Below are 72089 nucleotides of genomic sequence, written 5' to 3'. Positions count from 1 at the left end.
TTTTGAGTACTTTATAGCAATTTTATTAATGGCAAGCTGACTGAGTCCTTAGCCCTCCCTATGTGGAGAAAAATCTGTCATCAAAGACTGTTGATGTCAAGCTGTTCCTGACAGACTACACCAAAAATCATTTTTCATTCTCCAGGCCAGTGTTGAAGCTGATTCCATGTCGTGCACAAGTGTTGCTGAAGATAATGCACCACAGACATCTCCACAGTCCCTCATTCCTCCTGTTCGTCATTTTCCCTTCCATATTCAAAATCAATAGATATTTCTCCAGTTCTCACCTTGAACTGAAGTGCCAGGTCCTGAGAAACGGTTTATAGGAGGTATCTGAGTCATCTTTGATGTTCCTTGATACTCAGATGCTGCCCACATATTTGTGGGGTCTCTAGTAAGCACACAAGTGTCTGTATGCTGAAAGAATCAAATAGTGACCAAGAAATTACAGGATCATCAGTGTGTGATAATTTATCAAAGGCTTCCCAAGGGCCACAAAGTTTGCTCTAGGAAATGTCTCATTGTTAGTCCAAGAGAAGGCTTGACCTACAAAGCCAGAATATTAAGTCAGAATATTAATTGCACAGAAATGGGTGATTTATTTTATTAAAATTATCAAATTTAAGATTTAGAGAATCAAATTAGAACACTGTATGTGTTGGGTGAATGGAAGTGTGTGTGTGTGTGTGTGTGTGTGTGTGTGTGTGTGTGTGTGTGTGTGTGTGTGTGAAGGCAGGCATTCACATCCCACAGCTTACATATTGTGAGGATCAATTTTATGACAAAAGCTAGAGTTCAAAGAGGAGGGAGCAACATCTAAAAAGTTTCTCCATATGATCAGAGTGTAGGTAAGCCTGTCGGGTATTTTTCTAAGTATTGATTGACATGGGAGGGCCTAGACCATTGTGGGTGGGGCCATTCCCTGGATGGGGTTCTGGTTTCTACAAGAAAAAAAGGCTGAGCAAGCTGCAGTGAGTAAGCCAGAAACAGGACCATCCGTGTGCTCTGCATCACCTCCTGCCTCCAGGATCCTGTCCTGTTTGAGTTCTGGTCCTGACTTCCTTCAGTGATGAACAGTGATGTGAAAGTGTAAGTCAGATAAACACGATCTTTCTCAACTTGCTTTTAGTCATGGTTCTTCATTGAAGCAACAGAACCCTGACTGGGACACTGTGCATATCAGAGGACATCGTTCAGGAGTTGGCTCTCCCCTTCTACCATGTTGAGGCAGGTATCTCTTGTTTCTAGGATGTACTGTGTACTCTAGTCCAGCTGGCCTTCTAGCTTCCAGGCATTTTGCATTCTCATCCCCACATAACTCTGCCATGATTAAGGAATCACAGATGTGTGCCACTGTTCTGTATTTTAGGTGATTTCTAAGGGTTGAACTAACCAGACTTGTACAGACAATGTGTGTACTAGTATCCCCCAGTATTCCAAAAAGCCCTTGCTTTTAAAACTTAAAATATTTTTAAAGTCCATAGTCCCTTAGAAAAAAAGTCTCTTAATTGGGTCTGGTAAAAACAAACCAAAAACTTTACATATTTTCTTATACCACAAAGAAGAATGGAGCACAGAAATATTCAGATGGGAGCATTACCAAAATTCAACTTCATTTATTAAATCCCTACAGTCCAATATTCAGCATCTGATACAAATGTGTAGCTGGAAGTTTCTCCAGTCCCACCAAGGCCTGAGGTCCTGCAGCTGCTTATAAAATAATCACTCAGAGGCTTGATATTAATTGTAAATTATATGGCCTATGGCTCAGGCTTCTTAATAGCTAGCGCTTATAACTTAACTCAACCCATAACTATCAGTCTCATGTCTGGCTCATGTCTTTCCTGCTAAGTTTTCTCTTTTCCCTGTTTCTTTTAGATTTTCCCACCTGGCTCCATCCTGCTCTGCCATCGGTCACCTTCCCTTAACCATAGCATTCCCCAGGTGCTTGCTCACTTCAGAGAACTCAAACATCCTACTCAATGATCATGACCAAATTCCTTGGCATGCTTTATTTTTCATATTATTGGGTATGGATGTGAGGAGGGTAAGTGCCAATTTTAGGCAGGGTTTGTAAAGTGAGACTTCAATTCAACATGGGTGAATTACTGAAAAAATTCTTATGAAGCAGAGAGATATCTCTAGGTTTGGAAGGAGGAGATGCTGAGTGACTTCCCCTGTGTCACAGGAGAGACTCCTGGAAAGGAAACCACAGCTTCTCGTCAGTTCATGGAGAACTAATTAGCAAGGAGGCAAAGGCTGTGCCCCATGATATCAGCAGACCCTTTGCTGGACATTCTGTTGTATCTTGGACAGCTCTTGGAATCCCAGTGATGTCACTAGTGTTGTAGCAACACTGACTGCCTTGAGGTCACTTGTTCAGTGACCACAAGCTTGGCCCCTAGACATGCTTTCCAGACTCAGAGGTCTGCTTGGCAGAGGGAATGGACAGCATGGAGAGACCAGAGTGAGACAGAAGGAAGCTGGCCCTGGGTCTCCCTAGAAAACATGGAGAAAATGGTCCTGGGGAAGAGGCAGTGAGTTTTGGGAAGGGGCTGGGGAGCTTTCTCAATGTGGTTGGCTTCAGCTTTCCAGAGCAAGGGCTCAAGAACTGGGAAGTTCTTGGAAGGAGGCACAGAGGAATTAATGAGATTTCTGTACCATGACTGTTTTTCCCAGCCACTGGAGTCCTTTAGATATGTGCCAGTGATAATAGGGAAAGGAGAGTACCCTGGAAAACCCTGAGGTTCTCATACTTGACATCACAATCACTAGTATGGCATGATAGATGAGGACATCATGGGAATAGGAAGAGGCAGGGTGCTAGGGATTCTCTAATGAATCCACAAGGATGACCCCACCTGGGAGAGCTGGCAGTGGTCTAGAGGGTGCCTGGACTGGTCTACTCTGGTGACCGGTCTAGTGAATACCCTAACCGCCACCATAGAGCCTGTGTCCAGTGACTGATGGAGGCAGATGCAGAGATCCACGGCCAAGTGCCAGGCTGAGCTACAGGAATCCAATTGATGAGAGAGGGGAGGGATTTTTTTTTTTTTTTGCAGGCAAGGGACTTCAATAACATGATAGGAAGACGTGCAGAGATGACTGGCCACACTAGTGTAAGTCCCTAAACTGTAGACTAGTGGCTGTGGAGCCCCCATGGGACTGGACTAGGCACTCTGGATATGGAAGATGGTTGTTTGGCTCTAACTGTTTGGGGGACATCCAGGCAGGGGGATCGTAATCCATCCCTGGTTCATGGGCAGGCTTTTGGGAGCCTGGTGCCTGTGGTGTGATGCCTTGGGCAGCCTTGGTGCAGTGGGGAGGGGCTTGGACCTGCCTAGGCTCTGTGCCTGGCTCTGCTGACTCCCCATGGGAGACCTTGATTTGGGGGCTGTGGGGCTGTGGGGTGGCTTTGGAGGGAGAGTTGGGGGTGTGGGAGGAGGGAGGAGGTGGGATCTGTGGGTGGTATGTAGAATGAGTAGAAAATTTCTTAATAAAGAAAAATTTTAAAAAAAATTAAAAGAAAAGATTTCTCAGATCCAGAAACTTCACCCAGAATGGACTCTTAGTAAGCTATGGGCTCTGAGTGACAATCAGGTAGTGTGTTTCCCAGTTGTGGTAAATACAGCGTTAAAAAAAAGGGGGGTCTTAGCAAATAACAGAGGTTCTGCTACTGTAATAATGCACTCAATAATGCAGTCAGTTGACTAATAAATGAAATATATATGAATGAGAAAGGCACATGAAAACAAAATACTGTTTTGTTTTTTGTTTGTTTGTTTTTAGGAAATGAGTTTATTTCAGTTTACAGTCCATCATTGAGAGAAGTCAGGGCAGGAACAAAAGCATGGACTGAAGCAGGAACCAGGGAGGAATGCTGTTTGGTGGCTTGCTCAGCTAGCTTCATTACACAGCCCACAATGGACTAGGCTACCCTAAGTCAGTGGAAATCAAGACGTCCCACACAGACATGCCAAAGGGCATTCTGATCCATGTAGGCTCTAGATTGAGATTCTCATCATCATTGTTGCTGGGCTGTTTCAAGTGGGCAGATGAAGTGAACTAGGACTCTGCATTCCTTGTCAGCATGACTGACACACACACACACACACACACACACACACACACACACACACACACACATCACCTGAATGCCATAATCATTTATTTCTTGTTCTCCAAATTTTTGTGTTAATATCATAATATAAAATGCAGTATACACTTTTAAAACTCCACACACTTTAAAACTTAAAACATTTCTAAAGTCCAAGGTCCCTTAGGAAAAAAATCTCTTAATTGGGTCTGGTCAAACAAACCAAAAAAAAATTAGGTATTTTCTTATTCCACAATAGAAGAATGGAGCACAGAGATATTCACATGGGAACATTACCAAAACCCAGTTTTAAATATCAAATTCCTACAGCCCAGTGCCCAGCATCTGATACTCAGGTGATATTCTGTGCTTCAAATAGATGGGGCATTTCTCCATCTCCAGCTCCGCTGCATGCAACACATGCAGTGCAGCTTTTCTCAGGGTTAGTCTGGCCCCACTCCATATCTGTGCTTCCCCTCAGTAGATGGACCATGGTCTTGCCATCTGCAGTACTCTGTGGCACTATTTTTACTTCCTCTTCCACAGGGTTCCCTAAGTCCTGAGGGGAGGAATTGGAGTGGATATGTTCTGTTTAGGGTTGTGTTCCAAGATCTCTTGCTCCCTTCTTATAATCTACTGAGGGTCTCTGTATTTGTTCCCATCCGCTGCAGGAGGTAGCTGCTCTGATGAGGGCTGAGAAAGGCATTATCTTTGTCACAGCAGAATATTGTTAGGAGTCATTCTATTGCTATGCTCCTTAAGCACAACAGTAGTATTTGGTTTTCGCTGTGGTCCCTGGCCTGTCTAGTCTCAGGTCTTGTCCACCCACACAGTGCTGGGTATGGTTTCCATCTCATGAAATGGCCTTTAATCAAGTCAGATATTGGTTGGTTTCTCCCACATGCTTTGTTCCACTACTGCACCAGCATATCTTGGATGTGGTCACTAATAGCTGGGCTGGTGTTTACCTTTCTCCTTTGATAGTGAGCAGAGTACCTTCCAGCGCCATGAAATCTAGTCCATAAGTGGTGAGGGCTCTAGGGAGACACCAGCTTGACTTCTCCATGGTCAAAGAGTTGTGTCATTATCATCTTCAGGAACAGCACCTTGCTGTCAGTTTATGGAGAGCAACCAATAGCCTTGCAATACTTTGGGTTGTTTGGGATCACCATTGGAACACTTTCACCTACAACTTGACTAGATATGACCCATTGCTAGTACTGCAAGCTTAATTTGGTAACAAGAGATATCCAATTGGGGCTCTGTATCTACACTCTGGTTTCTGTTTGTTTTAATTATGTTTATTTGGGGTTTTTGGGGAGGAGTCTTCCTTCCTTCTTTCCTTCCTTCCTTCTTTCCTTCTTTCCTTCCTTCCTTCCTTCTTTCCTTCCTTCCTTCCTTCCTTCCTTTCTTTTTTTTTGAATAGGATTTCTCTGTGTAGCTTTGGAGCCTCTCATGGAACTCACCCTGTAGCCCAGGCTGGCCTTGAATTCACAGAGATCCACCTGCCTCTGCCACCCGAGTGCTGGCATTAAAGGCATGCACCACCACCACCCAGCTTTCAGTATTTTTGGAGTATCTCCCTTTTCATTTCTGATTTAGTTAATTTTGGTGCTCTCTCTTGGTCTTTTGGTTAATTTGGCTAGGGGTTTGTCTATCTTGTTGATTTTTTTCAAAGAACCTACTCTTTGTTTCATTGATTTTTTGTATTGCTCTCTTGTTTTCTATTTCGTTGATTTCAGCCCTCATTTTGATTATTTCCTGGCATCTAGTTCTCCTGGGTGAATTTGTTTCTTCTTGTTCTAGAGCTTTCAGTTGTGCTGTTAATTCATTAGTGTAGCAGGAATCTTAAAAGTTCTTATTAATAAAATCAAACCCGAGCCGAGTTATTGGGGTCCATGCTGGTAGATCAGAGAGACAAACAAGCCACAGCTATCTCACCTTGCCAGTTCCTCCGCTGGTCTTGTCTCCTCAGACTGGAGGCCTCTGGGTCCTCATCCGAAATGGGTCTCAGCTGAATTACTGCTCAAAAGCCTGAATGCTTAACCAGCCACATGCTTAACCAGCCAAAGCCTAACCAGGCCAAAGCTTCTAGTTTCTGGTCCTTATATATCTTTCTGCTTTCTACCACCACTCCCTGGGATTAAAGGCTGGCTTTCTGGGATTAAAGGCGTGTCACCATGCTTGGCTATTTCCAATGTGGCCTTGAACTCACAGAGATCCAGAGGGATTTCTATCTCTGGAATGCTAGGATTAAAGGTGTGAGTGCCACCATTTTCTAGCCTTTGTATCTAGTGGCTGTCTGTTCTCTGACCCCAGATAAATTTATTAGAATACACAATACCACCACATTTCCTCTCTTTTTGTCTAAAATTAAAAAAAGCTTATAACTAATACAAGAAAAAACTATCCAATAAGTATATACAATATATACAGCCAAAACTTACATTAATGATGTCTAGTCCATTAACATGACAGATTCATAAGAAAACTCCATTATATATATTAACAATGTCCAGTCCAGTAACATCTGACAAACTCAGACCAAAACATTTTCATTACTTATCTTATTTAAAATAAGTAGTTCCTTTTTAAAAGTAGATTCCATAATCTCCCTTTTTATCTTATCATATCCATATTCTTTCTCTTTTCTTTTCATAATAGATTCATTAGTCTACCTTTTGTCATTTTTATATCTTCCCCTTTTTCTTCAGTGTAGATTCAGTGATCTACCTATTTATCCTATTATTTCTTTATCTTTTTTCTCAGAGTAGATTCGATGATCTATCTCATATCTATATTCTCTTTTTATCTTTTTTCTCAGAGTAGATTCAATGATCTATCTCATATCTATATTCTCTTTTTCTTTTTGCTTTCTAGGGGTGAAGATATCTTTAGGGAATCTTGAAAAGAAAATTTTTGGGTTAATCATCAAGTCCTGTATCATTTGTCCAGTCTCTGCATAATAGGAAAGTTCAGGGCTTGTTTCAAGTCCTTGTTTGAGTAGTCTGTCAGGCTAGATCATCTCAACTAGTCCTCTCGAAATTGTCCTGACCAGTTTGTAGTCCAAAGTCGATTTTTCCATGGTGTTAATCGGCTTAATGGCTTTACCATAGTCCATGTGGAATCATTGTTGTAGGATCCTGTCGTCTTTTTGAAGATTTCAAAGTCACTGTTAGGCATGGTCATGGTTTCCTGCAGACTTTTTTTTTTTTTTTTTTTTTTTTTTTTGCCTCCTCTGTGGTTTGGAGCAATCACAGTCTGATAAATGTCTGTCTCTCGAAACCATGAACATTCTTCCCTAGAACAGAAAATCTTCACAGCAATTTTTCCCCACCATTTGTCTTGCCAAAATTTTCCAAACTGACCTTTGCTGATGCTTTCTTGTAACACGATGGTCCTGGCAATTCTTCTCTGAACCAGCAGCAGTAAACCCTTCGTCCCAGGTAGCAGCATCACCGCAGTCACCAACACGATGAGAAGGAGCTGGCAATGTGGAGCAGTAGCCACTGTTTCCATGGTCCCACCACTGTTTGTGGTTCAGTCCAGGCCAAAGCTTCTCCTAGGCCTCCTAGGCCGGCCTCAAACTCGGGATCCTCCTGCCTCTGTCTCCTTCAGCAAATCCTACTGGTGTACGCCACCACAACTGACTGAGTGTAGTTTGGGCCTGAGCTGGGGCTCACAAGGCCACAGGCAAACAGCTTTTTCATGAATTCGCAACACGAACGTTGGGAGCCAGATGTTGCAGGAATCTTAAAAGTTCTTATTAATAAAATCAAACCCGAGGCCAGTTATTGGGGTCCATAGATCAGAGAGACAGAACAAACCACAGCTATCTCACCTTGCCAGTTCCTCAGCTGGTCCTGTTTCCTCAGACTGGAAGCCTCTGAGTCCTCATCCGGAATGGGTCTCAGCTGAATTGCTGCTGGAAAGCCTGAAGCTTAAACAGCTACATGCTTAACCAGGCCAAAATCTTCTAGCCAAAATGCCTCTAGTTTCTCGTCCTCACGCCTTATATATCTTCCTGCTTAACCAGCCCAAAATGCCTAACCAGCCAAAACCTTCTAGTTTCTGGTTCTCATATATCTTTCTGCTTTCTACCACCACTCCCTGGGATTAAAGGCTGGCTTTCTGGGATTAAAGGCGTGTCACCATGCTTGGCTATTTCCAATGTGGCCTTGAACTCACAGAGATCCAGAGGGATTTCTATCTCTGGAATGCTAGGATTAAAGGTGTGAGTGCCACCATTTTCTAGCCTTTGTATCTAGTGGCTGTCTGTTCTCTGACCCCAGATAAATTTATTAGAATACACAATACCACCACACATTAGTATGGGATTGCTCCATCTTCTTTATGTGTGCATTTAGAGCTATGAATTTTCCTCTTAGCACTGCTTTCATAGTGTTCCATAAGTTTGGTATGTTATACTTTCATTTTCATTGAATTCTAGGAAATCTTTAATTTCTTTCTTTATTTCTTCCTTGACCCATTGATGTTTCAGGTGGGCATTATTCAGTTTCCATGAGTTTGTGGGTTTTCTATAATTTTTGTTGTTGTTGAGGTCTAACTTTAAGTCATGGTGGTCTGATAAAACACAGGAGGTTATTCCAATATTTTTTTGTATCTGTTGAGATTTGTTTTGTGTCCAAGCATGTGGTCAATTTTTGAGAAGTTCCATGGGGTGCTGAGAAGAAGGTTATATTCTTTTGTGTTAGGATGGAATGTTCTGTAGATATCTATTAAGTCCATTTGAGTCATAACATCTGTTAGTCCTTTATTTCTTTGTTAAGTTTCAGTCTGGTAGATCTGTCTTTTGGTGAGAGTAGTGTGTTAAAATCGCCCACTACTAATGTGTGGGGTTTAATGTGCGTTTTAAACTTTAGTAGTGTTTCTTTTATGAATGTGGCTGCTTTTGTATTTGGAGCATAAATGTTTAGAATCGAGACTTCATCTTGGTGGATTTTGCCCGTGATAAATATGTAGTGTCCATCCTGATTTCTTTTGATTGATTTTAGTTTGAAGTCTATTTTATTAGATATTAGGATAGCTACACCTAATCAATACCTGTCCACAAACCCAGCCCTACAGAAAGCACTAGAATCATTCCATGCATTCCCCAAGAGAGAAGGACCACTTCCTTCAAAATGGGCTCCCTTTACCACATGTTGCCTCAATCAGAACCCAAAGCAAAGAGCTCAAGAAACTACAAAATCTCCATAACCAGGATCCAAAAGAATCAGTTCCTTCCAGTGAGATGTTTGTGCCAGGGAATTATTTGAGTAACAAATGGCTGACTAAGTCAGTACCAAATTATTTTATGTATTACTTTATGCTGAACAATATTCCATGGAAGAGCTCAACCACAGTGTACTATTCCACTCAGTGAATGATGGGCATCAGGAGGCTGCTCCCTGGAGTGCTGATAAAACCTTGAAGTACCCTAGCTATGTTGGGACCTGTGGACATCTACTTCATGTTCTAGAATCACTGGGTCACCTGGGGATTGCAATTCAACACTGAAGACTTGTGAGTAGCTTCTCACTGTGCTCTACCATTTTACACTACCAGCAATGTCTGAGGGTCCTCATTTCTCCAAACCTTCCATGAGGCTGATTTTAACTCAGAGGAATCAACTTTGAAGAAAAGCAGTTACTGAATGTTACAGACACAGCACATGGGGAGTCCTATACCCTCAGGAGCCTAAGTGGGGTACACTGAGACAGCCCCATTCTCACACCACAGCATAGCTAGACAACTTCTGCTGGACTGAGATGCAGTTGGAAGCACACTGCAAGTCAGAATCTCTCAAGAACTAACATCCAGCCCAAGCTCCAAGGGCAAGGTTAACTGAGCCAAGGTTATGGAAAGGGGAAAAGCAAGTGGTAGCAGACAATGTGGATGAAGACAAAACAGAATACAGAGAAGACACAGCAAGCCACCTGACCATTGAGTTTACAGTCACCATTCACCCAGAGCAGACAAGGACACAAACCCTCAGCCAGCCTATCCTGCCTCTCAGACACCTTGATTTGCCACAGTGACCTCCTCCTAAACTTCATGTACCACATTCCTTTGGTTTGCTTCCAGGATTTCTGGGCAGATAAATATTTTTTGCCTCTAAAAATATCTGAAAACCACTGAAGTACAGTGGTTTCGTCCCTTTGTTCTAGTGAGCTAGGCGGACATGTGGAAAGTTGGGCAGGAGCATACAATATTTGATGGATGCCAAGTGTGGGGGCACAGTACTTTTTCAGCAAAGTTGGTTACATCATCATTAAAGATAAGTAAGTGAACATACAAATATGTAGAAATAAAAACAGAATCCTAGGCAGCCACCGCCAGGAGAAGCAGCATGTAGAGACTCTGGTAAGCCACCAGCCACGTGGCAAGGTATAGATTTATAGAAATGGGTTAATTTAAGATAAAAGAGCAGTTAGCAAGAAGCCTGCCACGGCCATACAGTTTATAAGTGATATAAGCGTCTGAGTGATTATTTTATAAGTGGATTGTGGGACTGCGGGGCTTGGGGAACCTGGAGAGAAGCCCTCCAGCAACAGTCTCTACAAGCATCTGTTCATGGATCAAGTGAGAAATGGGAATTCTCCCAAGAAAGGAGGGCTGGATATCTTCCTTTCTCCTTGAAGATTAGTAGATAATCCAAACTGTGAGTGAGGGAGGCAGATAAGCCAGAGAAACTAAGCTAAGTGGACTAAAGAAATAGATGTCCTGTGTATTTGGGGTTAGTGAGGAGTAGCTTAAGCTTATGGGGATGGACCAGTAAGAGGAAGACACACATGTGCTGACCTTAAGGCTGGTTGTTGTCTCATAGTCACTTGTACACAAGTGCAAACATCCCCACAAAGACACATCTGGTTGTTGGTCTCTCAGTCACTTATACACAAGTGCAAACATCCCCACAAAGACACATCTGGTTGTTGGTCTCTCAGTCACTTGTACACAAGTGCAAACATACCCACAAAGACACATCTAGTTGCACCTACTTTGTATTTTGTGCCATCTGCTTCCACTTGCCACAGAACTGAGCAGCTTAAGGAAGATACAAGGCTAAGCCAGGGAACTCTGTATGCCTGAATCAGCCAGCAGGTACTACTACTGTAAGCAGGAGGGATGGGCTGACAAGTGATACTTCCTAATAGTCTTTGTTTTCCTCCTATCATTGCAACCTTTGAAACCACAATGAACTGCCAGACGGTTACTGTAAACACAGGATACAGGTTCTGTGCCCGGTCCTTCTTGTCCAAAAGTTCTAAGTATCTAGGACTTTGTATGTTCTGTGACATGTACATGAGAAGGTGAAAGTGAGCTTGAACCTGATAGGGTATTCTCACTTGGAAGACAGAAACACGAGACAACAGGTATTGAATTTACTGCCTGCCTCTGCCTCTTGAGTGCTGGGATTAAAGATGTATGCCAGCACTGCCCAGCTCCTTTCACCTCTTTTATTGGCCTTTAGTTCAATATTATTCTTTTTTTCTTTCTTTTTATTTTTTGAGACAGGGTATCATGTGGCTCAGACTTGCCTCAAACTCACTCTCACTATGTACCTAAGGATGACCTTGAACATTTGTGTCTTCTGCCTCCACCTCCCAAGTGCTGGGATTACAAGTGTGCACCACTACACTTGGCTTCCACTGTTATTTATTTAGACAGGGTCTCCCTATTTCAGAGCCTAGACTGCTCTAGAACTTACTATGTAGCTCAGGCTGGCCTTGAACTTACAATGTGCCTGCTCCAAGTGTTCGGGTTGTAAGAACAAACCACCACACCAGACTATTAAAGAATCTTTGATTATTGGAGTAACAAATATGTCACTTCTGAAATGCCTGGGCTGGATAGTTGTTATATGTCAAGGAAGCCTAGTTGGTCCTCAGAAAATTTCTCTTTGGAACAGAGTTGGAACCTTCCTAGGGATAATTATTAGGGAGAAAGAGTTTTCTGTCCCTCTTATATTACCTGTTATAATATAGGTAAGTTTTTCTTTTAGCTAAGAATGAGTACATCCTAGAAAAAGTGAAAGCTGACCTTCTTTACATCTGAAATACAGATGTCCTGGATTCTGTTAGTAGAATGGGTCGTTCCCTGTCCCCACAACTCTCAGGGAACCAGCAGACTCTTGATATTATATTAAACTTGTTATTGCTCACTGTCTAAAGCAGTTTTCCTAAGGAGAGCTTAGATATATTAAAGGGTTTAGTGATCTTTCCCGTCTCTTGGCTGAGGTTTGTGGGCATTGCAATTTACTAAGACATTGGAGCTGGGGACAATCAGAGCTAGTTGTAGTGCATTGCAGCTCCAGGGTTCATTTATAAGGACAGCTTTACTTAAGTCATCTGAGAACAATCAGTCAATGGGATGCAGCCTAGGACCAGGCTAACTAGTGGATCATATGCTTTACACTTGAATAAATAAATATAGTCACATACCAAAAAAAAAAAAAAAAAAAAAAAAAAACCGGAATTCTAGCCCTGCACAGTCACCGACCTGCCGGTCACCCCTGCCTCCGGGATTTTCACCAAGTGTGCAAGATGGAGACCTGAGATAGAGACTTCTGAGTTTCCACCAGGAAAGATCAAATGTGTGAGCCTTCAGGATTCTATTGCAGCCAGGCCTGAACTGAAGTGAGAGGAGAGAGAGAGATGCTGGCCTGATGGGGCCAGGCCGTGGCCCTCGGAGGTAGACAGGCATGGCAGGGCGAAAACAAAGGCATTTAGGCCTCCGGCAGCAGCTGGTAGAGGTAGATTGGCCTGGCAGAGGCAGGCAGGCCTGGTGCGGAGGCAGGCAGGACCGGCAGGCGACGGCCTAAACACAGTCACAATAAAGACCAAAAACAGAGCTATTAGAGGATGAAGAGCTAGTGAAAACAAGCTTTTAATCAAGAGCTTGGAACAGGGATGCCTCTAACCCCAACACCCAGGGAAGAAGCTATTTCCGTGGGATGGAACCAGAAAGAATCTGAACACTCTGTCTGAGGACAACCCAGGGCCAAGCTGCTGATCCTGCGAAACCCAACAACTTGGAGGTGTTGGTGAGACTACCCCACTCAGCTGAAATCCATCTCCCTCATGAACATTGATGCAAAAATACTCAATAAAATATTAGTAAACCGAATCCAAGAATACATCAAAATAATTATCCATTACGACCAAGTAGGATTCATCCCAGGGATGCAAGGATGGTTCAACAAACAAAAATCAGTCAATGTAATACATAATATAAACAAACTGAAAGAAAAAAAACATATGATCATCTCATTAGATGCTGAAAAAGCCTTTGACAAAATCCAACACCCCTTCATGATAAAGGTCTTAGAAAGATCAGGAATACAAGGAACATTTCTAAACATAATAAAGGCAATTTATAGCAAGAGCAAACATCAAATTAAATGGAGAGAAACTCAAAGCGATACCACTAAGTTCAGGAACAAGACAAGGTTGTCCACTCTCCCCATATTTATTCAATATAGTACTAGAAGTTCTAGCTAGAGCAATAAGACAACAAAAGGAGATCAAAGGGATACAAATTGGAAAGGAAGAAGTCAAACTTTCACTATTTGCAGATGATACGATAGTATACATAAGTGACCCCAGAAACTCTACCAGGGAACTCCTACAGCTGATAAACTCCTTCAGTAAAGTGGCAGGATACAAGATTAACTCAAAAAAAATCAGTAGCCCTTCTATACACAAATGATAAAAGGGCTGAGAAAGAAGTCAGAGAAACATCACCCTTTACAATAGCCACAAATAATATGAAATACCTTGGGATAACACTAACTAAACAAGTGAAGGGCCTTTTGATAAGAACTTTAAATCTCTAAAGAAAGAAATTGAAGAAGATATCAGAAAATGAAAGGATCTCCCATGCTCATGGATAGGTAGGATTAACATAGTAAAAATGGCAATCTTACCAAAAGCAATCTACAGATTCAATGCAATCCCCATTAAAATCCCAACACAATTCTTTACAGACTTGGAAAGAAAAATACTCGACTTCATATAGAAAAACAAAAGACCCAGGATAGCTAAAAGAATCCTATACGATAAAGCAACCCTTGGAGGCATCACAATCCCTGACCTCAAACTCTACTATAGAGCTATAGTAATAAAAACAGCTGGGTATTGGTATAAATATGGTACCAATGGAATCGAATTGAAGACCCTAACATTAATCCATGGACATATGAACACCTGGTTTTTGACAAAGGAGCCAAAACTATACAATGGAAAAAAGGAAGTATCTTCAACAAATGGTACTGGCATAACTGGATCTCAATATGTAAAAGACTACAAATAGATCCATATCTCTCACCATGCTCAAAACTCAAGTCCAAGTGGATCAAAGATCTGAACATAAATCCAGTTATACTAAACTTAATAGAAAAGAAAGTAGGAAGCACTCTTGAATGCATTGGCACCGGAGACCATTTCCTAAATAAAACACCAACAGCATAGACCCTGAGCACAACAATTAATAAAAGGGACCTCTCAAAATTGAGAAGTTTTTGCAGGGCAAAAGACACAGTCAATAAGACAAAAAGACAGCCAACAGAATGGGAAAAAAATCTTCACCAACCCCACATCTGACAGAGGACTGATCTCCACAGTATATAAAGAATTCAAGAAACTAGACATCAAAATGCTGAACAGTCCAATTAAAAAAATGGGCTAAAGAGCTAAACATAGAATTCCCAAAACAAGAATTACAAATGGCTGTAAGACATTTAAAGAAATGCTCAACATCCTTAATCATCAGAGAAATACAAATCAAAATGACTCTGAGATACCACCTTACACCTGTCAGAATGGCTATGATCAAAAACACCAATGACAGTCAATGTTGGAGAGGATGTGGAGCAAAGGGAATATTCCTCCACTGTTGGTGGGAATGTAAACTTGTACAACCACTGTGGAAATCAGTATGGCAGTTTCTCAAGACCCAGCCATCCCACTCTTGGGTATATACCCACGGAATGCTGATTCATAGAATAAGGATACATGCTCAGCTATGTTCATAGCAGCACTATTTGTAATAGCCAGAACCTGGAAACAACCTAGATATCTGTCAACGGAAGAATGGATGAAAAAAATGTGGTATATATACGCAATGGAGTACTACTCAGCAGAGAAAAACAATGAAAGCATGAAATTTGCAGGCAAATGAATGGAACTAGAAAAAATCATCCTGAGTGAGGTAACCCAAACCCAGAAATACAGTTGTGGTATGTACTCACTCATAAGTGGATTCTAGATATAAAATAAAGAACAATCAGACCACAACCCATACAACCAGGGAGGCTATATATATAGCATGGAGGTACCTAGAACGACTGTGGCTTATAATAAATTTTGGTTTTACTCAATTACTGAAAAAAAAATAGCCAAACAAATGGAAACACATGAACTATGAACCAAAGGCTGAGGGGCCCCCAGCTAGATCAGGCCCTCTGAATAGGTGAGACAGTTGATTGGCTTGATCTGTTTGGGAGGCATCTAGGCAGTGGGACTGAGTCCTGTGCTCATTGCATGAGTTGGCTGTTTGAAACCTGGGGCTTATGCAGGGACGCTTGGCTCAGTCTGGGAGGAGGGGACTGGCCCTGCCTGGACTGAGTCTACCAGGTTGATCTCAGTCCTCAGGGGAGGCTTTGCCCTGGAGGAGGTGGGAATGGAGGGTGGACTGGGGGGAAGTGGAGGGGTGGGAGGGGGGAGAACAGGGGAACCCGTGACTGATATGTAGAACTGAATGGTATTGTAAAATAAAAGGAAAAAATAAAAAATAAAAAAGAAAGAAATACATATCCTGTGCTCAAAAAAAAAAAAACAAAAAAAACAAAAAACCCAGAGAGTTTAAAATCCACAGTACAAACACACACTTGGACCTGTAAGCACTTATACTCACAAACACACACAAATACTTATCCCTATACATACAGGAAACCTGGACACACACACATACATATACATTCATCCACACATGATCACATACACACAGAAAGGAACACTACTGTGCAAGCAATAGACATTATTCACACAAACACACACACAGAGGAGAAGTTCACACACACACATACACACATACATGCACAGAAAAGCATAACACACACACACACACACACACACACACACACACACATGTGCTGAACCTAGAATGGTCAGTGAGAAGGCTGCTGTACCTGTTCTGATGTAAGGTGAGGTCATGGGTCCTCTATGCTGTCTACAAGGCTCTGAGCCAGCAATGCACTGCTACCTGCACTTGCTTTTCCTTGAATGAACTTTATCCATCACAAAACCCCCTGACCCCACAAGTTCCAAGTTCACCCATCATAGTCTCTTCACTAAACTCATCCTGGCTCCTCCACAGATGACCTTGATAGCCCAAGAGAAAGAAAGTGACCCATGGTCAATACCAGGAAGTTTTCAACAGATGACTGTGCATATGATATGAACTCAGCCCAATGTCAGTCAAAAGGAGGCCAGTGACATCACCTGCAGTGCTTTTCAGGAACCCAGCACTCTGCACAACTATGAGAGGGAATCTGTTCTGAGACACAGCCATGCACATGATATAGTCAGCAACACAATGTCAGCAAGGCCTCTGATCACAATGACATGTAGGTGTGTGATATGTGACTGACCCAGCTCTCTCAAAGTACTGCAGGTTCTAGCAGAGCAGGAGGGTTTGCTTGCCAATTATCCAGATTCTTGCAAGAGGCTAACTCTCCAGAAAGACTCGGGAATGATCACAGAAATCAACAGTTGGATGGTATGTAGGTGGGGGTCTGAATGAGTGTGGATGGTATATGAGTGTCTCTATGTTTATGGTTGCACAGGTGGGCACCTGCCAATGCTGTCTCAGCCTACCTGCTGCTGCTCAGCAGAAGGGTCACAGATCATCTCATGGGCCTCCATCAGTAGCCTCTTCAACTCCTCATAGGACTCTTTCAGTTCAATCTGCTCCTTCCACAGCAGTCTGTTCTTGAGTCTCAACACATGTACATTCTCCTTCAGCTGAGTCCAATCTTGGAAGTTCTGGCCATGGAGGTAAATGAAAATCCACTGAAACACTGTGAGTCCCAGCCAGCCTCCATTTGCCCTTCCTAAGTTCAAGTACCACCAGTGCTGAAAAGTCCCAGACTCACAGACAGCCCACAAAGAGCCAAGTCAGCATCACTTAGATACAGGTCAAATCCAGAGAGTAACCAAATTCCAGAAAGATTCAAAGTACTTCTGAAAACCCTGATGCCAAAAGGGATCCAGTGCCTCTGAGAACAGCATGCAGTCCACACCTGTTCTTAACTGTTCATGATATTGGGAAAGCAGCAGCAGATAGAGGGAAAACACTCTCAAAAAGAGGTAAAAAGCCCCAACCTGAATCAGTTCTGTCTATGGCTACCATGGAAACCAGCTCTGTGAAGCCCTGGTTAGAGATCCAGAGGTACTAGGATACCTGACACTCTCTTCATGGTGCAAACTCTTTTTCTGTCAAGGATATCCCAAGAATGACAAGACATCTCTTGGAGGGACACAGCGTCTTTTCACACTTAGCAAAACTGAGTCCAAGTGGCACAAGGCCAAGGACCAAATGTCAGACTGCTTGCTAAGAGGCAGACAGGCAAGAACCAGAGCCCTTACTTTGGGTGAAAGAGAAAGATGAATCAGTCCCTCTCATGATAAATCAGGCATATACCTGTAGGATACATTCTCCTCAATCAGTTGTTTGACCTTGTTCACACCATCACTGATCTCCATGGGCATTTTCTGCAAGTCCAACATCACCTGTTTATGCTCCTTTTTCAGCATCCAAAAAGAATTCAGCCTGTGGTAGGGCATGGCCCCAGGAGAAAAGGAACCTATGAACACAGGCCACAAGGATCATATGGAATCAGGATATGCTCTGGATTCCTCAGTGCCATGGAAGCCACAGCCTGGCACTTATACACTGGGACCTCCTGGTGCTTATTAAACTTCCTATCATTGTCCTCAGGCAAGAAGAAGAAGGTTGTCCAAGAGAGTTATCCAGGGCTGCATGAACACCCTCAGTGGACTTGGAGCTATAGATGATCTCTCTAAGAAGATCCCAGGAGTCTGTGCCGCATATCTGGTGCCACCAGAAATCTATAGTGACATTTTTCTTGTCTTTCCCACAGGGATTCTCATGTCTGGCTGCCTATTGCTACTCAGAGGACCAGAGCATACATTGAGTAGTTCTAGGGAGGAGTTCCAACTTCAGGAATAATTTATAAACTTTATAAAGGATTCCAAAGTTCCACCAAAGTGAAAACAGTGTCCAAGATGTGAGCTTCTCAAAGGGAAGCTCCCTTGAACTCACTGCATCTTCGCCAGGTCCTTTGATTTCTCCATTCTTACCAGTGAGACCTAGGGTCAGTTTCCTTCTGCCTTGCTCTGGTATCACCACAAAATCCATTCTCTCTCCCAACTAGATGCCTAAGTCTTGACAACATGTTTATAGGCAAACTGTATAGGCATTAAACAAACATCCTAAAGGCACTTGGTGTTGCTACAACACTATTGACATCACAGGGGATTCCAAGACCTCTGCAGGATACAATAGAATTGCCAGAGAAGGGACTCCTGATGTCACACGGAACTGCCTTTACCTCCTGGCTCATAAATTCTCCCTGAACTGACCAGAAGCTGAGATTTCTTTTCCAGGAGTCTCTGCTGTGACACAGGTGAAGCCATTCAGTACCTCCTCCTTCTAAAGCTGGGAAATTTCTGTTTCCTTAGAATCTTTCCACTACTTTACCCATGGTGAGTTGAACACTCACTTTATAAGCACTCCCCAAGAATGGCCCTTCCTCTCCTTAACATCCATACTCAATAATATGAGAAATAAAGCATGCAAAGGAATTAGATCAGGATGAGGTGGAGGAGGAGGGTTGAGTTCTCTGAAATGAGCAAGCACCTTAGAAATGCTTAGGTTAAGGGAAAGTGACTACTGAGAATTTGTAAGTGAACTGAGACTGTTATGAGACCCAAACTGTTCTAGAATGTCCTTTCTATGTGCCTGGTGTATTATCAGGCCTCTAGAGTAGCAGAAGTTATAAAATTGAATCTTCATATTAAAAGGGGATTTGTTAGAATGGCTTACAGCCTGTGCCTTAGCTAATCTGACAATGGCTGGAAATGAATGGGAAGTTCAATAATCCAGCAGTTTCTCAGTCCTAAACACTGGATGTCTCAGTTGTCTCTGATATTATGCTGTAACCTAAAAGTAATAGGCTCTAATGTCAGTAAAGAAATGGATGTGCTAACAAGGTGAGAGCAAGCAGAGAAAGAGTAGAAGCTTCCTTCTTCCATGTCCTTCTATAGGCTTCCAGGAAAGGAATGGTTCAGATTACATCTAGATTAAAGATCTGAATTAATGGTGTGACTTCATTCCTCAACGTTCCACAATAAAGTAGTTCTTCCTACTTTAACTAAGCAGAAATAGACCACAGGTGTTCCCTCTATTTTTGGGTTATGTTATTTCCAGATGTCATCATGCTGACAACTAAAAATAGCCATCAAAGTCCTAATCCTATCTACTAACATTCTTGAGCAAATGGCTCCATCAGAGATTGAAAGGAAGGAGTGGCAATTATCAACAGGTACGTGGGAATCAGCTGGAGATCTCATGGTCATGATGACTTTCAGTGGCTGCTTTATGTCTATGCATGGCTGAAATAGAATGAAATACCAGTCTGCGGTTTTTTGAGTAAGAGGAGAGCAGCTAGAAACCCAGTACTTTAAGAATCTGGTCTTTCTCTATAATTGAAGATTCAGAATTCAAATAATTGTTTTGTTTGAAAGTAACTGTGGTTAAAAAAAGTGTCCCTAGTTAAAAAAAATGGGTGCTCTTCAAAGAAAAAGAGAAAGGCCTAAAACAACAGCACATTGGACCTGTAATACAGAGGATGGTGTCTCGGGTCATGTGAATTTTGACTTGAACACCTCCAGACTGTGAATTGCTTACTCCATACATACTGTGATGTGGAAAAAAAATCCTCCTTCCTAAAACAGGAAGGACTGGGATGACGACTGTGTGGTCTTCATTGTCATCAAAGCAAAAAGGATTCATTTAGATTTGAAATGTCCCTGGGGTCATACAAGTGGGATTTCAGATAACAGCACCAATATACAAATTCTATTCCTGAGATAACACCTGTAGTTGGTAGCTGTTCCAGCTTTGATCTGGAAGTACCACCCTCACTGAGGCTTTGGTAACTGTCCATACCTACAAGGCAGAGCGAGAGAGGACACGTGAAGACCCCAGATCCAGACGGGCTGGCTCTCTTGGCTCCTGGACCCTGAATGCTGGAGGTAGACCAAGCAGAGTTCTCCCAAGAACACCGCCAGACTATGCTACACCTTTCCCAGACCCTGTAACCTATCCCTTCACTTGTAAATTACCCCACAAAATAAACCTCCCTTTTAACTACATGGACTTGCCTTAATATTTTAAACAATAGACACCATTAACACCACCATGATGAACATCGGCACTACAGTGTGTGTCACCAAGAAAACTGGAACTGGTAAATATGCCTGGTGCTACTTCAGAAACTTGCAACATGTATGGCTCTGAAAATGGGATGGAGCCTTCTCCAAACCATCAAGCAGAATGGACTCCTCCATTTCTTTAGAACATAAGCTCTGGGATGCAGATGACTGACTCAGGCTTGTATTGGGACCTAGCTTCTGTAGTAAGGGTCAGGGCCTCTGATGGGAACTTTTCCACCACAACACTTCAAGGATGGTCAAAGCTGCTGGCAGCCAACAGCTACTCCAAATGTTCCCCCTACAGTATCAAGCACCATGACTAGGCATGTGTCTCCCTCCCTAATGCAGTTCCCTGATTCTGGAAGGTATAAGCTAGCCCAACCATGTAGATTTGAAGGACAGTGTCAGCTCAAATCTGATGTGATGCAGATAAGTCCTGTTGTGCCTAGAACTTAGCAGCACCATGTCCTGATCACACTTACCCAGGACCAACACATCTGAATGACTGAGGTTGTGGTAGATGGCCAGGGGAGTTTCCCTCCCTTCTTATTGGCGTCAGATCCCCATGGAAACTGTAGGTATCCACTAGGATAAAGTGGAGCAACAACCTACCCAGAGAGGGACAGCTCATTAGTCCATCTGTTTCTCCTGGCCCCCTTTGCCAGTCTGAATGAAATGAAGGAGTTCCTAGAAAGGAGCTGCAGCCTGAATAATGCATGGCTCTCCTGAACTCACCATCAGAGACTCTTGAATCTAGGTCTGTTCTTAAGAAGCCCTGAGAAGCAAAATAGCCCCATTGTTTCCCAGAAGCTCCCACATGCTGAGCCCCATACTGGAAGGCCCAGCTTAAGTTCACCTCCTCCATGAAACTCCCAATCCCCTGCTCAGGTCTCACTGTGCCTTCTCCAAAACCATTTGTTTCTCCAGACTTTACACTCAGACCAAAGGTCAGCTTCCTTATGCCTTCCTTTGGTCACTCCATGTTCTCTATTCTCTCTCCCAAGCAGCCAGTTCAATCTTGCCAACGTGTCTATGGGCACTGAACAAATAACCCACAGGCATGTGGTGTTGCCACAACACTGGTAACATCACAGAGAATATCAAGGGCTCTACAGGATAAGATAGAATTTCAGAGAAGAGACTACTAGGGTCACCTTCACAGCCCTCACCTACCTACTAACTAGCTCCTCTGCAATGCACAAAAAGCCATGGTGCCCTTCTCAGGAGCATTTCCAGAAACATAAGGAAACAACTTGAGTACCTCCTCTTTACAAAGCCAGTGATCTCTCTCTGCTTCATTAGAATATTTTTACTACTTCAAATATGGGAATTTGAAGTCTCTATTCCAAACACATCTGGTGAAATGGCTCATCACTTCTTCAGATCTCTAATTAATACATGAGAAATAAAGGTTGCTAGGGTATTAGGTCAGGATGGTAGGGAGGAAACATCAGTCCCCTGATGTAAACAACCACATTGTAGAGTGTCCACAAGCCTATTATCGTATGAAGATGTGGTGGGAGATTGTGGGTGTCCTGTCAGAACAAAGATAAGTCTCATAATCAATGAGGAGAATTACCCCGAATCATCAGCAGAATACATTCTAGCCCTCATAAAATACTAAAAGGTGTTCAACTAGTGACATGTCTGCCTGGAGATACTAAGAACCAGAGTTCCCCTGGGGAGACCTTAGACACAAGAGCAAACACTCCCACAAGTGTAAGGCTCCAATTCTACACTGGGGTTTGAGGAAAGATGAATGGCTAGTGAGAGGCTACACGCAGATATGCAAAGGCATTCACAGAAAATCAAATATGTCATAGTCATGGGTATAGTATGCAGTGTCACTGCGGTGGTGCTAACCCCAGAGCTACACAAAAGCCAAATTCTTTGATTGGAGCCACCTGTGACAATGCACATGCCCTTAGGAAAGGTGACACAGCCAGCTTAAATTACAACATCCATCAGAGCATGAGAGAAGTAGGAAAAGGATACAAGAGGACAGATTATTAGGCCTCCTTTACCATAGAACTTTCCCAGAGTCCCATTTCACACTTTTCAACTTACTGACAGTCCTGAAATGAAGAACTAGCACCATATTTGGTCTGGATTGAAAATTCACCAGAAGTCTGGACTGTGGCTTCAGAAGTGTACTTAGTGGATCCAAGAACAAATAAGTAATGTGAGGAAAACTGTGTCCTTTCAGATGTTATATCACACTGACAAGTCATGCTAGACAAGGTGAGCTATCTCAGTAATACCCATTTCTAGAAGTCAAAGCACAGCACATTCCCTATACACTACCTCATCTCAATTAATCCTTACACACTGAAGGATACACAGAAAGCAACTAACAGATGAGACTTTGCCCAGACAGGTTCTGAAAGCCCAGACTTCAAGGAATCTTAAATACCAAGTGATCTCTCGAAGACCCGAGAACACACCTCTTCAATTTAGCAGGTAGAATGGGTCTCTGGGTAACCTATGTGAGTCAGCCTTGTGGAAATTTTATCAACTCTTTTGTGACATAAATGGATGGGTAGCACCATTTCAGAGCCTTGAATGAATTCTTGAGACTTTGTTCACAATATTCCTACTCAAAGTAGGCGATCTTGCTGGAGCAGGCCATTACTCTACATCTCACAGGTTTAACTGTCATGGAAAAGGATTGAGAACCCAGAAGACATCTGCAGAATCCATACTTGCAGCTCAGCAGTTGGTGGCACACTTTGTTCATGCATTTTGAGTTCACCTTCACTCATGCTATCCCAGGATCCCAATGGGCAATTGTGAAAGGCTATGGGAAAGGATTAATGGAGTGGAGAAGGGAGAGGTTCCTTTCCTTCTAGAAGCCATTCATTGTCACATTCTCTCAATCTGGCTGTTAAACAACCAGGTTGTGCAGACTGGAGAGGACACATTTTGACCTTTTCTGTTTACTTCTTCCAATCTTGTTGGAAATGAATGTGCTAGGTAACAAAGTGCAGATTTTTTTTTTAAACCAGTTGGTTATATCTGCTTTTGAGATTTATGAAACCATGGGTCTTTTACTCAAGTAGAAATGAAGCAGAGGTTAAAAAATGTTAGTGGTCTCTAATGAAAAAATTGAAAGGAATATACAGATATTTGTGGACGAAAATGGAGACCATGGCATTGACAAGTGATAACATGAATGACAGTGTAACATTCCCTTTTTATGAAAAATAACACATCTCAAATTGTCCTTAAAGGCTCAAGAAGAGAGTAAGTACTGTCTCCAGGAACCAGAGGACATTCTAGAGAACTCTGTCACAGAAACACTTCAACTGTTGCTTCTGACTCTGTTTCCACTTCCACATCTGTTGCTGTTGCTCCTGCTTCTTCTGTTTCTGCTTCTCATGCTTGGGCTTCCTCTCCAGAGGCTCCAGGCTCTGCTGCAGCTGCTTCTGCTGCATGCCTTTACAGCTGTTGTTACTACTGCTGTAGCACAAGGTAAATGAACCCACTCTACAAAGACACAATGGGCATACTCACAGCTAGGATTCTGTTATTAAGGAGAAAGGAGAAAAGAATAAGTAAGACTGTGACATGTGTTGAAAATAGATAATCATGTCTGACGTACAAAACAAATTCTCTTTTGGGCTAATATTCATGATGAACATATTTTCTTGTGATGGGTTTATTTATACTCAAGGCCATAGTCAGGCATTTCTCAGTATCACAATCATTTACACAGTTGGATCCCATTTCTACTTACATGGAAAACAGTGTTATACAAATACAATCATCACAGCTGGCAAATGTGAGGGAAGCCCATTACCTTGTCCTGTGGTTAGAGGAATTCATCCACACAGAAGTCAGACTGCTGTTCCTCACCAAGAATCCACTTGCCTCCAGTTCCACTCACAGTACCTGCCAGTGTCTCCTGACACAGATAGATCTGGCTGCTGTTTCATCTCTGACTTGAACTTGGAGTTTTCTGTCCCTGACCCTGCAGGGAAGTAACACTTAACACTCCAGCATTTTCCTGTTCTTGAATCTTTTTTCTCTGGCTTTTCTTTTTTATAAGTCTTTTTCTAAAGACATTTTTTATTCCTTTAGATGCCAACCATAGATCCCTGTCTCATTCCTCCTTCTGCTTCTCCTCCAGGTTTACCCTCGATCCACCCTCCTCCAAAAGTGTCAGGGCTCCTCCCATGGGGAGTAAGCAAAGCCTGGCACCTTCAGTTGAGGAAGTACTAAGTCCCTCCCCCTGTCTGGACAAGAGCTCCCATCCTGCCCGAGACTTTCTGTCTAGATAAGAGTTTCCATCTTGTCCCGGAATTCCCATTTGGACAAGAGAGCTCCCATCTGGACAAGAGAGAGAGAGACTTCATGAATCTGTCAGCTCTGTCTGAACCAAGTGTGCTGATAAGACCAAAAACGAACCACAAAGAGATGGGCAGACATCCAGTCAGAAGTACATACAACAAAATGAAGAGCAATACAGCATCACCAGAACCTAGCCTGCCTCCAACATCTAGACCTGAACATCAAAAATTGGAAGAAGCAGAATAAAACAGCCTTATCAATAATATCATAAAGAAGGTAGAGGCTTTTGCAGAGGAAAAGACAAAAAAAGGGAAGAACGCTATAAACAACTACAGTTTCCATTTTTAGTATAACTCTATCCTTCATGTGCAAATATATACATGAAGTGAGTTAAAAGTAACCTATTACTGAGCAATGTCTAATAAAACTAATGGAATATAATAAGTTTTGACTGTTGAGCTGTACAGTCAGGGGAAGGTACTAACCATTTTTGAGGAATGTGAAGAATTTGTGTATAAAATAAATAGTCCTTGTCTTTTCAAAGAACAATCTGTAAAATCACTAAGAGCAAACTCTCCAGGACTTTTAGATATAATTTTGGGTAATACTCATTCAGCATTTTCAGAAACACTAAAAAGCTGATGTACTGGGTAGTGATTATCTATAGATCCCATGTAACATGCTAATGCAATCTGCCAGTGCTCATCAATTTAAATCAAATAAGCTGCATATTATCTACTGGCAGTAATTTCTGTAGGCTCCATACCGGGAAGTAGTTTAAAAAGTGTCCTTTCCATTATCATTAAGTCTATCATTTCTTGATAATAAGGAGATGCAGATACTTGTGGAAAGTCATACCTCACATAAATATCTATAATACTGTTGCCTCCTGGACATATACTTTAATAGGAGATGAACATTCACTTTTGTTCCCACATGGAAGTACTGAGGCATTTCCAAACAATCAGAGAGCAATCTCTGGCTATGGGAGAAAAGGGTACTGAAGCATTTCTCTTGAGTCCCAGGAGAGATTCCTGGAATGGGAAACCTGACTTCTGGAGACTTATGAGGAAATCTGGTTAGCAGGGAGGAAATGACAGTTCCTCATGACATCAGCGGTCTCATGCCTGGACATTCTATTGTATCCTGGAGACTTTAGAATGTTATCTGATGTCACCTGTGTTGTAGCAACACCAACTGCCCTTGGACAGTTGGTTCAGTGCCCTTACAGTTCAGCCATGAACATGTTGGGAAGACTCAGAAGTCTATTGGGTAGAGAGAATAGAGAGGGAAAAGAGACCAGAGAGAGGCAGACACAAGCTGGCCTTCAGCCTCCATTTAAAAGAAGAAGGAAATGGTCCAGAAGATGGTACAGTAAGTTGTGAGCAGGAAATTGGGATGTTCCTGCAGGACATGGGCTTGAGCTGAATCTTCCAGTAATGGGACACAGGAGGTAGGAGTCTCTGGGAACCAACTGGACTTCCCTGCTTGTCATGGCTCCTGAAATTCAAGGATTCCAGAAGATTAATTTGTCTGTCCCAGAAATCAGGAGAGAGTAAGGCCAAAGCTGTTGTGCTGGGAGCTCTTGCCTTTCAATCCTACAGGAAGGTAGGGGTTGAGAGGGAACAAAAAGGCCAGCATTAGGGTATGAAGTTCAAGTGAACTGCATCCAGCAAAAAGCAGGTCATCAATGTACTTCAACCTCAATGTCTTCATTAATTTACAGCCCATCAGCTCTATGCACCCTCCTTTGTTACTGAGGCGTCTTGGTGAGGTTGATGACCATGTTCTGCCCCTGTGTGGATTCTCCATTTTTGCCATGTGCTTAGAGTGACCTGTCAGGATATTTTTGCATTTTTAATGACCTGAGTGCTTGTGGACTGTGTCAATTTTATCTTGCATTTGAAAGCCACAGACTAGTGAACCCTGCAGCCAAGTTGAATGCAGAGTCCAGAGCTGTTAATAAGCCTGAGGAGGCTCTCTCCTTAGTTAACTTAAAGCATGTGCTAAAGGATCAGAGGAAACCAGTTGGCTGACACACCTATCTCCCGACACAGAGATGGGAAACCTAAGATGCCCAAGGGGGCATCTCAATCCAGGGCAAAATTCTTTGGGACATCACTTAATTGCTTGCTTACCTCCTTTCTCAAACACCTTCTCAGGGCTCAGGGTGACCTGCTCTCTATGTCTTTTCACAAAGCATGTTCACTTGTGTTCATTCATCTACCCACAGGGGCCTCCAAGGAGCCACCACCCACTCCAACCAGGCTCTCAAAGAGGCAGTTGAAGCAGAAGGTGGAGAGCCTGACCACTCAGCTCAAGGTGATGACCGCCCAACGGAATGATTTGAGAGACCGCCTCATATTAGTAACTGAAGGATCCTTGGACAACAGGTGGTTACTGTTTCAAACTCCATGATGACTGTCTCAGTTCCACAATTTCACCCTTAGTTTATTTTGTCTAAGAAATGGGCTTCTGGGAGGTTGGGTGAACCTTCAGGGTGTCCCTTTGCCCAACACCATTTCTCTAAATGCTTCCCTGAAGCAAACCTGGGCAGGATGAGATGGGGACATAGACGGTTCTGCTTCCTCCAAATGAAAACCATAGCCTATGGCCTGAATCACATGACTCAGGAATCAAGGCAGTAGTGTGTGACTTCCCAGCATGCATTTGGAGAGATCCTGTAAACTGGTGGCTAGTGTGAGAATGCTGTGATTTTTTTTTTTACTTGCCTGGAAAGACATTGTGTGCTGGATGCTTCTAGTAACAGCTGGAGGGTTTTTGTACCACATCCTAATATGTGGCAGCAAGGCCTGGTACTGATGTCTGCTGCTCTTGGTCCTCTCTAAGGTGACAAAATTGCATGTATTAATTTGTCATCTCAGTGAGAGCATTTTATCACATTTCCCTCTCTCAGTTTCTCTCCTCTCTCTCTCTCTCTCTCTCTCTCTCTCTCTCTCTCTCTCTCTCTCTTCCATCTTTCTGTATCTATGTGTTTGTGTGTTTGTGCATATGCGTCCCTCCTCACCCTGCAATCAACTGCCTATGGTTGAGCATGAAGTGTTGCTTGTCTCAGTATCTAGGAGTTGTCTACATCTTACACTGGGAGCACCATTTTGAGCAGCATAGCCCTTTGCCAGTGTGTTCACCTTGGTGTCAACTGGGAATGCTCTGGGGGAATTTATGAAGCTGTCATAATATTGAGTCCCATCCTCAGAAATATTCATGATGTGATTTTAGCCTCCATGTCAATATAGGCACCCTGGAATGAGAATCTCTTATTTGAAGACAGCAGAAACATCACAGTTTCTGGTGGGCCCAGACCTGTGATAGACTCGTGGGAACTCCATAGCAAGCTGTGCAGGACTCCTGAGGGAGCTCATTCAGTCCCAGCTGCATCCCTCTTAACACCCTGCCTCTGCTGGCCTGGGACCAGAAGAGCAACTGTAATAAGCAGCCAGAGGTCCCAGTACATAGGAGCCAGGCTGTGACATCTCATTAAATCCAGTAATATAGAACACACACTGAATTCATGTGATCCTTGAGGCCTGTATTCATAGAATTCTTTGCTTCTGAGTCCAGGCCCTACCACAGGCCAAATCCTTTCTATGAAAAGCTCAAGATGGAACATCAGCAGGTCATGTCAGACCTGCAGAATTTCGAGAATGAGAATTGGGAGGCCTCACAGAAGCTCAGTGAGCTGACCAAAGAGAAAGTCTTCCTTTGGTAAGTTCTTATCTTGGCAGGGACCCCAACAGTTGTACAATAGCCAACTCCAATTTCTTTGTCTCTGAACTGCAGGGTCTGTAGATCTACTTCTAGTTTTTCTGCTTCTTAGCCAGCAGCATTAGCAAGCAGCCTTTGGACTTATGCCTCTTTACTCAGTTTTGCTAAGGTTTAAAGAGACTATTAGCTCTTCCAAGCACCATATTGTCATTCAGTAGCCTCCAGATCAGTGGATATTCGCCTTCCCAATGCTGGGATACTTTAATACATTGGTTTATTGTTTTGATGACCCCAAACCATAAAATTATTTTGTAGCATTGTCTTAAGTTTATTTTGCTACTGTTAATAATTTTAATGTAAATGTCTATATAAGACATCAAATATGTGTCCCTTGTGAAAGGCTCCTTAGATCCCAAAGGGTTCACAACCCACACACTGAGAACCACTTGTTCAGAAGAGCAATTGGCATCACCAGAGGCTTGTCAGGCAGGGGCTGACTGCTCTGGGATCTATGCACCCTCTGGGTCTCCTATTTCCCCAAGTGTACTTGCACATTACCTGCTGGTGTTTCCTCATGACAGTGGACTGATTAGGACAGGTGGAGTACTCCTCTAGTTTATGGAAGTGCACGAATTTCTGTTATTTGGGGGGTGGAGTCAGAAATAGTTTGATTCTTGCAGGAAATAACTGTTCTCTGCGTTTGGCCTTGAGTGCCACTGTCATTGCTGTTGAACGTTCTTGTTTACATCTTCCTGTGAACCTAGGATAGGGCTGGGTTGTTGAGGCATAGTGATGTGGGTGACCAGAGGTGGCTGACATGGTCTTACTATTTGGAGTGTGTTTCCAGTAATCTGCAGAGCCGGCTCCTGATGGAGCAGAGTCAGCTCAAAAAGAAATTGGATATGTTGAGGCAAGAGAAGGAGAACCTACTGGAGGATTGGATCCTGCTGAAGCAACACTTGGGTGACTTGCAAGTGCTCAGTAAGGATCAAGAAGAGAGCAGTGACCTCCAGAACCAGCAACTGGAGGTAGGGACAGGCAGCTGAGTCACAGTTAGGTCCAGCATCATTTACTTATGTATCCTTGCCAAATCTACCCATCCAGACACCTGTGCTCTATCTCATCACTTTTCTCATCCATCCACCCACTTCATGACATAAAATTGTTCATTCTGTGTCTGTGCATTAGTATTTATGGGAAGTGAGTCTCCTCTGAGAATCTTTGTCATTGGCATGTAATCCCTGATACTCTTCTTGAACCTGTAGTCAATGGGGAGAAACAGATCAATCACTCATCACACAGCTACATGTCATTATGATGGCAGGATTGCTATACATAGACTTGAGTTTATGAGTAAAAAATTCTCTATCCACCTCCACTTAGACTGACCAAGGAGTGTGCTCCCCTAGGCCATTTTACTTCCCAAAAATGGAAAGCTGAGTTTTGGGGCTTTTCCTAAAGGCTGGTGTGCTTATTCTAAAGATAACTGCTCCTCTATCACTTTGTTGTTTTTGTCTTACCCCTTTCTCTAATTCTCTCTCACTCTCTGGTGTGTGTGTGTGTGTGTGTGTGTGTGTGTGTGTGTGTGTGTGTGTGTGTGTAATGGAGGCATGTGGGAGTGCAGTGCATATTTCATGTGATGACAGCTAGAGGAGACGACTCGGTTTCTCTCTTTGTCAGTCTCTGTCTTATGAACTTGAAGCAGGCTTTCTCATGTCCCCAAGAGCTTGAAATTTCATGAGATTGACTGACCAGCAAGCTCTTAGGATTCTCTGTGTGTGCTTGTACTTGTGTGAGAATGTATTGTCTATACTATACTCAACCCTCCATGAAGGACACAATCTTTTAATGAACAGGAGCAGCAAAGAATGGAAGAGAGACTCCAGATCTTGCTGAAGCAGAGGGAGCTGGTCACACAACAAAAACACCTGGCATTAAAGCTGCAGCATCATTTGACTGTCTCTCAGATGAGACCCAGACCGAAGTTGGGGTATGGAGCCAATTGGGTCCCCTGTACCAGGGCTCTCTGTCCTTTGTGGGCTTTTGCTTATCAGCAAGACTCCCTTCTCCAAGCATGGGTAGACCAACTCAGAACTCAGAGAATTATGCTGGTCCCGTCAACAAGAACTTCTGTCCAGCAAACAATATGTTTGATACTCCCTGGGTCTGTAGACTTGTGTCCCATCCCTCCCTTCTGATCTCTCTGGTATGTTCTCAGCAGGCTTTCCTTGAAATCAGAGATCTGCCTGCTTATGCCTACCAAGTGATGGGATTTAAAGGTGTGCCTCACCATATCTTACTGAAACTACATTCTATACAGGATTAGCACCTGTAAGATGAGATTCACACCCTTGTAACTATTTGATGTAACACTGGCTGTCTTCATTGTTTGAGCATTAGTCATTGGCAGGATGAACCCAGGTAGATGTGTCTGCTGAGGATTTTTCAGCTGTGTGTTGTATAACAGACTCCTCTAGAGTACCAGGATGTAGATTCCCAGCTGTAGGCCTAAGGATAACACAGGTCTTTTTGTTTACTGCCAGAGACCATGCAGTGACAATGTTCTCAGACACATGGTCAAGAAATACTACTTTAGCATGACAGGCTCCATCTTGTGTATTACCTGGGTGCAAGGTGCCTTGTGGGCAGGAGGCCTGATCCTTTTACAAGACCTTATTCAGCTGCCTAGTTTTCAAAGTTGTATTAAGTCTATGTATAAAAATGAGGTGGTCTTTTTAAAATTATTTTTTATTCATTTTACATACCAACCACAGATCCCCCTTTCTTCCCTCCTCCCACTCCCCACTCACCTTCTTCCCTGACCCTTCATCCCCTCCTCCAGCAGGGTAAGTTCTCCCATGGTAGGACAGTTAAGTCTGATACATTCTGTTGAGGCAAGACCAAGCCTCTCCCCACTTTATCAATCAAGAGTAAGGTGTCCGACCAGAGGTAATGGGATCCAGAAAGAGAGCTCATGCACCAGGAATAGATCCTGATCACACTGCCAGGGGCCCCTCACACACAACCAGCTCCACAACTGTCCCCCATATGCAGAGGGACACAACTGTTAGTCTAAATTTCCTGAGTTCCTTTGGGCTTGGTTCAGTTGTTTCTGTAGATTTCCCCAACACGATCTTTCCACCCTTGCTCATTTAATCCCTCTAAAAAACGACCAGAAGGAACACAGCTTGGAATTTTAAGGTTTTCTCTATCAAACCTGTGAGAGCATTGTATAACATGGAGAGGAAAATAAAATAATATCAATTTAAATCAGGAATAAGGACAGGTGTATGTGATGGTGCATGTCTTTAATTCAAGCTCTTTGGGAGCACAGGCAGGAAATCTCTGGCCTCTTGTAGCCATCCTAGTATATGGATAAAGTCAGCCAAAGATGCATATTGTAACCCTGCCTAGAAAGAAATAAACAGAAATTGGACAAGAAAACAATGAGGTAGTTGGTGAGAAACTCATCATGAACGGTCTGTGTATCTCTACTGTGCGATTATATATGACTTTAATATGCTACTCCTTTTGTTTAAATGGTGTCTCTATACTGAAGGGAAAAGCCCTGTTCTTTCTCATTAAAGCACAGTACATACAGTACTCATATCTACATCTGATACTTGTTAAGGTCAGAAAATAATTCAAGGCCCAGCTATTGTGTGACACTTATTCCTTGGGGGTATATACAGTGACTGCTGCCAAACATCAGTGTTGACTGTCCAGCCCAATTTAGTTTTTGTGATATCACTGAATGACTGGTGACATGGTGGATCCCCACCAGGACTCTGCCCTTACTAACTTCCTCCTCTAGGTCAGAAAGTCTCCAACATGAGCTAGAACAATCCACAGCTCAGGATGAGAGCCTCCTGCCCACAGAGCTGCTGCAGCAGGAGCACCAAATGTCATAAGTAAGTGAGCCACCATTACATCCCATCCCCAGCAACATGGCATTTTTGGGTGGAGTTCATCCCTGATTATGGTTTCCTATGTGTGAATAGGCCCTGAATTTATCTAGCTAGGGACCCAGCAAGGTTGTTTTAGGATCTAATTGCCTTTTCTTCTCTCACAGCACCCTTTATGAGAACTGAGGAGGCTGAAGGAATCCATAGTCAACTAGAAACACTGACATTCTCCACTCTATGATCAAGGCCTCCTATGAACAAGATATGTACTACTAGTTGTGAAATCTACCAGTGAGGCAAATATCATCTGTCCTGCAGGTCATCCATCCATAATCTCATCCATGTGTCTGTTGACTCACTAGTTATGGAATAAAGAAACCATCAAGAAGATGCGTGAGATTCAAAAAAGTAAACACCAAGAATTATGCAGAAAAAGCTGACATTTACCAGCAAGTGTTTCCCGTGAGGGCCACAACAACAAGGAGAGAGAATATGATACCACTCATAGTTACTCTAAAAGTTTATTGCTACAAACTTTTGGTAGCTGGCTGAGTCCTGAGCCCTTCATATGTGGAGGGAGATATGTCAACGGAGACTGTGTTGATGTCATGCTGCTATCCAGACAGAACACACAAGGGAAGCATCATATTCTCACTCCAGTACAGTGCTGGACCTACTCAATTTCATGCACATGTGATAGTGAAGAGAATTGTTCTGAGAGATGATTTAGGAAGGATGTCACCATGAGCTTTTATGTCTTTTGGTAAGAGATGCTCCCTGTGTCATTTTTTACTCTTGAATGGGCACACAGACACATGTTGGCAGACAGAATCATATAGTGGCAACATGGCAGAAAATCAACTTTGGCAAGGACTTAACCTAGAAGCCCCAAAGTGGCATGAATGCACTTGTCTGGAGGAGGTTATTTCAGTGCAGGGTTCTCTTTCAACTTGTGTCCAAAGCCAGCCACAGAGCGTAGGACATCTGCATGAAGAAAAAACTTCTTATGTAAATAGTTTTGGTTTGTTTTGGGGTTTTCATGAATTTAGGTTTTGTTGTTCTTTGTTTTGTTTTGCTGTTTTTTTATTTTTTGGTTCTTTGTTCTTTCTTTGATTTTATATTTTGCTAAATCTATACACTGGATATACTAAGCACCCCTTTAAGGCCCTCCCTATTCAGTCAAATTTCTGTAATTTCACAAATAAAAAATTATTTCCATCTCTTCATACTTTCCTTTAAATGTTTTATTGAAGTTACTTACCAACCACATATCCACCTCTCATCGCTCCTCCCTCTCCTGCCTACCACATTCCCCCCACTCCTCCTGCCCTCCTCCAACAGGGTAAGATCTCCCATAGGGGACAGCTAAACCTGGTACATTCTCTTCATTCTGAAAGTAACTTTGTAGTCAGGTGTGGTGTCACACTCCTGTAACATTAGAACTCAACAGACAGAGGTGGATCTCTACAAGGCTCAGGAAGCTTGGGCTACATTGTGAGTTCTCCGCTAAACAGGGTTACAAACCAAGATGGTATCTTGGGTGTGAATCCCATGGCCTACTCCATGAATATCCACTTCATGATGGAAAAAGATCCATATTAAACACCTGACTTCACATGTCTAGCTACTTCAAAAAACAGAGAATAGATACACACATGTTTGTGACATGATCATTGATACCAGATTTTTCAGAAATACACCTATGTTTTCTAATGCATCTCAGGAAGTGAGAAGATTTGTTACAGGAGTATAGAAGAAATGAGGAAACCTATAGCTGTCTGCCTTTCTTTTTCTGAAATACAGCACCAGTGACAGTGGCAATGCAGGGGTAATAACCCTCTAAGACGTATTGAGATGTGGTTTTTTTAATGTGCTGTTGCCTTGACCATTCATTTTGCATGAAATTTTTTGAGATTCATTTACTTGTATTTATGAATATGGGTATTTTGTCTGTTTTCTATGCACTACAAGCAATCAGTTTGCCAGAAAGGGCAATGGATTCCACATGGAACTGGAGTCACAGAAGATTGTTAGCTGAAATCTGGGTCCTCTGGGTGAGCTATACATCCTCTTAAAGGATGAGTGATTTCTCCAGCCCATGCACTTGACTTTTGTCCTTCCAGCCTCTCTAGTGTATTAGTTGGACTGGATTACACCTAATCGAAGAGAGATATTTCTGGAGAATTGTAGGGACAGGACCATGAGGTAGGCATGGGAGATTACTTGGGATGCCAGGCATTCAAGCAGAGTGCTCCCGGGTTCAGGATCATCGCTCAGCATCGACTAAGTCAGAGTTAGAGTGGCTATGTCCTTTTTCAGCATCTCAAAAGAATTCAGCCTGTGGTAGGGCATGGCCCCAGGAGAAAAGGACCCCATGAACACAGGCCACAAGGATCATATGGAATCAGGCTATGCTCTGGACTCCTCAGTGTCATGGAAGCCACAGCCTGGCACTTATACACTGGGACCTCCTGGTGCATATTAAACTTCCTATCATGTCCCCAGGCCAGAAGAAGAAGGAATTATCCAGGACTGCATGAGCACCCTCAGTGGACTTGGAGCTATAGATGATCTCTCCAAGAAGACCCCAGGAATCTGTGCCACATATCTGGTGCCACCAGAAACCTATGGTGACATTTTCCTGTCTTTATAATAGGAATTATCATGCCTGGGTACTCCTCCTTATACACAGAGGACCAGAGCATACGTTGAGTATTTCCAGGGAGGACTCCCAACTTCAGGAAGGCGTTATAAACTCCACAGGGGATTCCAATGTTCCACCAAAGTGAGAACAGTGGCCAAGACCCGAGCTACTCAAAGTGGAGCTCTCTGGCGTCATCACTGGCATCCCCTGGAAAATGTGAAAATGGCAAATCCTTAGGCCCTGCCACAGACCCTAGAAACCCAGGAGTATACACACACACCCTCCTGCCCTCTAACACACACACACACACACACACACACACACACACACACACACACACACACGCACACACACGCATGCATGCAGGAACGCACGCACGAACATGTACACACACACATACCAACACACATACACACACACATGCCCACACACACCATATATACTCAGAATGCCCATGAAATACAGACAGTTTTCACTATCTCAAATTATAGGGAAGAGCCAAGAAAACTATCAGGCTATTACTTCCTACACACACAAACACCACATACAGTCAGGTTGCCCATGAAATGCAGGTAGGTAGAACTGCCTCAAAGTATGAGGAGCAGGACAAGGGAGAAGCAGTGATAAGCATCAGACCTTCCAGCCACAAACTGAGATGGATGAATGGGACAAGGTCCGTGCAGCTGCTGGTCACAATCATCTGCTGGTCAAGTACAAAGACTCACCACAAACTCACAGAACCTAGCATCTCCTGTAGCTAGAGTTTTCCTGCCTTGCCCACAGTCAGGACAACTCTTTGTCACCCACCAGTCCCACAGCCGCTCAGACCCAACCAAGTAAACACAGAGACTTATATTCCTTACAAACTGTATGGCCGTGGCAGGCTTCTGGCTAACTGTTCTTATATCTTAAATTAATCCATTTCCATAAATCTATACTTTGCCACGTGGCTGGTGGCTTACCGGTGTCTTCACATGCTTCTTGTGATGGCAGTGGCTGGCAGTGTCTCTCTATCTCAGTCTTCTGCTTCCCAGAATTCTCCTCTCTCCTTGTTCCACCTACTTCCTGCCTGGCCACTGGCCAATCAATCTTTTATTTATTGACCAATCAGAGCAATTTGACATATAGACCATCCCACAGCAATCTCCCACAACCCAACACCTGCGAAGGCCTCTTGAAATGCATGTTGAGAGCTCACAGACGCTACTGTCCCTAGCCCAAAACTGTGATTCAGGCCACAGGCTCTGCTTTTCATTTGGATGAATAAGAATAGCCTGTGTCCCCATCTCACATGTACCCAGGTTCCCAATTCTGTGCACTCAGGAAAATTCGTTTAGGCACCAGGACACCCTGGAGATTCAGCCTCCTGTTTTGCAGGAAAGCTTAGCTACACTTTGTGGGGTCAAGATGGTCAGCAGAGACCTGCACATAATGACTACATGTTCTGCAAATCCTTGTCTATATAAGTGCCCAGGATCCCATGAAGTTCAATTTGCTCGTATGTTATACTCTGTAGCTGAAGGGTGAGTTTCTCCAACTTTGTCATCTGCTGCTCCTGCTCAGTGTAGGTGGAGGTTTGGGTTGGTGTCTTCCCAGTAGTCCCTGCAGGAAGATAAAGCAAAGTAAACTTGTACACTTGAATGGCATAGGGCCAGGAGAATCCATTCCAGTCCCAAGAGGAAGCCCCAGGAAGAGGAAATGCTAGGGACACACTGAGGGCCCCACAGAGTAGGACAATTATCCTCAAATTGGTTCCACGAGCTATTTATCTGTCCTCAACCACCATGGGTAGGCATGTGTCTCCCTCTCTAATGCAGTCCCCCAGCCCTGGAAAGCAAAAGATAGCCCAACCATGTAGATTTGGAGGACAGTGTCACCTTATATCTGATGTGGTGCAGGTAAGTCCTTTTGTCCCTTGAGCTTAGCAGTACTAAGTCCTCATAACATGTATCCAGCACCAAAGTATCTGAATGTCTGAGAGTTTGGTGGATGGTCAGGGGATTATCCTTCCCTTCTTATTGGCATCCTATTCCCATGGAAACTGATGGAATCCACTAAGATTAAGAGCAGCAACATGCTACCCAGAGAAGGACTCCTAATTCATCACCACTTTCCTCCTGCTGACCTTGCTTTCCACTCAGAAAGAGATTAAGGATCTCACAGAAAAGCCACTTCAGGTTTGAAAATTCATGGCTCTCCCAAAATAACTGTCAGAAATTGTTGACTCTGGGTCTGCTTTTAGGAACCTATAGAAACAGGATAAGCCCATTGCTTACCAGAAATTCACAGATGCTTAACCCCACTACTGGAAAGCTCAGCTCAAGCTTCACTTCCTCCAGAAAACTCCCACGCTCCTTCCTACGACTCACAGTGCCATCCCAAGAACCATTTATTTCTCCATGTTTGACACTGAGACTGAAGCCCAGCTTCTTGCACCTCTCTGGTCTCCCGTTGTTCTCCATTCTCTCTCCCAAGCAGCCTTCTCAGTCTTGCTGAAATGTCTATGGGCAGTGTAAGAATAACCTACATTCACTTGGTGTTCCCACAACACAAGTAACATAAAGGAAATGCCAAGGACTCTCCAGAATACAATAGCTTGCCGCGAGAAGGAACTATCGGGTTCACCAGCAGTCGCCCTCACATACCTACAAACTACATCTTCTGCAATTCACTGGAAGCCATACTGCCTTTCCCAGGAGCCTTCCCAAAAACACAAGGGAAGACCTTCATCACCTCATTACAAACCCAGGGATCTCTTTGTACTTCATTAGATTATATTCACTACTTCATGTACAGTTGAAGACTCACTTCCAAAAATATCCCAGGAATAGGATCCTCCAACTCATGAATTGTCTAGTCAATAACACAAGAAAAAAAGATTTCTAGGTAACTAAGTAAGGATGGTGGGGAGGAAAGTTCAGTCTCCTGAAAGCAACAAACACATTGTGGAGGATGCACAAGTCTGTTAGTGTGGTGGGAGATTGTGGATGTCTTGTCAGAACAAAGGTAAGTCCCATAGTTGATGAAAATTGCCCCTGAAATACAGCAGAATTCATTCCAGCCATTGTAGATATCTAAAGTGTGATTAATTAGTGACATGTGAGGCTGAAGATATAAGAACCAGAGTTCTCCAGGGGAGCTCTCAGACACAAGAGCAAAAACTCCCATGAAGAATGATGGGCCATTCCTGCAATAAAGTTTGAAGAAAGATGAATAGCTATTGAGAAGCCACAAACGGATATGCAATGGCATTTACAGAAAATCAAATGTGTCATAGTCATGGGGATAGTATGTAGTGTGTCACCACTGTGGAACTTCACCTAGAACTATATGAAAGCCAAATTCCTTGACTGGAGACACCTGTGACAATGTGCATGCCCCTAGGGAAGGTGACACAGCCAGCTTAAATTACAACATCCATTGGAGCATGAGAGAGGCAGGCAAAGGGCACAAGAGGACGGATTATTAGGGGTCCTTTACCATAGACCTTTCTCAGAGCCCCACTTCACACTTTTCAATTTAATGATAATCCTGAAATGAAGAACTAGGACCATGTTTGGTTTGGATTGAAAATTCACCAGAAGTCTAGACTGTGGCCTCAGAAGTATACTTGGTGGATCCCAGAACAAATGAGTGATGTAAGCCAAACTGTCCTTTTAGATGTTATATCACACTGACAAGTCATGCTAGACAAGGTGAGTTATCTCAGTAATACCCAATTCTAGAAGTGAAAGCACAGCAACTTTCCTATACACTACCTCATCTCAGTTAATTCTTACACACTGAAGGATATACAGAAAGTGACTGAGAGATGAGACTTTGGCCAGGCAGGTTCTGAAAGCCCAGACTTGAGTCTCCCCTCTGTGGATGTCAGTTTCCCATCTCTCTATAGGGAGGTGTGTCTTAGAATTCAGTTGGTCTCCTCTGTCTCCTCTATAGACCAAGAAAGCCTCAAACTCACAGACATCTACCTGCCTCTGCCTTCTGAGTGCTGGGATCAAAGTCATGGGCCACCATGTCCTACTTCTGACTTGCATGTTTAAAGTGCTTACTGTACAGTGACCCTGTGCTAGCATTGAGCATGAGCACTAGACAACAAATCAAACCTCACACTGCTTCCATCTCCCTGGAAGACAGACAGCAAGCAAAATGAAACACACCCAGCTTATATAAAGGCTCCAGTGTCAGAAGGGCTAAAGATGTTCAGATCAGCTCCGGCCCACAATGACACCAGTGCACTGATACTTAAGCATTGTCATAGCCAAGGTCATGGGGCTCAAGACAATTCTAGAATAAGAGAAGGACTTGGGATGAGGTAAGAATTGACCAAGATTTATACAGAGCAGTGATGACCAGAATGTGTTTTCCTAAAGCATGAATACAGACTTCCAGCTCTGGATGATTCCCAAGGCTAGATGACTAGAACTTGAGACTTGGATATTCTGGTCTAGATCCATTTCTGCTGGGCCACTGGATTGAGTGTCAAACTTGAAAATTCATTTGTCTACCAGGTAGTATTTTAAAGATGACTGAATGAGTTGTAAGACAGTGAAGAAGATCTGGGTAATTTTGTTGTTGTTGCTTAAACTGTGGTGTGTGTGTGTGTGTGTGTGTGTGTGTGTGTGTGTGATATTTGTGTGATGTGCATATGTGTTTTTGTGAGTGTGATCATGGGTGTCGTGGTCAGTGGATGGTTTCAGGTATTGCTTCTTACCTTCTACCAAGAGACTGGGCCTCTTTGGAATGTATTTTTAGTCTGTAAAGGGAGAGGTGTGTGCATGCCATTGCTTGCATGTGGAGATCAAAGGAGAACTTTGGGAGTCTATCCTCTCCTTCCAACTTTACACAAGGACCTACATGACAAGAACTTTAAGTCCCTGAAAAAAGAAATTGAAGATGTCAGAAAATGGAAAGATCTCCCATGCTCATGGATAGGCAGTGTTAACATAGTAAAAATGACAATCTTACCAAAAGCAATCTAAAGATTCAATGCAATCCCCATCAAAATACCAACACAATTCTTCACAGACCTGGAAAGAATACTACTCAACTTCATATGGAAAAACAAAAAACCCAGGATAGCCAAAAGAATCCTGTACAATAAAACAACCTCTGAAGGCATCACAATCCCTGACTTCAAGCTCTACTATAGAGCTACAGTAATAAAACCAGCTTGGTATTGGCATAAAAACTGACATGTGGATCAATGAAATCAAATTGAATACCCTGACATTAACCCACACATCTATGAACATATAATTTTTGACAAAGGAGCCAAAAGTGTACAATGGAAAAAAGAAAGTATCTTCAACACATGGTGCTGGCTGCAAATAGATCCATATCTGTCACCGTGCACAAAACTTAAGTCCAAGTGCATCAATGACCTCAACATAAATCCAGCTACTCCGAACCTGCTAGAAGAGAAAGTAGGAAGTAGTCTTGAACGCATTGGCATAGGAGATCACTTCCTAAATATAACACCAGTAGCACAGACACTGACATAAACAATCAATCAATGGGACCTCTTGAAACTGGGAAGCTTTTGTAGAGCAAAGGATATGGTCAACAAGGCAAAGCGACAGCCTACAGAATGGGAAAAGATCTTCACCAACCCCACATGTGACAGAGGACTGATATCCAGAATATATAAGGAACTCAAGAAATTAGACATCAAAACGACCAACAGTCCAATTGAGAAATGGGCTTTAGAACTAAACAGAGAATTCTCAACAGAGGAAACTCAAATGGCTGAAAGACATTTAAGGAATTGCTCAACATCCCTAATCATCAGGGAAATGCAAATCAAAACAACTCTGAGATACCACCTTACGCCTGTCAGAATGGCTAAGATCAAAAACACTGAAGACACTTTATGCTGGAGAGGATATGGAACTAGGGGAACTCTCCTCCACTGCTGGTGGGAATGCAAGCTTGTACAACCACTTTGGAAATCAATATGGCGCTTTCTTAGAAAATTGGGAATCAATCTCCCCCAAGATCCAGGTATACCACTCCTGGGCATATACCCAAGAAATGCTCAATCATACCACAAGAGTACTTGCTCAGCTATGTTCATATCAGCATTGTTTGTAATAGCCAAAACCTGGAAACAACCTAGATGCCCTTCAACTGAAGAATGGATAAATAAATTGTGGCACATATACACAATGGAATACTACTCAGCAGAGAAAAACAATGACATCATGAGGTTTACAGTTAAATGAATGGATCTAGAAAAAATCATCCTGAGTGAGGTAACCCAGACTCAGAAAGACAAATATGGTATGGACTCACTCATAGGAAGATGCTAGATGTGGAACAAGGATGACTGGACTGCTACTCACATCACCAGTGAGGCTACCTGGAAAACGGGACCCCAAGAAAGACACGGAGAAATGGATGAGAAATACATGAACAGCCTGGACATGAGTGGGAGCAATGAAGGGTGAGGGTCGAGGGAATGAGAGCGGGAGATCCTAGCTGGATCAAGAAAAGAGAGGGAAAACAAGGAATAGGAGACCATGGTAAATGAAGACCACATGAGAAAAGGAAGGAACAAAGAGCTAAAGAGGCCCACAGAAATCCACAAAGATACCCCCACAATAGTCAGCTGGCAATGTTCGAGAGACAGCCGGGACTGACCTACTCTGGTGATGGGATGGCCAAACACCCTAATAGTTGTGTCATAAACCCATCCAAGGACTGAGGAATTTGGATGCAGACATCCACAGCTAGGTCCCAGGTGGAGTGCCGGGAATCCAATTAGTGAGAAAGAGGAGGGTTTATATGAGTGAGAATTGTTGAAACCAAGATTGGATAAAGCACAGGGACAAATAACCAAATGAATGGAATCACATGGACTATGAACCAAAGGCTGAGGGGCCCCCAACTGGATCAGGCCCTCTGAATAGGTGAGATAGTCGATTGGCTTGATCTGTTTGGGAGGCAACTAGGCAGTGGTACCAGGTCCTGGGCTTGTTGCATGAGTTAGCTGTTTGAAACCTGGGACTTACGCAGGGATGCTTGGCTCAATCTGGGAGGAGGGGACTGGACCTGCCTGGACTGAGTCTATCAGGTCGATTCCAGTCCTCGGGGGAGACCTTGATCTGGAAGAGGTGGGAATGGTGGGTGGGCGGTGGGGAAGGGGAGGGGGGCAGGAAGGGAGAGAACAAGGGAATCTGTGGCTATTATGTAGAACTGAATAGTATTGTAAAATAAATACATAAAAAAATTCCTAATTAAAAAAAAACTGTGGGGTGTGTGTGTGTGTGTGTGTGTGTGTGTGTGTGTGTGTGTGTGTGTGTATGGGTGTGTGTGTTTGTGTGTGTGTGTTATTTGTGTGATGTGTTTGTGTGTGATATGTGTGCATATGTGTTTTTGTGAGTCTGAGCATGGGTGTTGTGGTCAGTGGATGGCCTCAGGTGTTGCTTCTTACCTTCTACCAAGAGACTGGGCCTCTTTGGAATGTATTTTTAGTCTGTATAGGGAGAGGTTTGTGCATGCCATTGCTTGCATGTGGAGATCAAAGGAGAACTTTGGGAGTCTATGCTCTCCTTCAAACTTTACACAAGTTCCAAGGAACAAAATTAGGTCATCGGGCTTCATGGAAATTCTTTTACCAGCTGAACCATCTAAGTTGGTTCCCTTTATTGTGTTTGCCACTGTGTGTGCCTGGAAAACTGGGCTGTGTTTCTATTAGTTCTCTTGTCTCTGTCTCCAAGCTCACCATAGGAACACTAGGATTAGAGATATAACAGCTTCCACACTCAGCTTTACATGGGTTCTGGGTTTCAAATGTAGGATTCATGCTTGAATGGAAAGCACTTTAACCAGTGAGCCATTTACCCAGCCTGTCTTGTTTTCTCCTCTGCTCTCACTCCTCCTCCCCCTCCTCCTCCCCCTCTTCCCCCTCCTCCCCCTCCTCTTCCTCCCCCTCCTCTTCCTTTTCCACCTCCTCCTCCTTTTCTACCTCCTCCTCCTTCACCTCCTCCATCACCTCTCCTCCTCCTTCTCTTCTACCTCCTCTCCTCATTCTCCTCATCTTCTTCATCCTCCTCCTCACCCTCCATCTCCTCCTCCTCTTGTACAGTTTTTCAAGACACAGTTTCTCTCAGTTGTCCTAGTTGTGATGAAAATTGCTCTATAGATTAGGCTAGCCTCCAATTCACAGAGATCTTCCTGCCTCTGCCTCCTGAGTACTGGGATCAAAAGTGTGCATGATCACTGCACAGATAAACAAAATAAACAAAATTTATTTTTTTTGTTTAAAAATTTATTTATTTTTATGTGTTGGCATTCTGCCTGTGTTGTGGGATGGTCTGTATGTCAAATTACTCTGATTGGTCAATAAATAAAACACTGATTGGCCAGTGGCTAGGCAGGAAGTATAGGCGGGACTAACAGAGAAGAGAAAAGAAAGAACAGGAAAGCAGAAGGAGTCACTGCCCCACACTGCCATGACAAGCAGCATGTGAAGATGCCGGTAAGCCACGAGCCACGTGGCAAGGTATAGATTTATGGGAATGGATTAATTTAAGCTATAAGAACAGTTAGCAAGAAGCCTGCCTCGGCCATACAGTTTGTATGCAATATAAGTCTCTGTGTTTACTTGGTTGGGACTGAGTGGCTCTGGAACTGGCGGGTGACAAATATTTGTTCTGACTGTGGGCAAGGCAGGAAAACTCTAGCTACATGCCTGCTTATATATCTGTGTGGAAGTGTCAGATATCCAGGAACTGGAATTAAAGACAGTATTGAGCTCCAATGTGGGAGATGGGGATTGAATTAAATAAGCTGCATATTATCTTCCCGCAGTAATTTCTGTAGGCTCCATACTAGGAAGTTGTTTATTTTTTTTTTATTAAATTTTCTATTCATTTTATATACCAACCACAGATTACTCCTATCCTTTATCCTTCTGCCCCACAGCCTTATGCCCAACAACTAACCTCCCATTCCTACCTCCTCCAAGGCAAAGTCTCCCATGGGGAGTCAGTAGAGCCAGGTACATTCAGTTGAGTCAGGTCTAACCCCTCGTCCCTCCACCAAGGCTGCAAAATCATCCCACTATAGGCACTGGGCTCCAAAGAGCCAATTTGTGCACCAGGGATGAATCCTGATCACACTGCCTAGGGGCCCACCAGAAAGTCCAAGCTAAACGACTGTCTCTTATATCCAGAGAGCCTAGTCCAGTAGCATGTGGGCTCCACAGCCATTGGTCCACAGTCCATGTATTAACACTAATAATTCATATCAAAGTTGAGGTAGAGTTAAGTATTTGTTATGAGTACAGCTCAAATTCACCTTTTAACTTTACTTGAAAATGCCAGTTCAGTGAGATCATAGTCAAAATCAAAATCAAAATTCAAAGCCATGGCTTAGAACCCCAAGTACCAATATGAACACATGAGCTATTTTACCTTCTTTGTATTTAGAAAAATCTCAAATGTAATAACATTGTAAGACTTTAAAATGTCCAAGTCCAAATGTCAGATGTCAATTATAGGTTTAAATATTTGAATAATTTTATTGTTGGTTTTGTGAATTTTGAATAAGTTCACCAACTGCAATTATAGGGACTTCTCATAAAACAGCAAAGCACCTAGCCTGAATGTACCTATGGACTTGAGTTATACCAGCAATATGATCCCTATCCCCATTCAGCTGCCAGTGCTCAGGACATATGACAGACATGTTAGACTTCATAGATAGAGCATGCAGTCACAAAACCAAAACAATGAAGAACTACATACCAAATAGTTTGAGTTCTCCCACATCTCAGATGAACTGTCATGGACAAAGGAGACAGAAGGGAAATATGTGGGTTCTGAGTATTATGAAAACAAAAACAGTAACTTCAAGAACAAGAAAGTGACTCAGGATTTAGAGTTTGATGACAATAAAGACAGTTATGTGTGGTGATATATTATGTACCCTAATAAAATTTGCCTGAAGATCAGAGAACAGAACAAGCCATAGATTAAAAAGCAAGGCAATGGTTGTAGCAGGAATCTTAAAAGTTCTTATTAATAAAATCAAACCTGAGCCAAGTTATTGGGGTCCATGCTGGTAGATCAGAGAAACAGAACAAACCACAGCTATCTCACCTCGCTGGATCCTCAGCTGGTCTTGTCTCCTCAGACTGGAGGCTTCTGTGTCCTCATCCCAATGGCTCTCAGCTGAACTCTGCTGGAAAGCCTGAAGTTTAACCAGCCACATGCTTAACCAGCCAAATGCTTCTAGTTTCTCGTCCTCACGCCTTATATATCTTTTTTCTTTCTACCACCACTCCCTGGGATTAAAGGCTGGCTTTCTGGGATTAAAGGCGTGTCACCATGCTTGGCTATTTCCAATGTGGCCTTGAACTCACAGAGATCCAGAGGGATTTCTATCTCTGGAATGCTAGGACTAAAGGTGTGAGTGCCACCATTTTCTAGCCTTTGTATCTAGTGGCTGTCTGTTCTCTGACCCCAGATAAATTTATTAGAGTACACAATATTTTGGGGAACACAATACCCCCACATCTCCTCTCTTTTTGTCTAAAATTAAAAAAGCTTATAACTAATACAAGAAAAACTATCTTCAATAAGTATATGCAATATACAGTCAAGATTACATTAACAATGTCTAGTCCATTAACATTTGACAGATCCAGACAAAAAAACTCCATTATATATATTAACAATGTCCAGTCCAGTAACATCTGATAAACTCAGACCAAAAAATTTTCATTACTTATCTTATTTAAAACAAGTAGTTCCTTTTTAAAAGTAGATTCCATAATCTCCCTTTTTATCTTATCATATCCATATTCTCTTTTTTCTTTTCATAATACATTCAGTAGTCTACCTTTTGTCATTTTTATATCTTCCCCTTTTTCTTCAGTGTAGATTCAATGATCTACCTATTTATCCTATTATTTCTTTATCTTTTTTCTCAGAGTAGATTCGATGATCTATCTCATATATATATTCTCTTTTTCTTTTTGCTTTCTAGGGGTGAAGATATCTTTAGGGAATCTTGAAAAGAAAATTTTGGGGTTAATTGTCAAGTCCTGTATCATTTATCCAGTCTCTGCATAATAGGAAAGTTCAGGGCTTGTTTCAAGTCCTTGTTTGATTAGTCTGTCAGGCTGGATCATCTCAACTAGTCCTCTCGAAATTGTCCTGACCAGTTTGTAGTCCAAAGTCGATTTTTCCATGGTGTTAATTGGCTTAATGGCTTTATCATAGTCCATGTGGAATCATCATTGTAGGATCCTGTCATCTTTTTAAAGATTTCAAAGTCACTGTTAGGCGTAGTCATGGTTTCCTGCGGATTTTTTTTTTTTGCCTCTGTGGTTTGGAGCAATCATAGTCTGATAAATGTCTGTCTCTCGGAACCATGAACATTCTTCCCTAGAACAGAAAATCTTCACAACAATTTCTCCCCACCAAAATTTGTCTCGCCAAAATTTTCCAAACTGACCTTTGCCGATGCTTTCTTGTAACACGATGGTCCTGGCAATTCTTCTCTGAACCAGCAGCAGTAAACCTTTTGTCCCTGGTAGCAGCATCATCGAAGTCACCAACACGATGAGAAGGAGCTGGCAACGTGGAGCAGTAGCCACTGGTTCCATGGTTCCACCACTGATTGTGGCTCTGTCCGGGCCAAAGCTTCTCCCAAGCCTCCTAGGCCGGCCTCAAACTCGGGATCCTACTGCCTTGTCTCCTTCAGCAAATCCTACCGGTGTGTGCCACCACAACCGCCTGAGTGTAGCTTGGGCCTGAGCTGGGGTTCACAAGGCCACAGGCAAACAGCTTTTTCATGAATTCGTAACACGAACGTTGGGCGCCAGATGTAGCAGGAATCTTAAAAGTTCTTATTAATAAAATCAAACCTGAGCCAAGTTATTGGGGTCCATGCTGGTAGATCAGAGAAACAGAACAAACCACAGCTATCTCACCTCGCTGGATCCTCAGCTGGTCTTGTCTCCTCAGACTGGAGGCTTCTGTGTCCTCATCCCAATGGCTCTCAGCTGAACTCTGCTGGAAAGCCTGAAGTTTAACCAGCCACATGCTTAACCAGCCAAATGCTTCTAGTTTCTCGTCCTCACGCCTTATATATCTTTTTTCTTTCTACCACCACTCCCTGGGATTAAAGGCTGGCTTTCTGGGATTAAAGGCGCGTCACCATGCTTGGCTATTTCCAATGTGGCCTTGAACTCACAGAGATCCAGAGGGATTTCTATCTCTGGAATGCTAGGACTAAAGGTGTGAGTGCCACCATTTTCTAGCCTTTGTATCTAGTGGCTGTCTGTTCTCTGACCCCAGATAAATTTATTAGAGTACACAATATTTTGGGGAACACAATACCCCCACAAATGGTGACACACACTTTTAATCCTAGCACTCGGGATGCAGAGATCCATCTGGATCTCTGAGAGTTCAAAGCCACCCTGGACTACATGAGATTGATTCAGTCTAGGAGAGAAGCAGAGCTAGACAGTAGTGGCACACACCTTTAATGCCAGTACTTGAGAATCACACGCCTTTAACCCCAGCGCTGGGAAGGAAGTAATATGGCTGGGCACAGAAGGTATATAAGGCATGAGGAGACAGGAACTAGACCCCTTTCAGCTAGAGGCTTTTCAGCTGGAGAGCCTTTCAAGCTAAGGTCTCAAAGGCTTTCAGTCAGAGGATTCCTGGAGATATGATCTCCCCTTCCATTTGGCCTGAGGATTCAGTAGTAGATTCGTGCAACAGATATTAAGTGACTATAAGACTCAGCAAAGGGGTTGCTACTGATGGGAGACAGAACATTGCCATTGGATGGGGTACCTGAGGGGCTTCTGAGGAACCAGAAAGTCCTCTGTTAAATCTGCATGTTGATTGTGAGACATCCATTCATCATGAGTCCCCAAATCCTGCATTTGTTTTGGGTGTTTTAGCTGTTTGCTTTTAAAATAAAGTAAGGGCTGGGGGCATATGGCTTAATTGAGATCAAAACTGGCTGTACAAGTCTGATGATTTCAACCCTAGATTTCACCTAAAAAGTCAGAACAGTGGCAGACATCTGTGATTGCTTCACTCCTGGCAGAGAACTGGAAATTGCCTGGAAGCTGGAAAATCAGCTGGACTAGAGTACACAGTACATCCCAGAAACAAGAGAGACCTCTCTCAACAGGTAGAAGGAGAGAGCCAACTCCTAAACGATGTCTTTTGACATGCACAGTGTCCTGGTTAGGGTTCTGTTGCTTCAATGAAGAACCATGACTAAAGCAAATTGAAAAAGAACGTATTAATCTGACTTACAATTCCACATCACTGTTCACCGCTGAAGGAAGTGGACCAGAACTCAAACAGGACAGGATCCTGGAGGCAGGAGCTGATGCAGAGCCCATGGAGGGTGCTGCTTAGTGGGTCACTCACAACAGCATGTTCACCCTACTTTCTTAAACAGCCCAGGACTAACAGAGCAGAGGTGACCCCACTCACAATGGGCTGGTCCCTCCCGTGTTAATCAATACTTAGGAAGATGCTCTACAGGCTTTCTTACATCCTGATCATATGGAAAAATTGAGAAATATGGTCCCCTCCTCTTGGAACCCTAGATTCGTCATGTTGTCATAAAAAGGGACCTCACAATATATAAGCTGTGGCATATAAGTGCCCACCTTCACACACACACACACACAAACACACAAACACACACACACACACACAACCCAGCACGTACAGTGTTCTAATTTGCTTTTCTAAAACTTGAATTGGAAAATGTTAATACAATAAATCACCCATTTCTGTGGAACTTAATAATCTGACATAAATGTTCTATTGTGGGGCAAAGGATACTAAAAGTCGAAAAAGAAGGAAAATCCAGAGATAATTTTAAAGAGGGAAAATTAGGGAAGCATGCCATATTAGAGAAACATGTTATATAACACTAACAAAATACCATAATAGAGTTATATAAGCAGTGAGGTATGGTTGTCAGAGTAGATATTGCAACAGATTGCAGTGTCCAGGAACTTTGTACATTGGGGAAAAAAAGAGGATACAGGCTGGCAGGAGAAGAATGGACCATCAGAGAATGTCCTGAGAATATGGAAAGTTCTAGACAGATTTCTATTGTTATAATAAAAGTAAAAATTCAATTTAAAAAAGTGATGAGTTTATTCACCTCACAGGTTACAGTCTATCATCAAGGGAAACATAGGCAAGATCTCAAGACAGGGGCTTGAAACCAGAGGAACACTGCTCACTAGTTGGCTCAGCTACCTTTTCTCTATGGCCCAGGCTCACTTGCCTAAGGATGGCACTACCTACAGAGGGCTGAGCTCTTCTCTGTCAATTAGCAATCAAGAAAATGCCCAAGAAGCATGCCTGCAAGCCAGTCAGATGGTGTCAGTTCCTCAACTATGTCTCAAATAGACAGCCGAGAATAGCCAGAAGCAAGCCAGAAAGCAGAAAATATAAACTTCAGCTTATTGCAAAGAAAATTGACCCTCCATGAATAGGATTCTATGTCCAAAGTGAAATTTCAATTGTAGGAAGAATAATTTAATAGAATTTATGGAGAAAAAAATGAAACAATATTTAAAATAATGAGTCACAATAAGCCCAATCCAGAAAGGAAAAGTTGGTAAATTTGACGATTGAAGCCCGTTCTGGAGGCTACAGATGGACATGGGGAGGGGCTGTTGGTTGACGGCACCTTTGACCATCCTTCCAGTGTTTTGGTGGAGGAGTTCTTATCAGAAACCCAACCACTTACTACAGAAGCTAGGTCCCAAATACAAGCCTGAATCATCAACTGCTTGTCAGAGCTTATGTTCTAGAGAAATGGAGGAGTCCATTCTGCTTGATGATTTGGGGGCGAGGGTGGCATCCCATTTTCAGAGCCCTGGATGTTGAAAGCTTCTAAAGCAGCACAAGGCACATTGTCTATTGTCATTATTCTTGGTGGCACACACCACAGTGCCAACACTCAAGATCCTAGTGTCAGTGGTGAGCTCTGCAATATGATTTGGCTCTGGAGTATGATTTATTACCTGTTACTTCTGTCTTCAAACCCTGCCTCTTTGACCCTCAATAAACTTCAAATCCTAATAAACAATTTTTGCTTTGAAAACAATTGATTATTTGTACTTGTTGTATATAGTGAAGACCCCACAGAAGTCTTCCCTAGGCCGTATTGTTTAAGAGAGAGTTTTTGGCTTTTTTTTTTCTCTTTTGTCTTTCCTTTTGCTGAAACATAGCCTGAAAGTCATTCTAAAATAAATTCCCAACACCCAAATGATGCTTCATCTAACACAGAGACACTTACTTGCTCGACCATGTTCATTGTTGCTCTATTTAAAATAGCCAGAAATTGGAGATATCCTAGGTATTCATGAACAGATGAATGCCCAAAGAAAATGAGGTACAGTTACAGAAATGGGCTATTACTCGTCAGTTAAAAAAAAAAAAGAGGCCAGGTGGTGGTGCACACCTTTAATCCCAGACTTGGGAGGCAGAGGTAGGTGGATATCTGTGAGTTCGAGGCCAGCTGGTCTACAAAGTGAGCTCCAGGTAAAAGCTCCAAAGCTACACAGAGAAACCCTGTCTTGAAAGAAAAAAAAGACAAAGGTTTGGCCTGGAGAGATGGCTCAGAGAATAAGAGCACTGACTGCTCTTCCAGAGGTCCAGGGTTCAATTCCCAGCAACCACATGGTGGCTCACAACCATCTATAATGAGATCTGGTGCCCTGTTATGGTATGCAGACATACATACAAACAGAACACTGTAACATTATAAATAAATAAGTCTTTTTTTAAAAAATAGAAAAAGGAAATCATGAAATTTGCAGGTAAATGGATGGAGCTAGAAAAAAATCATCCTGACTGAGATAACTCAGAACTAGAAAGACAAATATGGTATGTTTAAATCTATACATAGATATTAGCTATTGAGTCAAAGATAAGTAAGCTACAATTTGTATAACCACAGGTTAGGTATAGAGTAAGGGAATAGGGGGGAGGTACAGATCTCCATATAGGGGGAATAGAATAGATTGTTGTGGATGGATGAGGGATGGAGTCTGGAACAGGATGGCCAAATGAGGAGGGAGAGAGAAGGGGCAAATAAATATAGGGAGGGAGAGGTAAAATTAAGGGCCATTTGAGGGATCTTATGAAAACCTAATAGAGTAGAACCACTCTAAAATATATACATATATGAAGGGGATCTAGATGAAATACCCCCACCCCACCCCCCAAAAAAAGAAAGCTGGGTGCTGGTGGTGCATGCCTTTAATGCCAGCACAAGGGTGGCAGAGGCAGGTGGATCTCTGTGAGTTCAAGGCCAGCCTGGACTACAGAGTGAGTTCCATGAGAGACCCCAAAGCTACACAGAGAAACCCTATTTCAAAAAAAAAGGAAGGAAGGAAGGGAGGGAGGGAGGGAGGCAGGGAGGGAGGGAAGGAAGGAAGGAAGGAAGGAAGGAAGGAAGGAAGGAAGGAAGGAAGACTCCCCCCCCCCAAAAAAAAACAAATAAACATAATCAAAACAAACAGAAAACAGAGTGTATATACAGAGCCCCAAATGGATATCTCTTGTTACCAAATGAAGCTTGCAGTACTAGCAATGGGTCATATCTAGTCAAGTTGTAGGTGAAAGTTGTCCAATAGTGATCCCAAACAACCCAAGGTATTGCAAGGCTATTGGTTGCTCTCCATAAACTGACAGCAAGGTGCTGTTCCTGAAGATGATAATGACACAACTCTTTGACCATGGAGAAGTCAAGCTGGTGTCTCCCTAGAGCCCTCACCACTTATGGACTAGATTTCATGGTGCTGGAAGGTACTCAGCTCACTATCAAAGGAGAAAGGTAAACACCAGCCCAGCTACTATTAGTGACCACATCCAAGATATGCTGGTGCAGTAGTGGAACAAAGCATGTGGGAGAAACCAACCAATATCTGACTTGATTAAAGGCCATTCCATGAGATGGAACCCATACCCAGCACTGTGTGGGTGGACAAGACCTGAGACTAGACAGGCCAGGGACCACAGTGAAAACCAAATACTACTGTTGTGCTTAAGGAGCATAGCAATAGAATGACTCCTAACAATATTCTGCTATAACAAAGATAATGCCTTTCTCAGCCCTCATCAGAGCAGCTTCCTCCTGCAGCGGATGGGAACAAATACAGAGACCCTCAGTAGATTATAGGCAGGGAGTAAGAGATCTTGGAACACTCAACCCTAAACAGAGCATATCCACTCCAATTCCTCCCCTCAGGACTTAGGGAACCCTGTGGAAGAGGAAGTAAAAATAGTGCCACAGAGTACTGCAGATGGCAAGACCATGTGTCCATCTACTGAGGGGAAGCACAGATATGGAGTGGGGCCAGACTAACCCCGAGAAAAGCTGCACTGCATGTGTTGCATGCAGCGGAGCTGGCGATGGAGAAATGCCCCATCTATTTGGAGCACAGAAGATCACCTGAGTATCAGATGCTGGGCACTGGGCTGTAGGAATTTGATATTTAAAACTGGATTTTGGTAATGTTCCCATGTGAATATCTCTGTGCTCCATTCTTCTATTGTGGAATAAGAAAATACCTAATTTTTTTTTTTTTTTGGTTTGTTTGACCAGACCCAATTAAGAGATTTTTTTTCCTAAGGGACCTTGGACTTTAGAAATGTTTTAAGTTTTAACGTGTGTGGAGTTTTAAAAGTGTACACTGCATTATATATTAAGATATTAACACAAAAATTTGGAGAACAAGAAATAAATGATTATGGCATTCAGGTGATGTGTGTGTGTGTGTGTGTGTGTGTGTGTGTGTGTGTGTGTGTGTGTGTGTGTGTGTCATGCTGACAAGGAATGGAGAGTCCTAGAAAACTTAATCTGTCCACTTGAAACAGCCCAGCAACAATGGCATAAGAATCTCAATCTAGAGCCTACATGGATCAGACTGCCCTTTGGCATGTCTGTGTGGGACGTCTTGATTTCCACTGACTTAGGGTAGCCTAGTCCACTGTGGGCTGTGTAAGGAAGCTAGCTGAGCAAGCCACCAAACAGCATTCCTCCCTGGTTCCTGCTTCAGTCCATGCTTTTGTTCCTGCCCTGACTTTTCTCAATGATGGACTGTAAACTGAAATAAACTCATTTCCTAAAAACAAACAAACAAAAAACAAAACAGTGTTTTGTTTTCATGTGCCTTTCTCATTCATATATATTTCATTTATTAGTCAATTGAGTGCATTATTACAGGAGCAGGACCTCTGTTATTTGCTAAGAACCCCCTTTTTTTCAACAGTGTATTTACCACAACTGGGAAACACACTACCTGATTGTCACTCAGAGACCATAGCTTACTAAGAGTCCATTCTGGGTGAAGTTTCTGGATCTGAGAAATCTTTTCTTTTAATTTTTTAAAATTTTTCTTTATTAAGAAATTTTCTACTCATTCTACATACCACCCACAGATCCCACCTCCTACCTCCTCCCATGCCCTCAACTCTCCCTCCAAATCCACCCCACAGCCCCACAGCCCCCAAATCAAGGTCTCCCATGGGGAGTCAGCAGAGCCCAGCACACTGAGCCTAGGCAGGTCCAAGCCCCTCCCCACTGCACCAAGGCTGCACAAGGCATCACACCACAGGCACCGGGCTCCCAAAAGCCTGCCCATGAACCAGGGACAGATTCCGATCCCCCTGCCTGGGTGTCCCCCAAACAATTAGAGCCAAACAACCATCTTCCATATCCAGAGTGCCTAGTCCAGTCCCATGGGGGCTCCACAGCCACTAGTCTACAGTCTAGGGGCTTACACTAGTGTGGCCGGTCATCTCTGCACGACTTCCTATCCTGTTCTCGAAGTCCCTCACCTGCAAAAAAAATCCCTCCCCTCTCTCATCAATTGGATTCCTGTAGCTCAGCCTGGCATTTGGCCGTGGATCTCTGCATCTGCCTCCATCAGTCACTGGACAAAGGCTCTATGATGGCGGTTAGGGTCATCTACATCTACATCACCAGAGTAGACCAGTCCAGGCACCCTCTAGACCACTGCCAGCTCACCCAGGTGGGGTCATCCTTGTGGATTCCTGAAAGCCTCCCCAGCACCCTGCCTCTTCCTATTCCCATGATGTCCTCATCTATCATGCCATACTAGTGATTGTGATGTCAACTATGAGAACCTCTGGGTTTCCAGGGTACTCTCCTTTCCCTATTATCACTGGCACATATCTAAAGGACTCCAGTGGCTGGGAAACACAGTCATGGTACAGAAATCTCATTAATTACTCTGTGCCTCCTTCTAAGAAGTTCCTAGTTCTTGAGCCCTTGCTGTGGAAAGCTGAAGTTCACCACATACAGAAAGCTCCCCAGACCCATCCCAAAACTCACTGCCTCTTCCCCAGGACCATTTTCTCCATATTTTCCAGGGAGACCCGGGACAAGCTTCCTTCTGCCTCACTCTGGTCTCTCCATGCTGTCCATTCCCTCTGTCAAACAGACCTCTGAGTCTGGAAAGCATGTCTAGGGGCCAAGCTTGTGGCCACTGAACAATTGACCTCAAGGCAGTCAGTGTTGCTACAACACTAGTGACATCACTGGGGATTCCAAGAGCTGTCCAGGATACAATAGAATGCACAGTAAAGGGTCTGCTGATGTCATGGGGCACAGCCTTTGCCTCCTTGCTAATTAGTTCTCCATGAACTGACCAGAAGCTGTGATTTCCTTTCCAGGAGTATCTCCTGTGACACATGGGAAGTCATTCAGTACCTCTTCAATACAAACCTAGTGATTTCTTTTTGCTTCATAAGAATTTTTTCAGTAATTCACCCATATGGAATTGAAGCCTCACTTTATAAACACTGCCTAAAATTGGCACTTACACTCCTCACAGCCAAACCCAATAACATAAAAAATAAAGCATCCCAAAGAATTTGGTCATGATCATTGAGGAAGAGGGTTGAGTTCTCTGAAGTGAGCAAGCACCTGGGAAAGGCTATGGTTAAGGGAATGCTTCTACTGGGAATTTGTAAGTGAGCTGGGACTCTTATGAGACCCTAACTGCTCTATAATGTCCTCTCTACAAGCCTGGTGTCTTAGCCAGCATTCTCCAGAAGTAATACAATGATTCTCTATGGAAAGGGGATTTATTAGAATGCCTTACAGGCCTTGCTCTATCTAATCCAACAATATGTGGCTGTGAATGAAAAGTCCTAGAATCCAGTAGATGCTCATTCCACAAGTCTGGATGTCTAAGCTGGTCTGGAGTATGTGCTGGAATCTTAAAGAACTAGGCTTTAATGACAGTCAAGGAATGGTTATTCTAACAAGGCCAGAGCAAGCAGAGAAAGAGTAAGAGCTTCATTCTTCCTAGGCCTTCCAACAAAAGTAGTGGTCCAGATTTCATCTGGATTAAAGATCTGAATTAAAGCTGTGACTTCCTCCCTCAAAGATCCAAACTAGAATTAGGTCTTCATACTTCAAAATAAGCAGAGGTCTCCCACGGGTGTGCCCTCTGGTTTTTGTTTTTTGTTAATCCAGATACAGTTATGTTGACAACCAAGAATAGCCATCACAGTCTTATTCCCCTCTTCACTAATACTCATGAGAAAAATGCTCAGAGTGTAAAAGGAAGGAGTAACAATAATCAAAATCACATGTGAATAATCTGTAGATCTCATAGTCATGATGAGTTTTAGTGGCCTTTTTTGGACATGGATGGCTATTATAGGATGAGATACCAGTCTTTGCTTTCATGGGTAGGAGGGGATTAGCTAGCAACCCAAATACAAAACAATCTGGTCTCTCTCTATAATTATAGATATGAAATTCAAATAATTATGTTATTACTGTGGCTGATAGTAACTGTGGTGAGAAAGGGTTCAAGAGATAGAAAATGGGTTCTCTTTAAAGAAAAAAAAAGAAAACAAACACACTGTACCTTTCAGAAAGAGTGGTGTGTCAGGAAGGGCCACATGAATTTGGACTTGAACTCCTCCAGAACACATCTTGCTCACTCCATTCATTTTCAGAAAGAAAAAAACTCCTGTTTAAATTGGAAGACCCAGGAAATCCCTCTGTGGGGTCTTCATTATAAACAGCAGCTAGAAGCCTTCTGTTGCTTTAAAAGCAAAATGGATTGTTAAGACTTGAAGTTTCTCTGATGGTCAAAGAGGCAGGATTTGGAGGCAGCAGCAATAGGAAACAAATCATACTCCAGAGTGAAGTCATGTTGCAGAGCTCACCACTGACACTAGCATGATACGTGTGGACACTGCAGTGTATGTCACCAAGAATAATGACAATAGACAATGTGCCTGGTGCTGCTGTAGAAGCTTTCAACATCCATGACTCTCAAAATGGGATCTGGCCTTCCCCAAATCATCAAGCAGAATGGTTTCTCCATTTCTCTAGAACATAAGCTTTGGCATGTAGCTGATGATTCACGCTTGTATTTAAGACCTAGCTTCTGTAGTAAGAGGTTGGGTTTTTGATAAGAACTTCTCCACCAAAACACTGGAAGGATGGTCAAAGGTACTGTCAGCCAGCAGCCCCTCCCCATGTCCACAATGCAGCCTCCAAAAGAGGCTTCAATATTCAAATTTATCAACTTTTCCTTTTGGGCTTGTGTTTATTGTCACTCATTATTTGACTTATTATTTCATTTCTGACATAAATCCTTTTAAATCATCCTTCTTACAGGTGAAATTTCACTATGGACATAGAATCCTATTCATGGAGGGTAAATGCTCTTTGCAATAAGCTGAGGTCTATATTTTCCCCTTCTGGCTTGCTGTGATGGCTAATCTTGGATGTCTTCTTGACACATAAATGAGGATTGGATTCCATCAAACTGGCTTGCAACCATGATTCCTTGGCATTTTCTTGTTGCTAACCAGTGGGGGATGGCTCATGTTACATGAGTCAGAATAGATAAGATTAATAAAACAAATGACAGCTAATGTTGTCAAGAATGGGGAGCAAGGGACAACACTCATCCATTGCTGGTGGGAATGCACACTTGTATGGCCACTATGGAAAAAGGTGTGGGTATTCCTTAGTAAGCTGGGAATTGATCAAGACCTAGTATACTGCTCTTGGCATATACCCAAAGGATACTTCACTTACAACAGAAACACTTGCTTACCATGTTTATTGTTGCTCTATTTATAATAGCCAGAAATTGGAGACACCCTAGGTATTTGTCAACAGATGAATGCTTAAAAAAATGAGGTGCATTTATACAATGGGCTATTAAAAAAGAAGTTAAAAAAGAAAAAGCAAAGCTTGAAATTTGGAGGTAAATGGATGGAAGCAGGAAAAAATTCAACTTTAGTGAACTAACCCAGACCCAAAAAGACAAATACAGTATGTTTTCACTTATATATGGATGTTAGCTGTTGAGTCAAAGATAAGTAAGCTACAATCTGTAGAACCACAGGTTAGGTTTAGAATAAGGGACTAGGGGGTGGGACAAATGTCCATAAACGAGGAATAGAACAGATTGTTATGGATGGATGAGGAATCGAGTTTGGAACAGGATGGTCAAATGAGGAGGGAGAGAGAAGAAGGGGCAAATAAATATAGGGAGGGAAAGGTAAAATTAAGAGTGATTTGAGGGATTATGGAAACGTAATAGCGTAGAACCACTCTAAAATATATACATATATGAAGGGGATCTAGATGAAACAGCCTGGCCCAAAAAAATTTAAAAAAAATTAAAAAAACCAAACAACAGAAACCAGAGTGTAGGATACAGAGCCCCAACTAAATATCTCTTGTTATCAAATGAATCTTGCAGTACTGGCAATGGGTTACATCTAGTCAAGTTGTAGTTGAAAGGTGTCCAATGGTGATTCCAAACAACCCAAGGTATTGCAAGGGTATTGGTTGCTCTCTATTTACTGACATGAAAGTGCTGTTCCTGAAGATGATAATGACACAACTCACTGAACATGGAGAAGTCAAGTTGGTGTCTCCCTTGAGCCCTCACCACTTATGGACTAGATTTCATGGCACTGAAGAGTACTCTGCTCACTATCAAAGGAGAAAGGTAAACACCAGACCAGCTACAAAACCTCCATCTAGAATGGTGACTGCATCCAAGATATGGGGGTACAAGAGTGGAACAAAGCTTTTGGGAGTAATCAACCAGTACCTGACTTGATTAAAGGCCCACTCCCTGACAGGGAAGGCATACCCAGCACTCTTTGGCTGGCCAAGAACCTAAGACAAGATAGGTTAGGGTCCATAGGGAAAACCAAATACTACTGTTCTGCTTAAGGAACATAGCAATAAAATGATTCTTGAAAACATCATGCTATGCTCATAGACAATGCATTTCTCAGCCACCACAGTAGCAGCTTCCTCCTGCAGCAGATGGGAACAAATACAGAGACCCTCAGCTAGACAATACAGAGAGAGGAAGAGAAATTGAACACTCAACACTAAACTGGAGTTCTCCAATCAGACTCCTCCCCTCAAGACATAGGGAACCCTGTGTAAGAGGAGGTAAAAAGAGTGCCACAGAATACTGCAGATGGCAAGACCATGGTTCATCTACTGAGAGGAAGCACAGATATGGAGTGGAGCCAGACTAATCCTGAGAAAATTTGCACTGCATGTGTTGCAAGCAGTGGAGCTGGAGAGGGAGGAATGCCTCATCCATCTGGAGCCCAGAAGATCACATGAGTGCTGTGGGGTGTCTTTCTGCATACTGTGAATATGTGTTGCTCTCATTGGTTGATAGATAGAGCTGCATTGACCTATGGCAGAGCAGGATGGAGCCAGGTGGGAAAATAAAAAAGAGACAGGGAAAAGAGAAAACTTAGCAGGAGAGACATGAGCCAGGCGTGAGATTGGTAGTTATGGGTTGAGTTGAGTTATAAGAGCTAGCTAGTAAGAAGCCTGAGCCATAGGCCATATAATTTACAATTAATATCAAGCCTCTGAGTGATTATTTTATAAGCAGCTGCAGGACCTCGGGCCTTGGTGGGACTGGAGAAACTGCCACCTACACATTTGTATCAGATGCTGAATATTGGGCTGTAGAGATTTAATAAATAAAGCTGAATTTTGGTAATGCTCCCATCTGAATATTTCTGTGCTGCATTCTTCCTTTGTGGTATAAGAAAATATGTAAGGTTTTTGGTTTGTTTTTACCAGACCCAATTAAGAGACTTTTTTTCTAAGGGACTATGAACTTTCAAAATATTTTAAGTTTTAAAGCAAGGGCTTTTGGAATACTGGGGGATACTAGTACACACATTGTCTGTACAAGTCTGGTTAGTTCAACCCTTAGAAATCACCTAAAATACAGAACAGTGGCACACATCTGTGATTCCTTAATCATGGCAGAGTTATGTGGGGATGAGACTGCAAAGTGCCTGGAAGCTAGAAGGCCAGCTGGACTAGAGTACACAGTACATCCTAGAAACAAGAGAGACCTGCCTCAACATGGTAGAAGGGGAGAGCCAACTCCTGAACGATGTCCTCTGATATGCACAGTGTCCCAGTCAGGGTTCTGTTGCTTCAATGAAGAACCATGACTAAAAGCAAGTTGAGAAAGAATGTGTTTATCTGACTTACACTTTCACATCACTGTTCATCACTGAAGGAAGTCAGGACCAGAATTCAAACAGGACAGGATCCTGGAGGCAGGAGCTGATGCAGAGCACACGGATGGTCCTGTTTCTGGCTCACTCACTGCAGCTTGCTCAGCCTTTTTTCTTGTAGAAACCAGAACCACCAGCCAGGGAATGGCCCCACCCACAATGGTCTAGGCCCTCCCATGTCAATCAATACTTAGAAAAATACCCGACAGGCTTACCTACACTCTGATCATATGGAGAAACTTTTTAGATGTTGCTCCCTCCTCTTCGAACCCTAGCTTTTGTCATAAAATTGATCCTCACAATATGTAAGCTGTGGGATGTGAATGCCTGCCTTCACACACACACACACACACACACACACACACACACACACACACTTCCATTCACCCAACACATACAGTGTTCTAATTTGCTTCTCTAAATCTTAAATTTGCTAATTTTAATATAATAAATCACCCATATCTGTGCAATTCATATTCTGACATAAGTGTTCTATTGTGCAGCTAAGGATAACATTTAAAGTGCAAAAAGCAGGAAAATCCAGAGATAATTTATAGAGGGACAATTCAGGAATCATGCCATATTAGAGAAACATGTCATATCAGAGTAACAAAATACCATAATAGAGTTACATAAACAGTGTGTTTGGTTGTCAGAGTAGATATTGCAACAGATTTCAGTGTTCAGAAATTTTGTATAGTGGAGGGAAAAAAAGAGGATACAGGCAGGTAGGAGAAAGATGAACCATCAGAGCATGTCCTGAGAATATGGCAAATTCTAGTTAGCTTCCTATTGTTATAATAAAAGTTAAAAAAAATCCAATTTGAGAAAGTGATGAGTTTATTCACCTAGAGGTTACAGTCCATCATCATGTAAGCCAGGGCAAGATCTCAAGAAATGGGCTGGAAACCATAGAGCAATGCTGCTCACTGATTTGCTAAACTACCTTTGCTCTATGGCCCAATCTTACTTGTTAGGGATGGTGCTGCCCAGGGAGGGAAGAGTGCTCCTATATCAATTAGCACCAAGAAAATGCTGAAGAAGCATGCCTGCAAGCCAGTCTGATAGTGTCAGTTCCTCAACTATGTGTCAAGTAGACAGCCAAGAACAGCCTAACAGCTGGCCAGAAAGAGGAAAACATAAACCTCAGCCTACTGGAAACAAATTTGACCCTCCATGAATAGGATTCTATGTCCATACTGAAATTTCAATTGTAGGTAGAATAATCTCAAAGGCTTTATGTAGGAAAAATGAAACAATATTTAAAATAATGGCTGACAATGAGCACAAGCCACAAAGGAAAAGTTGGTAAATTTGACTATTGCAGCCCATTCTGGAGGCTGCATGGTAGACATGGGGAATGGATGTAGTTGAAAGCCCCTTTGATTATCCTGTATTGTTTGGTAAACCTTTGAGGTAGGAGATCACACCTTTAATTCTGATCTTTAATCCAGATGGAATCTGGACCACACGTGCTGGAAGCATATTGAAGGACAAGGAGGAAGGAAGCTTTTACACTTTCTCTGCTTGTTCTCTCCTTGTAAGCACATCCATTCCTTCACTGGCATTAAAGCCTACTTCTTTCAGATTCCAGCACATAATGAAGAACAGCTGAGACATCCAGTCTTGTGGCGTGAGCATCTGCTAGATTCTTGGACTTTCCATTCACAGCCAGATATTGTTGGATTAGCTAGAGCACAGCCTGTAAGTCATTCTCACAAATACCGTTTCCATAGAGAGGTCATTTTATAACTTCTGTTACTCTAGCGAGCCCTGACTAATACACCAGGCATGTAGAGTAGACATTCTAGAGTAGTTTGTGTCTCAGCTATGTCACAAATTCCCAGTGGCCACCTTCCCTTTACCATTCTTCAGGTGGTGCTTTGGTGTCGGCCTTCTTGGTTTGTATAACATCTCAACAACAAAATAGCAAATATCCCAAATCTCTCAAAGGGAATGCAGAGTAATATAATGAAAAGAGTGCCTCAGATGGAGAAATTCTAGGGTAAGTGAGAAATAGAAAGCTAACTTAGGAATAGAAAAGTATTATCTTTTGTGGACCATGAGCATGCACCCCTACCCGATGAAGATCAGAGGACAATTTCTCAGAGGTTTGTTCTCTCCTTCAATCATGTGAGTCCTAGGGAAGGAACTCAGGTCTGTAGGCCTAGCAGCAGTTACCTTTGCCCCCTGAGCCTTCTCTCCAGCTGATCACATCATCCATGGAATTGATGAGCTTTGTAACTGTATTGATGTTCTGTGTGTTTATGGTCTTTATTCATAAAGAGTAGATTCTTTCTACCCTTGTTTGACAGCACCAGTTTGTTATCCCATAGGATTTCTTTCTCCACACCTTAACTCTATGATTCTCTGTCAGTCTCAGAAGGTAGATCCGGTCCAGCGAAGCTTCACAGAAATAAAGCACTGTCTGGAAGAAACCCTTCCTCAGTACACAGTGAGATCAGCTGTGGTTAAAGAGCACCATCAACCATCCCTCTCCTTTCCTAGCCTTGTACAGACATGCTCCTCATGACTGGCATGTCACTTTTGCTGCAGGCTCCATCCACTCTGGCTGGTGTGAAGCTTACTCCCAACACTGCTTAGCTGCAGCATCAAGAGGGACTCTTAACCACTCCTCGACCACCAGGAGTGTCTTCTCAATTCTGCATGTCATCAGATGGCCCTAATCTGCATTGTCATCCAGGATGAGGTGTGAGATACCCGCTCCAATCCTGACAATAAGTGATGCTGGAGCAGGATCTTGAGCCCACCAGCGCCTTGCATGGATGCCTGGCATCCTAACACAATTAGCATGCCAGCATCATGTATTTGTCCCTAATGGTCTCCTGAAATTTCTCTTTGCTTGGGGGTGATTCGTCAAACTAATATAGCACACATGGCTAGAGGAAAAAAGTCAAGAGCAGGGTCTGGAGAGATGGCTGCTGCATTTTGAGCAGTTTCTCTCCCAAAGGAACAACAGAGCAGCTAAAAAGCCACTTGAAATCCAGCTTCGGGGTGAATCTGATGCCTACTTCTGGCCTCTGATGGAATTGCATGCATGTAATGTACAGCCCTGCAGCATGCAAAAAGCCCATGCATATAAATAAAAGAAAGAAATCTTTAAGAAATTGAACCAGTTCATAGTTAAGGCCAAAAAAGTCCCAACATATTTTGGAATTCATTCTGTCTTCAGTCTGGTTTTTCACTGATGCTATATTTTAAGGAAACCAGAGGCAGATAGCTCTGGTTTTCTTAATTTCTTTTATATTTTAAACATTTTTTTTTATTTTTGTTGGTTTCCCATCATGCATCCTAATCCAATTTTTCCCCTTATCCATTCCAGCACATCTGAGCTCTGCCTTTGAAAATCCCTATGCTTTAAATAAAATAAAATTTAAAAGGAAAACTGGAAACCCAAAATTAAAAACAAATGAACAAAAGTCTTGTCAAGGAAGTTTTAGTGTGACCCCGTGAGTCACACAGTGTACCCTTTAATCCATACATCTTTTCTTGTAAGTGTTCCTGGCCTCTCTGGCTCCTTTATACTATAGATGATAGACTTCACTTGTACTCTTCTTGGATATCCATTTGATGCCTTGTGTCATAGAGATCCTGCAGCTTTAGATTTTCAGAATTGGGTCCTTAACCTACTCCAACAGTACATGGATAATGATAATTTTAGGGTGGGATAATTCATAGCCATGGTTCTGGGCTAGGGGTACCTGGATGGGCAGCTTTCCTTCATCTTCTCCACTCAGGCAAGCTCTCCAGCACTGCCCCACCTAGCTCACCCCATGCAATGGGCTGAATGGAGAGAGGCCAATATCCTTTCCTCATGCACTTGAACCTGAATTATCCACACTCAGAGCAAAGGAACAGCTCTAGTGTTTTGCTGAGGTGATGGGCCAGGGTCACAAACACAATTGCTGCAGTTGGTGAGAGGCTGACCCAGCTCTTCTGTTCTCAAGCCCCAGATACCCACTCTCCCACCAGCTGCAGGTGGCATTGGCTCAGGTGAGGAGGGCATCTTTCCTTGCCCTTGCCAACACAAAGCAGAAGAGGGTGGACTGAGTTCTTCTGCTCTCCCAGCCTCAGGGCCAGATCACTGACACCACAAACAACAGGGTCAGCTACTGTGCTGCTCAGTCCAGGTGCAGAACCAACTCTCACCAGTACTGCAGTAGGTGAGGGGCAGGTCCAATTCTCACTAGTGCTAAGGCCAGCGATGAGTAGGGTTAACTCTTTGCATCCCTATCCTGTCTTTAGCAGTAAAAGGAGCCACTCACATCAACATAGACCAAGTCTGTGGCAGGGCAATGGACCAGACAAGGCCTTTGACAGCAGCCTACGCCTGGAGGACACCAGGGTCCCTGGAGGCAGCACAGGCCACTCAGATCTATATGGCCCCAAAGAGAACACAGGCCTTAGAAACTACCATGGTCCTAAGTGACAGCCCAGACCCCTACCTCTGTGTGACACTAGGAGGCCATACAGGCCATGGATATGAACAATGATCCTGGCTGTGTTTGCAATACAGACCCAGACAAGTTCTAAAGTTGTAGCTCAGGCCTGGATGTCACAATGGCTCTCATTGGCAGTGAAGGTCACACAGACTGGCAGGAACCCACCAGCACCATGTCCCATAGTGGTAGCCCAGATTCCAAGCATCTTTGATGGCAACAGAGGCCTGAGATATCAACACAGATCCTGGCTGCAGCAGGGCCATGGACCCAGACATATCCCTCAGTAACAGCTCCAGCCCTGATGTCATTATGGTCCTAGGTCGGAGCACAGGCTTCTAAGACACATATGCCCCTTTGCGGGTATATCCCTTTGACAACAACATGGTCACAGGTGGTGGCCAAAACTGAAGGTGGCTGCCAGGCCTTCACTGGCAGAGGATGCATGGGTATCAACACAGACTCCCACAGCTGTGTCAGGGTCATGGATACAACATGGCCCTTGGCAGTAGATCAGGCAGGGACATCATCATGGCTCCAGGTGACAAGCGGGCCATGGATTTCTTTCATACTCCTTTAGTAAATGTTTTCATTTCCTGAGAGGCTTACAGCAATACTGTTGTGTTTCTCATTAATGTGCTGCACATGATCACATCCTGAAATGGGTATACAGAATGCTATATTTAGAGATAGCTAAATATATACCACAAGGATACAGCATGGATACTTTTTCCATCATGCAATGGGAATCCACAGAGCTGACAACACCATCCACATCCAAAGCCCTGTGTAGCCCTGGCTGCCTGGGATCTCACTCTGTAGCCCAAACTGGACTCATAAGACTTCTGGTGTTACAGGAGTTTCTGGGGTTAGTGGAATGAGACACCACCACCTCTGACCAAAGAAATTGATTCTAAGAAAAAAAGTTCAAAATCACTTTATTGTGAATAAAAATACAGTAATATTACTCAACAGGGGCTTAAAGGGAGCAGTCAATATAAACGATAAACACCGTTATCAAAATACCCAAACAGTAACAAGAACAGAAGAACGAACATATAAAAAGCAAAAGCTCAGTCTATAATGAAAAAACCAAAAAATAGCAAACAAAACCAAACCAAAAAAAAAAAACCACTTAAGGTCAGCAGCATTCTCTTGCTGCAGAGTTAGAGCTAGCAGCACAGATCTACAGCCTGTGGCTGGCCTTGGAAACATGGGAGGAAGGCAGTCAGCTATTGTGAAAAGCCTTCTCTAAGCTAGTACAGCCATGCCTCCTTCCGGCTTTGTAGGTCAAGCCTTCTCTGAGACTAACAATGAGACATTTCCTAGAGTAAACTTTGTGCCCCTTGGGAAGCTTTTGATAAATTATCACCCACTGCTGATCCTGTAATGTCTTGGTCACTATTTGATTCTTTCAGCATACAGACACTTGTTTGCTTACTAGAGACCCCACAAATATGTGGGCAGCATCTGAGTATCAAGGAACATCAAAGATGACACAGATACCTCCTAAAAACCCTTTCTCAGGACCTGGCACTTCATTTTAAGTTGAGAACTGGAGAAATATCTATTGATTTTAAATATGGAGGGGAAAATGACGAACAGGAGGAATGAGGGACTGTGGAGATGTCTGTGGTGCATTATCTTCAGCAACACTTGTGCACGACATGGAATCAGCTTCAACACTGGCCTGGAGAATGAAAAATGATTTTTGGTGTAGTCTGTCAGGAACAGCTTGACATCAACAGTCTTTGATGACAGATTTTTCTCCATATAGGGAGGGCTAAGGACTCAGTCAGCTTGCCATTAATAAAATTGCTATGAAGTACTCAAAAGCAATCCTAAATACATGCAAGACCTTCAAAGCTGATGTTCTGAAAGACACTAAAGACTTAAATGAATGGAAGTTTTAAAAGTATTGTGGATAAGTAGGTAATATAAAAGGTCAATTTTGCTAAATTAATAATACTAATGCAATAGATACTGAAATGTAAATAAAATACATCACCCATTTCTGTGGAACTTAATACTATGACCAAAGATGTTCTTTTATTGGGAAAATGATAGTTTTTTAAGGGGAACAGGCAGGAACATCCAGAGATAATTGTAAAAGAGTAAAGTAGGGAAGCATGTCATATTAGAGAGAAAGATGACATATGAGATAAAAAATAAAAAATACTTTAATAGAGATATTTAAACAGTGGGTGTATGATAGAGTAGATATTGCAACAGTGTCCAGAAATTTTATAATTGTTGAAAAAAGAGCTACAGGCTGGAAGGATAAGGATGGATATGAGAGCATACCTTGAGAATATGGCAAGTGTTCTAGTTAAGTTTATATTGTGATGAAAGTCTAAAGAGCCAATCTGGGAAAGTGAAGGATTTATTCACCGCACAGTTTGCAGTCTATCATCAAAGAAAGCCAAGGCAAGATCCCAAGGCAGGGGTTTGAAACCACAAAGAATGCTGTTTACTGCTCTGCTCAGCTAGCTTTCCTCTGAGGCCCAGGATCACCTGCCTAGGAATGGCACTACACACAGAGGGCTGAGCCATCCCCCACTGGTTAGCAACAAGAAAATGCCAAGGAATCATGGTTGCAAGCCAGTTTGTTGGAATCCAATCCTCATCTATGTGTCAAGTAGACAGCCAAGATTAGCCATCACATTGAGCCAGAAGGGGAACATATAAACCTCAGCTTATTGCAAAGAACTTTTAACATCCATGAATAGGATTCTATGTCCATAGTGAAATTTCACCTGTAAGAAGGATAATTTAAAAGGATTTATGACAATAAACACAATCCCAAAAGGAAAATTTGGTAAATTTGACTATTGAAGCCTCTTCTGGAGGCTGCATTGTGGATATGGGGAGGGGCTGCTGGCTGACAGTACCTTTGACCACCCTTCCAGTGTTTGGTGGAGGAGTTCTTATCAAAAACCCAACCTCTTACTACAGAAGCTAGGTCCCAAATACAAGCCTTCATCGTCAGTTGCATGCCAGAGGTTATGTTCTAGAGAAATGGAGAAGTCCATTCTGCTTGATGATTTGGGGAAGGCTAGATCCCATTTTGAGAGCCATGGATGTTGAAAGCTTCTAAAGCAGCACCAGGCACATTGTCTATTATCATTATTCTTGGTGACACACACTGCAATGGCCACACTTATCATGCTAATGTCAGTGGTGAGCTCTATAACATGATTTCACTCTGGAGTATGATTTGGTTCCTATTGCTGCTGTCTCCAAAGTCCTTCACATTAAACTGTCAGAAAATAACTTGCTCACCAATATCTCTACCCTCCATGTTGTTGTCCCCCTATCAGGGTCTACTTGCTGTTGAATGTCAGGGTTTCCAAAAATCTTGTCTCAGGTTTTTCTGTCTCAAGTTCATTTTTGATGCTTTCTTTTCTTCAGGAGTACTGAGTCAACAGACCTATTGACTGGGGCTGGATCAACTGGAGGTCAATGGTATTTGCCTCAACGGTGAGATCACAGCTATAAGGGATGTCTTCTGAGGAGGCCTTGATATGAGGGTGGAGGACTTCATGGATTCAAAGCATAATGGGTTCTATGGCCTCCTCAGTTCTTGAAAGACCTGCTATGTGAGAAGGAAAGGCAATCTGAGCCAGAAGCAAACTGGCTGGTCCACAGGCTAGAAAAAAAATCAGGACCTATTCACACTGGAAGCCAAGGTCAGGAGCACTCAGTCCCCCACCAACACCGTGTTTGCTGGCGATGGGATGCAAATGGGGGATCACTTGCCTTTGACACTTATTGCTCCTGTGACAGCAGCTCTGTCTGCAGGGAGATCTCATCCTGGGCTGTGGACTGTTTCAACTCAGACTGAAGATTTTCTGACCTAGAGAAGGAAGGCAGTTAGGGAACAGGCCTGGTGGGGACCTACTATGTCAGCTATTGAGCCTGAACCAGCTCTAGTCAGCTGCACAACCCAGCATGACCTTTCAGCTGAGGTCATTCCCTGGTTTTTGAAATACATTATTTGGAAAAAATAACAGTGTAGCAAGGTCTGAGTTACAGTTCAGGGCAGATAGGAATGGCCTTGAATAGGTACCAGGTAAAGGTGAGCACATGGGAAACTGAATGTAGACCCTATAGCAGAGCCTGCAAAGTAAGAGCAGTGAAGGATCTGCTTATTCCTACAGCACAGAAACCAGCCTCAGTTCAACTCCTCAACTCCTAAATCTTCTTATAATAGAAAGAAAAGTCTTTTCATGGGAAACAGATGAACACTGCAGAGAGCCTATAATCTGCAAGACTGTGCTGCATGCAGATCTGCCCAAAGGTAGGATCTTTTCTCTAAAGGTGATGTTCTGGAAGGAAAATAAAGTGGCAGGAGTATGCACTGTCCTCCACGACTAACCCTCCTCCTGCTAGGTTGAGGCCTGCCATAGGGAGATTTGTGGGGAGAAACAGGGGCAAGGTACTGAGAAGATACCAGAGAGCTCAGAAGGGAATAAGGGGTACACACTCCCCAGAAACACTGAGGATCCAACATAGTGTTTCCTGGAGAAGTTCTTATTGACTGAGCCAGCACAATACCCTGAAGTGTTCTTTCCCTGGTTCTGGCTGGGAGCCATCCAGATGGGAAGAATCCCCCAAAAGGACAGAGATCCAGGGACATGTGACCTACAGGGTTCTAACTGTTCCTCAAAGCTTGGGCTCCCACCTCATCTCACAGACATTGCAGCTTTTCTGCCAAGTCCTCTTGCTAGGTGACCAGCTCCTTCTGCTTCAGCAGGTCCTTCAGTCTTTCATCCAGGCTCTCTTGAGCCTGTTCTTTAGAAGATTATGTTCTCAGTGGAGGCTTGCTCACTCACATGCACACACATAAATTCATGAACACACACAAGTACATGTCTGCACACATAAAAGCACACTCTAATGCAGTAACATGTTTAATTTCCCAGCTAATGTTAATATATGAGCCATCACCAGGAATACTACTAGAAAAATATTAACTTTTGTAGGATGAGAGATGGATACAGTGGCCATGAGAAACCGGCAGTTCAATCATTGAACTGCCTCTCCTGTAAAACTAATGCACAGACATGTGGACCTCTGGGGTACTGATTGGTTAGCCAACCCTGGTTAGGAAGTTCCCCAGACTGTGCAGTATAGGAATGTTCCCCAGCATAGGACAACTGGACCAGCTCACTGGTCTTATTCACTAATTCCCAGTTGACCCCCAGGTGATAAACTTCCTCCAAAAGGAGCTCCCTTTACCACAGGCTGCCTCACTTCAGAGCAAATGAGCTCAGGAAACTAGAAACCTGACAAGCCCAGGAACCTGGAAAATCTCAACCAGAAGTCAAAATCAACAATTCCTCCCTATAAGGTGATCGTGTCAATGATTTCTTTGAGCAACAAAAAGCTGACTATATCAGGGCCAAATTATTGCCTGTATTATTTCATGCTGAACAATAATTCGTGGAGGGGCTCAATCAATTTATACTTTTTCTCTCAGTGAATGATAGACATCTAGATAGTTTCTACTTTGAGGCTACTCTGACGAATGCTGCTACAACACTAATGTCCCCTAGCTTCTCCTTGAACACCTACTTCATGTTCTGGAATCACTGGTTCACCTGAGAACTGCAGTTTAACTTTCTGAAGAAGAATCTGTGGCTTCTCATTGCCCTATATCATGGTATACCACTAGCAATGTCTGAGAATCCTCATTGCTCCCAACCCTCCATGAGGCTGATTTTAACTTAGAGTGAAGAACTTTGAAGAAAGGCAGTTACTGAGTGCTACAGACACAGCATGTGGTGAGTGCTTTAGACCCTCAGGAGCCTAGGGTGTGCACTGAGACAGCCCCATTCTCACAGCACAGCATGGCTAGGGAAGTTCTGATGAACTTAGATGCATCTAGAACCACACTGTAAGTCAGAATCCCTCAACAAATAAAATCCAGTCCTACCTTCAAGGAAAATGATAACTGAGAAAAGTCAGGCAAAGGTGGAAAGAAAGTGGTAGCAGACAATGCGGATGAGGACACGACAGGGCATCAGAAGACACAGCGAGCCAATGACCATTGAGTATCCAGTCACCACTCACCCAGAGAAGAGAAGGGACATCCTGTGTACATTGGAAGAATGGGTTTTGTTTGAAATTTTAGGCAGTCTGACAATGGAACAACTATATGAAAAGACTAGTATTATGGGAATTATGCAGTTTATCACCATGCTTATTCTCATTTTACTATTTAAAAAAATAGTCGATTTAAGTGCCAGGATAACAGCTTTAGAAAAACCTGTTAAACCTGTAAAAATTCAGACAGACCTAGGGGGCTGTACATTCAGACAGTGACGAGGCAGTCACGTGTTGGGTTTACAACCAATGAGAAGGCAGAACAAAATACTTTAAATAGACGAACAGACAGGAAATAGAGCCCTCTTTCGGGAAGCTGGGACACCGCAGGCGGAAGGGTGAGATTTTGGCTCTGAGCTCTGACCTCTCGGCTTTTTCTTTTGCATTGTTTCTGTGTTTCTTATTTAATAAGACGGTTGGTTACATCAATAGGGACACAAATCTTCAGTCAGCCTATCTTGCCTCTCAGACACCTTGACTTGCCACAGAGGCCTCCGCCTCATCTTCCTGTACCATATTTCTTTGGTATGCTCCAAAGACTTTTCTTGTAGATAAATATTATTCCCTCTACAATTACCTGAAAACCATCGACTTAGAGTAGTTTTGTGTCGTTTTGTCCTAGAGAGCAAGGTGGACATGTAGAAAGATGGGCAGCAGCATACAATATTAGATGGATGTAAAGTGAGTGTGCACAGTACTTTTTCAACAAAGTTGGACTCCATCATCATCAAAGATGTTTCACTCACAAAAAAGTGAACATATTGATGCATCCAAACACATACTTGCACATATAAGCATCCATACTCACAGACATACACACACAAGCACTTAAATCTATATATACAGGAACCATAGACACAGACAACCACATATGAGCACATACACACACATTATCATGCACACAAGATGCAGTAGACACAGAGACACACAAAAACACACTTATAGGTCCACACACACAGATGTACAGAAATGCATCGCACAGCATGCATGGGCATGCACAAGCGCGTGCGGGCACACACACACACACACACACACACACACACACACACACACACAAACACACTGATCCCAGAATGGCCAGGGATAGAAGAATGACTTTCAGAAAGTCTTCTGCTGCAGGGGGAGGGAGTGGGTTGTCCCTGCTGTCTACAAGGCACTTAGTCTCAGCCAGGCTCTACTACTCTGGTCTGCACTTACTTTTACTTTCATGAGCTTTGTCTATCCCACGACTCACTGATCCCATGGGTTCCATGTTGATCCATCACAGTCTCTTTACTAAACCTACCCTGACTCCTCCACAGAAGACCCTGCCTAGCTCAAGAGAAAAAAAGCGACCCATGGTCAAAACCCAGGAAGTTTATAACAGGTTGCAGTGCATGTGATATGAAATTAGCGCCAATGTCAGTCAGAAGGAGGCCAGTGAAGTGACCTATACTGCTTTTCAAGATTGCAGCACTCTACACAGGCATGAGAGGGAAATGTTCTAAGATACAGCCATGCACGTGATGTAGTCAGAGCAACACAATGTCAGCAAGAAGATGCACTGTGTGATTCTGTGTTGTTAAGCCAATGAGACAAACCAGACATTTCCTGTGGTACTAGCTTTGTGCCTACTATTTTTAAAAACATCTGTATTGTTTGATTTTTGTTATTTTTTAGAAAATACATTAACACCAAAACAATAAAAGTAAATGAAGAAAGAGAAAGCTACTACAGCCGTCCTCTTTCTGAACAATTGAAACTTGTA

At 43.0% G+C, this 72089-nt stretch overlaps 1 protein-coding gene across 1 annotated transcript; it reads right to left on the bottom strand.

Annotated features, from left to right (window-relative positions):
* Window positions 1–17567: 17567 nt before the first annotated feature.
* On the bottom strand, window positions 17568–54690 carry LOC119088483. The gene is made up of 4 exons (XM_037208292.1): window positions 54469–54690; window positions 24508–24586; window positions 23936–24102; window positions 17568–17978 (listed from the first exon to the last, which is right to left on the bottom strand). The coding sequence occupies exons 1-4, from the start codon at window positions 54680–54682 to the stop codon at window positions 17779–17781; spliced, it is 660 nt and encodes a 219-aa protein (XP_037064187.1). The 5' UTR covers window positions 54683–54690; the 3' UTR covers window positions 17568–17778.
* Between the last annotated feature and the right edge of the window lie 17399 nt (window positions 54691–72089).

This window comes from Peromyscus leucopus, chromosome 9 (assembly GCF_004664715.2).
Source record: "Peromyscus leucopus breed LL Stock chromosome 9, UCI_PerLeu_2.1, whole genome shotgun sequence".
NCBI lineage: Eukaryota > Metazoa > Chordata > Mammalia > Rodentia > Cricetidae > Peromyscus > Peromyscus leucopus.
This window is presented reverse-complemented; position numbering and strand designations above follow the sequence as displayed.

Excerpts from the sequence above, each read along its gene's own strand:
- LOC119088483 (XM_037208292.1), bottom strand. The coding sequence starts at position 54,682 with ATGCTTTCCAGACTCAGAGGTCTGTTTGACAGAGGGAATGGACAGCAT. Across the intron at positions 24,103-24,507 it reads GTGTCAGGAGACACTGGCAG|AGTGGGTTCATTTACCTTGT; the intron begins GTACTGTGAGTG and ends GTGTCTTTGTAG. Across the intron at positions 17,979-23,935 it reads GATGTGGAAGTGGAAACAGA|GGCCTGTGTTCATAGGTTCC; the intron begins GTCAGAAGCAAC and ends TATGATCCTTGT.